The 72,089-nt window shown below is 39.0% G+C and overlaps 1 protein-coding gene across 1 annotated transcript; it reads left to right on the top strand.

The window, feature by feature from the left end:
* Positions 1 to 37,740: 37,740 nt before the first annotated feature.
* LOC136863887 (vitellogenin-1-like) lies at positions 37,741 to 53,546 on the top strand. The gene is made up of 20 exons (XM_067140282.2): positions 37,741 to 37,851; positions 40,929 to 40,955; positions 41,409 to 41,554; positions 41,712 to 41,849; positions 41,939 to 42,106; positions 42,188 to 42,430; positions 42,517 to 43,403; positions 43,485 to 43,653; positions 43,757 to 44,367; positions 44,605 to 44,821; positions 44,913 to 45,186; positions 45,512 to 45,764; positions 46,041 to 46,335; positions 46,425 to 46,656; positions 46,828 to 46,989; positions 51,020 to 51,189; positions 51,274 to 51,417; positions 51,498 to 51,966; positions 52,048 to 52,235; positions 52,465 to 53,546. Exons 1-20 carry the CDS (start codon positions 37,821 to 37,823, stop codon positions 53,404 to 53,406), a joined length of 5,766 nt encoding a protein of 1,921 aa, XP_066996383.2. The 5' UTR covers positions 37,741 to 37,820; the 3' UTR covers positions 53,407 to 53,546.
* Positions 53,547 to 72,089: the final 18,543 nt, after the last annotated feature.

The following is a 72,089-nucleotide window of genomic DNA, read 5'->3' as shown; positions in this document are numbered from 1 at the left end:
CAGAGACTCATGGAGTTAACAGATACCCATAAGCAGATACTCCAAGATTTAGGATATACACTACTACAACAGAATGGAAGAAATGCTAGATATTACGAATACAGTAGAAACTCGTGAAGGTGTAGTACGAACTGAGCTTCATTCCTATCAACCTCTTACGTTTGAATTAAATAACAATGATGAAATTCATTTTATCATCAATCAGCAAGGTGTATAAAATTTACCACACGAAAGCTACCTCTATATTGAAGGACGACTAGAAAAGTCGGATGGAAGTGGACCAAGCACTTCACAAATAAACAACCATGCTCTAGGTTTTCTCTTTTCTGAAGCGCGATATGGAGTAAATAATGTTGAAATAGATCGAACGAATAATGTTGGTATTAAAAGTGCAATGAAACTCTACCCTTCTTTCTGTAATGAAGAGAGTAATCTTTTGCGGATGGCTGGATGGTGTCCAAAAGTAACAAACAACTGGATGATTAATGATGATGGAACTTTTACGGGTATGTTATCACTAAAATATATTTTTGGCATCGCAGAAGACTTTACACTTATTATAATCAACGCAAAACAAAAGCTTACTCTAATCCGTGATCGAGGTGATTACAATTCTCTTAAAGCAGTAGAAACACCAGTAAAATTGAAAATTACACTTCATCGTATACTGTGGAGGATTCCATATGTAACCTTATCTGATGGTGAAAAACTTCGATTGCTCAAGATTCTAGAAAATGATACACCATTACCTATACGTTTTCGACGTTGGTAACTGCATGAATATCCTGTATTACCACCTACAAACAAGAATAGCTGGGCTGTTAAAACATCACGTTTTGCTGAGAAGCCCTTGTATATTATTTTTGGATTTCAAACTATTCGTAAATTCAATCACGAAAAAGATAACTCCCTGTTTGATCACTGTAAATTAAGACACGTTAGATTATATCTCAACGGAATTACGTATACCTACGAAAACATAGACATTAACTTTGAGAAAAATAAGTTTGGGATGCCCTATGACATGTTTTGTAAATTTCAATCATCGTATTATCAGAAAGAAGATCGTCCGCTATTTACACCTCAAGAATTTAACAATAAAGCACCGATTGTAGTTATAGGCTGCTCTTATCATGAAGAATCTATAAAAGAATCTCCAGTTTATATTCGTTTAGAATTTGAAACATCTGAAAACTTTCCTGCTAACAGAGCAGCCTATTGTCTTATTATTCATATAAGTGATGTTACTTACCATCCGCTAACGAATGTTGTTACGAGACTATAAATAAGGATAGCTCTTTATCATTAACATTAGTGTGTGCTTCGACATCGTACGCTTTGGAACAAGGATTGAACACTGTACACAGTGTATGAATGAACTTTCTCTAGTACCTCATGATAATGATGATTCAGAAAAGGAATAACAACAAGGTATGAAGTGTATAATCTTCTCTGTTCAGCATAACATACTTACTATTATATATTTCTAAATGTTTTGTTTGATTTGAATGTTGCAGGAGGCATTTCAGAAGCATACTGCAAAACGTTGTTAAGAAGCATACTATCCTTGTCAGCAGCAAAACGAACACTGTCGTAGTGCATTGTAAATAAATATTTGATCGAATTCAAAATGTTGTACTTATTGCATTCCTTACACCTACTTACTCTTAAGAAAACTATCAGGTCTAAACATGCTGAATGACGTCATCACTGCAGCACGTGCTTACTCTAGCTATCCCGATGGATGTTTAAACATGTTCGACCACGACATGCCTTAACAGGGGAAGAGACTACAACAGCCACTGCCATCTTGTGTAGTAGGCTCTAAGTGCTAATTAGCAATGTAGTAGCCATAACTATGGCAGCACGGTACTCTGTCCAATAAAAAAGGCTGCTGTCAAATAGATTTTTTTTAAAATTTTCCGCCACCACATTTCAAAGGTAAGTAGCTAAAGAGTGCAGCACCGAGGTAGGCGATATAAGATAGCGGTAGCTCTGTTAATTAAAGATGGCAGCTTTTCAAATAGAATTTTTCAAATTATCCGCCACTACATTTCAACTAAAGAGTACAGCACTGAGGATTGCGATGCAAGAAGGAGGATGACAGCTGTTAAAAAATCACGTGGATTTTAAATTACCAGCAGTGTCGTAAAGAGGGCAGCAATAAGGTTAGCGATGCAAGATGGCGGTTGACAGCTGTGACGTTCAAATTGTCCACTACTACGATAAAGATAGCAGCACGGTGCTCTATTGATTAAAGATGGCCGCTGTCAAATAGAATTTTTCAAATTGTCCGCCACCACATTTCAACTAAAGAGTGCAGCACTGAGGTTTATGATGCAAGATGGCGGAAAACAGCTTGTCAAATACAATTTTTCAAATAGTCCGCCTCAAAGGTAAGTAGCTAAAGAGAGTAGCACTAAGATTTGCGACGCAAGATGGCGGATGACAGCTATAACGTAGAAATTGTCCACTACTACGATAAAGATAGCAGCATGGTGCTCTGTTGATTAAAGACGACTGCTTTTCAAATTGTCCTCCACCACATGTTAAAGGTATGTAGCTAAAGAAGGCAGCACGGGGCTCTGTTGGTTAAAGATGGCGGATGACAGCTGTTAAAAAAGCAGGTGGGTTTGTTTCCAAACAGAAACGAGTAGAATTTGCCACGACCACATTTCAAAGGTAAGTAGCTAAAGATTGCAGCACGGTGCTCTCTTGATTATAGATGGCGGATGGTACCTGTCAAAAAAGCACGTCGCTTTGTTTCCAAACAAGAGCACGTGGAATTTTTAAAATTGCCGCCACCACATTTCAACTAAAGAGTGCAGCACGGTGCTCTTTTGATTAAAGATGGCTGCTGTCACGTGGAATTGCCTGCCACCAGAGTGTAGCACGGTGCTCTCTTGATTACAGATGGCTGCTGTCACGTGGAATTGCCTGCCACCAGAGTGCAGCACGGTGCTCTGTCGATTAAAATGGTTGCTATCAAAAAGCATTTTTAAATTACCCGCCACCACATTTCAATGATATGTAGCTAAAGAGTGCAGCACGGTGCGCTGTTAATTAAAGATGGCGGATGACAGCTGTCAAAAAAGCATGTGGCTTTGTTTACCGATTCAGATTTCGCGCTAGTAAGGTTAAGTTGGCACCAGTAAGGTTTAGGCCCCTCAAGATAGCAGCACTGAGGTTAGCGATGCGGTGTTGTAGATGATAGCTGTCGAAAAGCACGTGGTTGTCAAAAAAGCACGTGGATTCGTTTACCGATTCAAATCTCGCGCTAGTGAGGTTAAGTTGGCAGCATTGAGGTTTAGGTTCGTCAAGATGGCAGTACTGGGTTAGCGATGCGTTGTTGTCAGTCAAAAAGCACGTGGCTGTCAAAAAAATTACGTGGCTTTGTTTACCAATTCAAATTTCGCGCTAGTAAGATTAAGTTGGCAGCACTGGAAGAGGCCTATGGCTGCGGAGGAGCGGGCCTCTGGGAAGGCCCCTCGGGGGGGGAGGAGAAGGAGCGCGCTCCTGGGAACCGGAGAAGGAGGAGGCGGTAGAACCGTCCAATTATACTACTTCCAACATTATCTTCATATTGTGATCTTTCCTACTTTTAAAGACGCCACTCAAACTTATTCGTCTACAGATGTCATTCCACGCCATTTCTTCGCTGACAGCTCGGAGCATACCACTCAGTCGAGCGGCTCGTCTCCTTTCTCGCAGTTCTACCCAGCCCAAACTTTTCAACATTTTTGTAACGCTACTCTTTTGTCGGAAATCACCCAGAACGAATCGAGCTGCTTTCATGTCTGTTACTTCTAACTTGTGAATAAGATATCCTGAGTCCACCCAGCTTTCGCTCGCGTAAAGCAATGTTGGTCCGAAAAAGACCGATGTAAAGACAGCTTTGTCGGGAGCTGGCTTCCCTTCTTACAGAATACTGTTGATCGCAACTGCAAGCTCATTGCATTAGCTTAACTGCACTATTATTCAGTCTCACGATATTCCCAACATAGGAAAACGCACATCCTAAATACTTGAAATTATCTACCTGTTCTAGCTTTATATTACCAATCTGACATTCAATTCTCTCAGATTTCTTACCAACTGACATCAATTTAGTCTTCGATAGGCTAATTTTCATACCATACTCACCGAGCTGGACAGCACAGTCCCTTAAGTGCGGCCAGTATCCAGTATTCGGAAGATAGTAGGTTCGAACCCCACTGTCGGCAGCCCTGAAAATGGTTTTCCGTGGTTCCCATTTTCACACCAGACCTTAATTAAGGCCACGGCCGTTTCCTTCCCATTCCTAGCCCTTCCCTGTCCCATCGTCGCCATAAGACCTATCTGTGTCGGTGCGACGTAAGGCAGCTAGCAGAAAAAAAGCATACCATACTCATTGCACCCGTTTTCAAGTTCCAAGATATTAGACTGCAGGCTTTCGACGCAATCTGCCATTAAATCCCAGTCGTCAGCATAGGCTAGACTGCTTACTATATTTCAATCTAACTGAATGCCTCTATTCCACTTTATGCCTTTCAACAGATGATCCATGTATACTACGAACAACAAAGGTGAAGGATTGCAGCCTTGTCTAACCACTGTAAGTACCCTGAATCAAGAACTCGTTCTACCATCAATTCTCACTGCAGCCCTATTGTCAACGTAAGTGCCTTTGATTGATTTACTAATCTACCATTAATTCCGTTGTCACCCAGTATGGTGAACCTCTTTTCCCTCGGTATCCTGTCATATGCTTTCTATAGATCTACGAAACATAAACACAACTGTCTATTCCCCTCGTAGCATTTTTCAATTACCTGGTCCATACTGAAATCTGATCCTGACAGCCTCTCTGTGGTCCGAAACCACACTGGTTTTCATCCAACTACCTCTCAACCACTAATCGCATCCTCTCTTCAAAGATGCCAGTGAATACCCTGCCTGATACACTAACCAATGAGATACCTCGACAGTTGTTGCAATCCTTCCTGTTCCCTTGCTTATAGGTGCAATTACTGCTTTTGTCCAATCAAAAGGTACCTTACCAACATCCTATGCTAATCTTATTATTCTACAAAGCCATTTCATCCCTGCGTTCCCATTATACTTCACCATTACAGGTCTAATTCCATCTATTCCCGCCGCTTTTATGACAATGGTGTGTACTTACCATCCTTTCCACTTACTCAAGCGTAATTTCACCAACATCATTTTTCCTCCTCCTCATGAGCTCCGTCGTTCGCGGCACCACCATGAAGATTTCCATTTACGTTGAGAAGATTTTCGAAATATTCCCTCCAGCTATCCAGTGATATCTTTGGATCCATCATGAATTCACCTGAATGACCCAAATCACTGTTCATTTCCTTTTTCCCTTCCTTCCTGAGATTCCCTATTACGGTCCGGAAAGTTTCCCTGCTGCTTCACCTAGGCTTTCCATGTTATTGCCAAAAATCTCATCACGACTTCTTTTTGCATTCTGCAACTATATGTTTCGCTCTGCTTCTTTCATCTAGCCTATATACAATTCCCTGTCTTCAACAGCCCTTGCCTGTAGCCATTTCCGATATGCATTCTTTTTACCTTTACGAGCTACTCTCACTTCATCACTCCACCAAGATGTTTGCTTTTACCGATCATTACACGCAGTTGTTCCTAGGCATTCCCTTGCTGTTGCTACTACAGCATCCCTGTATGCCACCTATTCTCTTTCTATATCCTGAACCTGCTTACTGTCCACTGTTCGGAACTTTCTACTAATTATATCCATGTACTTCTGACTAATTTCCTCGTCCTGGAGATTTTCTTTCCTTATTCGTTTACACACAGATTTCACTTTCACTATCCTAGGCCTAGAGACTCCAAGTTCACTACAGATCAGATAGTGGTCTTTTCATCGAAAAATCCCCGGAAATCTCGTACATTCCTAACAGATTTCCTGAATTCGAAGTCGGTTAAGATAAAGTCAATTATGGATCTGGTACCCCTAGCCTCCCAGGTGTAGCGGTGAATAGCCTTATGCTTGAAGAATGTATTCGTAACTGCTAAACACATACTAGCACAAAAATCCAGTAAACGCTTCACATTCAGATTAGCTTCCATATCATCCCCACATTTACCAATCACCCTTTCGTATCCTTCAGTTCTATTTCCAAATCTCGCATTGATATCGCCCATTAGCATTATCTTATCGTTCCAGTTCACCCTGACAACGATGTCACTCAATGCTTCATAGAACTTGTCAATTTCATTCTCATCTGCACCCTCACATGGTGAATACACGGAGACAATTCTCGTCTTAATTTCTCCAACTGCCAAATCTTCCCACATCATTCGCTCGTTCACGTGCCTAACAGAAACTATGTTGCGTGCAATAGTAATGAACAGCCCTACCGCAGACTCTGTCCTTCCCTTTTTAGCACCTGTCAAGTACACTTTAGAATCTCCTAGCTCTTCCTCTTTATCTCCCCTTACCCGAATATCACTTACTCCTAGCACATTCAGATGCATCCTCTTTGCTGACTCAGCCAGTTCTACTTTCTTTCTTCCATAAGGCCCATTAATACTGATAGCTCCCAATCGAATTCCGATATTATGTATAATTTCTTTAGTACGCAAGGACAGAAAGCACAAAGTCATCGAACACATAGAACCGGTAGCTCGCCATTGATATCTTCTGAACTTCTCAGCCTTATTAAACGACGTGAAATTTTGCATACAAACCTTTAATATCCCACCCTAGAGGATAACATGAATCTCAGTCAGGAATATCGCAAGTGTAGAAACAATTTAACAAGAACTTAAAAAATAATACTCTGAAAAATTTAGAATTCATAGCAAGAACCCAAAGGAAACGTGGAATATAATCAATGAAATCATACATAGCAGAAAAACAAGAAAAAGGCGATAATTGTACGTCTCTAGAAATAGGTAACAAGATAATTACGGACAGTAAGGAATTATGTGAATCATTAAATTTATATTTTTCAAATACTGCTAAAACCCTGACTTCAGCAATCCCTCCCCAGAGCACTGAAACCCTTTTGGTCCGTAATTACTTCAACTCATTTTACTTATACCCAACAGATGAAACAGAAGTAAGATCTAAAATACCGAATCTAAAAAACAAGAGTAGCTGTGTGCAGGATGATATAACTGCCAGCTTTCTAAAAGAATTCCAAAATTCTTTAAGCGGGGTGCTAACGGAAATCATTAATGAATCCTTGGCATCTGGTACATTACCGAGTGAGCTAAAGGAAGCTAAAGTTGTTCCTGTGTTCAAGGGTTGGGATGGTTGGAATCCTAGTAACCGTAGGCCTATCTTTATACTCTCCATGATCTCCAAAATATTAGGTACTGTTGTTAAAAAGAGACTTCTCACTTCTTAAACATAAATATTCTTACAACGCACAGTATGCCTTTAGTGAGAACTCTACAACTGAAATAACAACCGCAGATCTCATAAATCTGCTGCAAGTGTCAATAGATTGTAATAAGTTTTCTGGTGGGTTGTTTATGGATCTAAAGAAAGCCTTCGATACAGTGGACCATGGAAGACTGTTAGCTAAATAAGAGAGAGCATTAGTTCGTAGCGTTCCTTTGAAGTGGTTTGATAATTATCCTTCTGATAGATAACAGCATGTAATGCTGAATAACTGTAGGAACTCAGCACTTAAGGATACACATGGTGTCCCACAGGGTTTGGTATTAGTGCCGATACTCTTTCTAGTCTACATCAACGACACAGCAACTTGCCGTTTGAAAGGATGTATCACAGTATATGCCGACGACACAAACATGTTCTGTACTGGTTGCAATATAGACTCGGTTGTTAAAGATATGCAGGAGGAACTCAATACGCTGTGGTTTTGGTTCCAAGAAAATAAATTAACAATTAATGTGCGAAAGACTAATTATAGATAATGACAAAACAAGGTCAGAATGAAATTCCACACAGTAAAATATATATGCACAATGCTGAAACAGATTTAGTGAGTACTGGACCGACCCCCTCCCTTACCGAGAACAATACCCCAGCATATACTGTACACACACATCGGGGGATTATGAGGAGTGGATCGCGACTAGGAAAGGCCAGATAAACAGCCTTGAACTGGAAATGAACCTCATTACCGATGTAAATAAATATGGGACTAATACTAGTAACAATGAAATTCAAATTAAGATTAATGAGGGTTTATTGGTATAATGAAATTAAAAAAGAGAGAAGCAAAGAAAATGAATCAAACACTTTAAAAATATAAATAAATAATAAATACATAATAAATATAATTAATAAATATAAATAACCAATAACCAAGTCTGTTGAATTGATGTGAGCAGGGTATTTTTCAACTCCAAGATAAAATTACACTTACAACGGCCTCACCACTTTCAAATTTTCATTATCTGTCAATAAAAATATAATGCACACGGGACAATTAGATCGTTACTTCCGCGAGAATGCAATCATCCTTCATATACACGTCTTTAAACTCCACCATCTTCACAAGAACTACCCTACAACGATAAGCTCCCACGCATCATGGAGAAGAAGAAGGCCCGAGCAGATAATACAAAGGAATGTAGGTATCGTCATGACACAGAGGGGGAACATCTCTAGACCAAAGAAGCAATGATCAAAACCCAAAGAGAAACAGGCATATATATTGAACCCGAGTGACTTAGGCCCATAGTCAGTCATGATTTGATTGATAAAATAATATATGGTACATTTATTGAAATACAGAAGTGTAGTTGAAAATATTTCATCTGTGTAATGTCGAAATATGAGCGAGGAAGGACGACAGACTGGAGCCTGACGGATTAGCTCGACACAACAACATTTAGCTACTTCACAGCAGGGGATCTCATTAGTTGGCGAACAGGGAAATACAAGTCCACAAATAAGTCTTGGTCAGAAAGAGAAAGGGCAGGTGACACAAAGGAAGCTCGCAACATGAGTAATGCGCTGGAATATTTTTGGCGAACGGAGATTCCCGTGACGTCATGGAAAGCTACAGCGGTTGCGAGGACATTCGCTAGCCTAGGTTCGGGCAGGTGGAGATTTAAATCACGTGACCATTTGCCAGCCAATCGCTAAAATTTGATGGAAGACCCAGGGATACCATCTTAAGGAATGATGGATGAGATATTCTCGTAACTTCAAAAGTAATCAGTAATAAATTATTGTGAGTACACGGATCGATGTAATGAATTTATTAGATGTCACGCATGGAAAAATAATCAATAATTATTGGCAAATTAAATAAATTGAAGGCTGGATTTCTTGGAAACCAGACAGCTTGAATGTCATTGGCTGGACGAAGACCACGTTGTAAGGGACGCTTCCGAAGGCGCGAAATGTGAGGAGCTAAATCCACCCGTGTCTCCTAAATCTGTGATCGCCAGGAGTTCATATTTAATCCAGCAAATAAGCTAGCGGAGCGGATTAATTTGATAAAAATTTTAACGTCCAATTCGGAGTGCAAGTACCGATATTAAAAATCCACCCCCTCCTTCAGGGTATGACGTCAATGAATCCGCGAGGGAAAGCTTCATCCATATATACGGGACAAGGGATCCTCGCCACCACACTTGAAATGAATCTCTGGAGTTGAACCGTCGGTCGCAGCTAACTTAGAATTCTACGGGCGTACAGTAACTCAACATTTAATGGCGCGAGCATCCGCCAGTGTTTAGAAAATGTGATCGCGCTCAAGCAACATGAACTGGAAATAGTTAACGTAGGACAGTGTTTGTCAGTTATAAATATCAGTGAGGTAAATTAATTGCACTGTAAGAGAGTAATATAAATTGCACCGCAATAAGTACGTAAATAACAGACTGTGTGACGAACAGTACTTTAAGGGAATAATAGCCTGTACTTTGCAATATCGAACCGCTATCATGAACACTTCAAGAGTGCCTTATGAAACGGGCGTATCGCGTCGGACGACATAAATCGCGACGGGCGTAAAATTTGACACCTCGCCGTACGTGTCCAGGTCCATTGTGCGGTAATTGGACAAAGATTAAAATAGTGTAAAATATTAAATTTTTGGGTCTAGGATATTAATTTGTTGTATAAAAGTTAAAGTGTTCAGTGTTAACGCTGTCAATGGTGAAGTTTTGTGATAATTAAGGTATTAGTGTAAAATGGTAATGTGCCAGGAAATCTTTTGTGGAACTACGCAATCAAGAATGGAGGAGTAAGAACGGCGGAGAGGGGCCGAAAGGAGCCTCTCATCTGCCAAGCTGCAATGGATTCGATAACTAAGATGAGTACTAAACTGTAAATAATATTTGGGAAATGTTAGCGTGATGGGAAAAATGGGAATAATTTGATTAGACTTGGTTACCTTCTGTAACAAGATGAGTCGCTTAACGACCCCATCCTAAATTTGTAGCACGGACAGTAGTAAATAATAACAATGTAAATAATCGGGTCTTTTTATGTATTCAGTTTGTTGGAGATGTAAATTTTGTAGATATAGGGTAGTACGTTAAGTCATGCATGTATTCTTATTTTCTTTGTATTCAAGAATAATTTTCTTTACATTTGATTTTGGTTATTATAGTTATATAGACCCGATATGTGCTTTTCTGTTTGTCATTTTAACGAGCGATGTAATGACATTGAAGGAAAGTCCAGCTTCGTCATACCAGTTGTGTTTTGTTGTTGATTAGTATGTTCATATTTTCAAAGTGAAGTTGTTAAAATTTGTGAGAAGCGATTATAATAATAAAATTTCCAAGTAAATCATATCTGGATTGATTAGTGCCAAAATAAATCGAAATTGTAAAAGGGGTTATGCGTTAAACATATTAAGAGTGGACTACCGTGTAACAGGCGAATTTAATTTTTTTTTAATTATTAATAATAATAAATATAATAAAACTACTTTTTTAAGAAGAATTTACTTTTTTAAAAAATTTGGATATAATAATAATTCATGTGATATCGGAAATTTACTGAGTAGTGCGTAATAATAAATTTAAGTGATCAGGTGTTGATTTTGTCGGAAATCATTTAATGGCGGGATGTCGTTCTTAATTCGGAATTAAAGAGTGTGGTAATTTAACTTGATAAATTAATAATATTGAAATGTAGATCGGTGCTAATAATCCGTACATGTTAATGAACGTGTGGTTTAAATTACGGTCCAATATTTTTCTTTACGAATAAATGTCGTGCCTTAAATTTGCAATTCAGTAGCCGGAACACGTAGGACTAATATTACGAAACCATGATTGTCAAATTTTGGTAAATATAATTTCAAAATGTTACGATTATTTGTGGAGAATGAACTAAGGCGTAGATCAAAATGAGATAGAAAAATGTTAAAGAATCTGCAGTCAGATAATAAAAGGTCGTACGATGTCAGAAGTGAATAAATAAGTCAGTTGATAATTCTGTGAGAAATAAATGAATCAAGGAATATTGAGATAGAAAGGGATATAAATTCCGTACGAGAGACACTTAGGATATAAATGAGTGTAAAATGTACGGGCAGTGTCACAGAGAAATACTGAGTTGCGTAGCGGTTAGAATTCGGACCCGTGACAGCATGTACGAAATAAATAGACTGCACCGCTATTCGTCGAGATACTACGGATCTAAGGATAATGAGAGTTCAGATTCCACATAAATGATCGTATATTGTAATCATTGTAATGACGAGCGATGACAATCATGATGTGATAATAATAAAAAATATTGCAGATAAAGGATTGGACCGCCGTAATTAATTAAGCGTTGATAAAGATGTTAAACGGGAATCTAAATGAGAATATGCAACCGATAATAATAATAATAATAATGTAAGGACGATGTTAAATCATCGCGGTCAGATTAATAATAATTGTCATAATAATAACAGTAATGATGCCGTTGGTTGATCAGTGAAATAATTATAATTGCGACCGATATCTTAATAGGTTTTGGCGGAAGTGACCGGTTCATTAATAATAATAAACTCTTGAGTGACGTGAATAATAATAATAATATCTGGAGTCACCTATTCATTAATAATAATAATAACCACAAGTGGGATATAATAATAATAATAACAGTAATAACCATCTGTGTTTGCGTCCCGCATAATAATGACGATATTAATCAAACGTGACAGTGCCAGGAATCGTTAATAATAATAATAATAATAATAATAATAATAATAATAATAATAATAATAGTAATAATAATAATAATAAGAATAATAATTTCGAGGATGATAATTTCGTGGATAAATGAATATTCTGACGATAGTGGATTAAATTAATTGGTGACACATCCCTCTATTCGTATGTTGAATAATAAGAGTGATAAATATTATAGTCATTTGTTACCTCGTTATTGTACGGTTTCCGCACGGGACGAGTTACAGTAATACTTGGTGTGTTTGTTTACTTCGCCCGCGATGCGAGTGGAGGTCATTGTCACGGTATTTCCCACCGCTTCTCGTTATATCATCTGTGGCAGTAGTCTACTGAGGCTACTTTGTCACATTTCAGATCATGTGTAAATAAAATATAAATGCTAATTCAGTAGTATGGCATCAGCTGGACATCGTAAGATAGGAACTGTCCGTGTAATCCTTTTTTCGTAATTCACGAGAAACATTACCCAGTCCGAGTACCGGTCTCGGAAAAATGTATATAGCCGGGTACATCATCTTAGTTAAATCGAGAAGCCGACCGTAACATGGGTTATGCTCGGGCTCCCGATAGAAGGAAGCTATATCCTTGAACAACGGTTCGATTCAAATGGAATCGATCCGTAAGTTATACTCCACTTGTAATTTCTTTCAGAAGCAACCCAGCAACATATTGATACCACTTGCGGTATAGCAAGTGATTTGTTTATGTCACATGTGTGGGAATTTAAATATCGTTGCCAAATGTATCAAAGTTTCGTACGTCGGATGGCGTAATAAACTGCTCCTTCTGGCAATTATTTCAAAGGAAACCATTCTCATAATCTTTTTATTGTAGTTAGATGGTACCCTTTTTAAAGTTAACAGTCAATTCCTAGTCCTATCATGGAGTCCTTAAATTCAAGTTTACAATCGAGCCTTCCCCATTTTTAATTTTAAATTGCTCCGTTCATTCCCGTGTTCATTGATGCCGCTATATTTATATTTGATGACTTAAATAATGAACCGACACCCCTGAGATAAATGCTAGTCTGGGACTCGGGAGGTGGTCGGGTGCAATATAGTCTAAATATAAGGAAAACAAACATGGCGGCGTAGCGGGCAAGCCAGCGAGCAAGATAGTCACAAGGCTAAAATAAATAACACCGCACCCCGAACGAACATAAGGTACAGAAACAAGACCAAAAACGATAATTGAGCCGAGTGATACGTGATCCTTTCACTCCCCTCACTCGCCAACACACACCCAAACATCCAGACATTGCCGGTATCGGCAACAATACGAGCTCAACTCCAGTTAACGGTCGATATCCAATTCAAATACTATGACTCTCACGGTCATCGACAAAGGCCCCATACACCTCGGAAGTAGCGTGCACGGCTCAAACAATTCAGCAATGGGATCAGAGAGGATCCCGTAGTCATATAAAAACTCATCAGGTTACGCATCTCGTACGACACGAATGAAACTTCACGTCGACACGGGGGCGTGAGCTCTTTTGACGGCGTAACACTTTAAAATGCAGTGCACATAATTAATATCAGTCAGAGTCCCAGCTATCAACATAACTCAATCACAATAAAAACAACAAGCACGCAGCCCATTCACGCAGCCCATTCACGCAGCAGAGCAGAAGGATGCGTATCAATGAGCTATGAATAAAAGAGAAAAATCCACGAGAGAACCGTAGAACCAATATAAAAACAAGAATTACCATACCTGAAATATTAGCCGTCAAAATTAAAGGAAGGATGGTAGTATAGGCTAAGTTTGAACCGATTAAAAACCCATCTGTAGCTTAAAAATGCCACTCCGATCTGCGTACGCTCCATTTTATATTCTTCTATCTATAAATAATGCAAAGATTCGATCCAAAGCGATATGACAACTATCTTGTCGGAAAGAATGATGTCCCGTGTTCACAACCGAGAGAGCTGCCCTCTCTAGTGCAATCTTGGAAATAGTTAAGCCAATTAATGAGAAGCCCGGAAAGGCCATTAGCAATGACAGAAAGGTAACTTTTATGAAGCTGCCATTCAAGCATGGCTCAGCACTGTCAAATTCCTTGGGTTGGTAATTGATAGGAACTTGAACGGGACAGACCATATTGAATATTCGTATTACTAAGAAGATCACACCTGTTGCAGGAATTTTAAAGAAACTTAGTTACCGTATCCCACAACATCTTCTAAAACAGATATACTACTCTTTAGTTCATTGTTACCTGCAATATTTGAATGTTATTTGGATGCGCTGTAAGATGTCTGACTTGAACGAGCTAATGGTAGTACAGAATAGAGCTGTTAGAAACACACTCAATCTTCCCTACTTAACGCCAATCAAATATCTATATCTAAGTGCTAAGTTATCACTCCTAAGCATGAACACAGAATTCAATTCAGCCGTACTCATGTATAAAATAAAACATAAATCCATACACCATAACACTACATATACCCCGAATTCTAACAACCATCCATATAGTACTAGGCGCGCAAATGAATTTGCCCTATACAATGTTCGTTCTTATAAATATGGTATAAACAGCTTGAAGTTCTCTGCGACCAATTATTTAATAACATCCCTTAGGAGGAAAAAACAGCACCAAATTTGACAAAATTCAAACAAAGAGTCAAGCGTTAATTGTGGGAAAGGTACAGTGCTGTTTAAAACAAAATATCGGTTGTCATTAAGTCATTCTCCCAAACAATCTTGCAAACTGTCGGGATTTATTCTTGTACCTATGCAACTCTTATGTTATGTATATGTAAATACCCTATAATCTATTCATGTACCCCTGCAACTCTTATGAAAATGGAAATACTCTGTAATCTATTCCTGTACCTCTGCAACTTTTATGTTATGTAAATGTAAACAATCTGTAATTTATTCTTGTACCTCTGCAACTCTTATGTTATGTAAAGGTAAATACCCTGTAAAGTATTCCTGTACCTCTGCACCTTTTATATTATGTAAAGGTAGATACAATCTATATAAATAAAATTGTAGGGGGTCCGCTGTCTGTAATTTCTTTTGTTTTGCCAATTTTTCAGATATTTATCCGTTTTAGGTCAACTCAAGACCGAATCGGTGGTTTTTACGTTTCGTGTCTGTTTGTTTGTCTGTTTGTCTGTTTGTCTGTTTGTCTGTCTGTTTGTTTGTCTGTTCCACCATCACGTCGAAACGGCTGGATAGATCTCAACCAAACTTCATATTTAGAGTAAACTCATCCCGGGGATGGTTTCGATATGCATATCATTTTAAAATCTTTCAATACTCGGGGGGTTTATAGGAAAACCAGAATGGTTTTTCCACCATCACGTTGAAACGGCTGGATAGATCTCAACTAAACTTCATATCTAGAGTATACTCATCTCGGGGAAGGTTTCAATATGCATATTATTTTAAAATCTTTGAATAGACCGGGGGTTTATAGGAAAACCAGAATGGTTTTTCCACCATCACTTCGAAACGGCTGGATAGATCTCAACCAAACTTCATATTTAGAGTATACTCATCCCGGGGAAGGCTTTCATATTCATATCATTTTAAAATCTTTGAATAGACGGGGGGTTTATAGAAAAACCTGAATGGTTTTTCCACCATCACTTCGAAACGGCTGGATAGATCTCAACCAAGCTTCATATTTAGAGTGTACTCATCTCGGGGAAGGTTTCTGTATGCATATTATTTTAAAATCTTTGAATAGACGGGTGGTTTATAGGAAAACCAGAATGGTTTTCCTCCATTTTCTCTTATACTATTGATTTTCTGTAAACTTCGTTTACCGTGCGTGAAACGTCTCTTCATTATAAACAACTTTCGTTATGTTCATAATTTACCTTACTCATCACATGACGGAGAAATTTACAATTTTCCGCTGGTATCATGCTCTGCATTGAGTGACCGACAGACCGACAACGAACCTACAGGTTACCATGGCAACGTCTCTGACTGCATGCCAGCAGGGAAGTAAGGTATTGCCATTTTCCTCATCATGCTTTTAAATTCGTGGTTGTTCCTTGGGTAGAAGGCAAGAGAGGCGTCAATCGGCCTATCTGCGGGATATTGGCGGAATATCGTTGGATATTATAACCGCCCTCGAATAGATTAAGTAATAACGCCATTAGTCATCTTCTTATTATTTGTTTACCTAAGAATCACTGACCTAAATTTCTCCTCTGTTACCGCTTTATTATATCCATTACTCACACTAGCATAATTTATTGAGGGGCATTTGATTTTCCAATACATTCACTTGGCATTTACATATTTGTCGTTATCCGGCTGTCCTCAGTTATAATCCATTTTCTATTACTTTCAACTTTCTTAACTGTATTATTTCTTCCTTAATTACGCCGTATGTACGCGAGTGCTACAAACTACTGGATGTATTTCCACCAAGACTCATATTTAGAATACACCTGTCCTTGATAGGTTTTAGGGCAAATATTGTTTCTAAATCCCTGAATTGACTGGGGGTTTATACGAAACCGAAACAGTGATTTTGCACTTTCACAAAATATACACAACCAAACTTAATGGAAATCTACCTACCTTGGTAGATAATAATTTCTAAACCTTTTTTCTCATGTGCATCATTTCGATACGAGGATTAATAAGGGAGATATCATTAACGGACCGTTTTTCTGTACAAGTCCCATCGGACTTAACTCCCGAGCGGGTGCGTGTAAAGCGTACTCCTTACAATTTGAAAACTACTGAAGACATTCGAACCAAAATTTATATTTAGCATCCACCTGTCCAAAGGTAGGTTTTAAACGTAAATAACATTTCATGTTCCGGAATGGACTGGCGGTTTATAGGGAACCGAAATGGTGATTTTACTCTTCCACAACATATACAGAACAAGACCAACCTGACTGGAAATCGACCAAACGTGATGGAATTCCACCTCTAAACCTTTTTTTCATGTGCATTCTTTCGTCAGGAGGATTACTAAGGGAGATATCATGAATGGTCACTTTTGCAGGTTAAGTCCAGAGGACATAGCCCAAAAGGTGTTTTACATGGAGCAGATTCCTTATCTATATAAATCAAATCGTAACGACTGTGTGCCTCTACATTGACTATTTTGGCGAAATTTTCGTACAGCTTTCCGTTTAAGGGGTAATAATGACCATCTCCATAATTTTTGGTTTAGTTTCCTGAAAGTACTAATTTTTACCCGCCTCGCACAAAATCCAAATTGCACCATAATCTGCCAGAAGAAAAAGAAGATAATTGAAATTTGACAAAATTATACGTTTTAGCCTGTAACGAACGGAAAACATCCTAGATCATTAAAATTTTCACTTTTTATCCCCGAAGAATATTGAAATATGCAGGCAATTTTAATGATGGTGCACACCTTCGGAAATTCCTATCACATAACGGATTGCACAATCTCCGTTCAATTTGGAATGATCTACAACTGTGGTCTTATGACTTTTTGCCGTATCTGTATCCCTTTTACGTTTGATTTTTCTCTTTAATCGATGTTAAGTCAATTTGGAATTTTCACATGCATAATTCATACTTTCAATTACTTATATGAAATACAGAATCATTAAACTCTTCACGAAAATTGGCCCACCCAGTAGCCATATGTGAGCCAAAAGCTATGTATGTATCCGAAAAGTAATGTAATGTGAGATAATCTTACAAAACCTTTACCCTGTTCCACGTTTCTAACTCAATCTGACCCAAGAATAGATGACATATCATAGGACCAGCCATTTAGGCCACTAAATCCGGCGTGTCTTATGGTATAATCCTTTGTCGATATGACGTACGTTTAGTAGCAGTTAATCTGTAAATGAAGGTCTTCAATATTGTAAACACGCATATACTTTCGTATGTCGATCTATATATATTCACTGATGTCGATTTTTAGCGATCGAGAAAGGGTGGGTCTGCTATTGTAATCAGTACTCCCCACACCGACTTTGACTGACAGTAGGAAAGGGTTCCTTCTTCAACTCCTGTGTAACTGTCATTAGTAAGGAAAGCCTACAATTGTAATGAATAGTTCCCTTCTCGATTTGACTTGCAGAAGGCAAGTGAGCATGCAGTTTTGTTTAAAACTCCCCTACCCGATTGTGTTTGGCAGTAGGCAAGGGTGCCTATCATTATAAAGAAATGTCCTCATCTAAAATGTGACTGGCATTAGGCATAGTGGCCTGCTATTTTGATGGAAACTCACCAACTTGGTGTGACTGGCAGTAAGCTGGCTGGCAGTAGGAAAATGGGCCTGGCATTATAATGATAACTGCATAACTCAATTTCGAGTGGTAGTAGGGTAATTGCCTGCCATTATAATAGAAACTCCTCAACTGTAATCTGTCTGGAAGTAGGAAAGGGGGCTGCCATATTAACGAAAACTCCCCAAATCGATTCTGTCCGCGTAGTAGGCAATGGGGCCTGCAATTATAACGTTATCATCCCAACTCGATTGTGAATGGCAGTAGGCAAGTGAGCCTGCCGTTATATCACAAATCCGTAACAAACACTTTACATTGGAAACAACGTACGGGGAACTCCCCATGCTCTTTCTCGGATAACGCTAAGAGACATGCAATTTTAAAACAATCTTATTTACTGCATGTACACTATTTACTTCGATAACCGAATACAATGTAGAATACCGTAGCGAAGCACGGGTACATTCGCTAGTCAGAAATAATTCTCTGTAATCCTCATATTTATGATGTACATAGTTTATAAATATTGTATGTGTTTATATTGCACCCATAAGCGAATTTGCCTAATTTAATTCATAATTAAATTGAATATTTCACATATGAGATACCACAGTGAGGCTGTGAAACTAGCAGTCACAAAGGAAATTTCTGGCGCCAGCCTGACGGCGAGAGAATCCATGGAACTTTTCTCTAGACACGACCAGATTGTAAACCACCCTTCAAATAAATTTTATGACACCGCCGGGGAGTGGTCACTTGCTGTCCGCTCTCACGAGGAAAGCACGCGGTGAAGCCTGACCTATTTAGCTAGGACAATAGAGGACCAACGACTGTAACCGCCAATTCGTGGGAAGAAGCGGATGCACCACGTTTGGAAGAGCGCGAAAGTCTCAGCCAATCAGAATATTCTAAATTTGAATGAGCTGTCATACCGGGAGATCTACTAACAGTATCTCGTGATCTGAAGCCCGAGGTGGTAGTGAAAAAACAGTGTCCTAACTGCTTTATAATATTTGGTGAATTATCAGTGTCAATCCGTGGTTAATCAGTGCCTAATTAATAAAATTCAACTTCAAACGGAGGAGGAATGGGACCCGGAATGAGGAGTCAGCATGGCGGAACGAGGCCATCCCCCGGAAGAAAATAACACCAGGGACGCGCATCATCGTGTGGATTATCCTATGATCATTTCCCACGGCGCAATATCACATGTGAGTCGGACAGAATTTAGGAAGTTTTGAGTACAAATTGTGAAAACCATAACCTACGGATGTACGAGAAAGCGCTCCCAAGGACTAGATCATTACGCCACATCCCTTCCACGGAACTATTTTCCAGGTGGTGGGAGAAATTTTTATAAAAACCCAGCGACCACAGGGTCGAACTCTCAGTTACTTCTCAGTGTGAATCAACTCTCAGTTACTTCTCAGTGTGAATCAACTCTCAGTTACTTCTCAGTGTTTTGAGTCTTACTCAGTCATTCCAAGTTCGCAGTCGTTCTCAGTGTTTTCTATTTCTCAGTTATTGTCTTGAGTACTTTTAGTGATACTTCAGTATTCTCAGTGAATCTACGTTTTGACAGAGTGACAGAGTGTGTCAGCATAATGCATTTTTAGTCAGTTTTATTTTGGCTGGTAAGAAAGCGATTAGACACTTGGAGGCATTTTTAGAAAGCCTGGTATTATTTACTTGGGAGAATATGCATTTCAGGAAATGAACACTTTCACAGACATTTACTGTAAAGGCAGGGAGTGCAGGCAAGAATTACACTCTAAACTTAAATGAGCTCACATTACTAGTCGAGGGAAACAAGTCCATGTTTTCCAGCATAGACATAACAACATTTCTAACCAGCGGGGAGCGTTATTTGTGAGATCAGTATAAAATTTTCTCCACAACAGAAACGATATTTTAGCTTGTTTCTACCATTCAATAAACTGTTTGGCAAGCGAGATGTTATGGGCAGAAACTAGTAAGACAGCCGGGAAGGTGTTTGACTTTCTTCAATGCAGACCGCAATAGCAAAAACTTGACGGAACAGTTATGCCCCAGTAAGGTTAATGTACTATAAGCTGTAAGGTAAACAAAGCTGAGGGATCGGCGACCAGGCCACCAGGTGATCTTGCAGGTAGATAGCGAGGAGACCATCCGTCTACACAACAGGCAGTGGCATTTCTTCTAAACTTTCACTGGAGTGAGAGAAATACGAGTGTTTCATGCTAAGAATAATCGTGTGTCACGGCATGGCAAGAATGTGTCAAATTTGCGTGTGTATAAATTTGGAATACCACATCAGCTTGAAGATGGAATTCTAATTTCACCATGACGGGGGCCGGTGGGTGAACCGACCTGCTTCCTCCAACATCAGGTATGAGCATCATTATAATGTAAATAATATGTAGGACCGTGGCAAAATCGATGATCAGTGTAGTCTAGAGTACTAAGTAGGTTTATAAATAATTCACAGTTTTATAATTCTGCTAATAATAATGATAATAATAATAATAATAATAATAATTATAATAATAATAATAATAATAATTATAATAATAATAATAATAATAATAATAATAATAATAATAATAATAATAATAATAATAATGTTTCTGTTGCACTTTCAGATAGGCTTATTTTGTGCGCTTTGTCTAAGTAGATGTTTGTTTGCGTGTATTTTATGGTTGATTTTCTGTAGTATGTCATTCTGACAGTTAGGCAGCTATGATTTTGATCTACGAGTGTAATGTCAGTTTATTATTATTATTTCATCATGATTTTAGATCGATGGTTTTTGAGTTATATTTGTCTTTTGTTGGAGCTGTGATGTTATGGACACCGCCGCGATGATTTTCAAGGTTTATTTTTTTTTTTCACTATTTTGCGCATTTCAGAGTGTTTTATGTTGCGGAATCATCCTTCAGATGACCGTTTTCGATTTGTTTTTATCCCGCGTATTTTTGCGACGATTTTTGGGTAGACGCGAATATTTATTTGCTGTAGTTGCGGTTGCGCACGTTTCAACATTTGTGTTTTGAGAGGCAATCTCGTCACTTGTTTTTTTTTATATAGTAACTATGAGAGCCATTGATGAGTCAGCTCTGTGATTTTTGTGATGTGTTAACAGTGAATGATCGAGAGATTCGAGCTAGATGATGAATATCCCTGATGATCTACGTTGATGATGGAAACATGATATTTGAACCATGTCTTGAATTTACATAAGAAGTCGTAATGTGCACGACAGATATTTTGCCCGCCGGATACGAGCGAGGTTGTACTGTGAGAATATGAATAATAATGACGTCGCGAATAAGTGAATAAATAAGAATTGTGGAATGAAGAATTTAACCACGTGCGTTAAATGTGTTACGACATGGGTTATGATACTACAGGCAGGAGCCTGTATTTGTTTAAATAATTCCAGGGAGAATAGATGCTCGACAAATAATGCTAGCCAGTGTACAATGTGAACAGAGAGACGAATCAATGTGTTTTGAATATTTATGTAGAATCACGGATTGACGTGAAATAACAGTAATTTTTCCATCAAGGTTAAATAATTTTATGTCCAGACATTTGTCGTCTGAAATTTGGGATTGCCGTCAAATTCGCAATATTTTGCTATTCGCAGCGGGGTATATTTTTCTGGTAACTCCGTGTTTGTTTTTGCGCATTTCTATCCTTATTTAATTTTCCAATAGGCCGCGATGGTGGGATCCAGTTGTTTATTTGTTTTCCTTTCTGATTGTACTTTTACCGTATATTTGTAGGACGCAAGCGTATGTGAATTATTTATGTTTTATTTGTTATAGATAGATCAGTGCAGCTAGGCTAGTTTGTTTTGATTTCTGTATTTTATCGGAGCAGTGTTTCTCCGTTAATTAAAGTAATGATGTAAATACCATTTCAGATGTTAGGTTTATTGGGTCATCGATTATGTCACCGTCGAAATAGTGATGGTATGCTCATACCAGGCATATAAGTAATTACCAAACTTTCTTTTAAAATCCACTACATTTTTATTTGGGAATGAAGCGATCTTTAAATGAACCAATTGTATAAAACTGCCGCAATAAATGGTAAATAAGATGGTATCTGCCTCCATCTAGTGGTGATACCACAAATATGAATTAATGATGAAATGCAGTTAGCGGCAAAGTCAATAGAAATTTTAATGTACAAGGATCGCTATCATTCGATAATGTTAACATCAGGCACTTGGCCTAAATTTCTGCTTATATTTTAGAAGTCCAGTCTATCACAGACACGTAAATGAAGAGTAAATTTTAAATGAGTGGTTGGATACACTCAGAGTGATGTGTCAATATTTGATTTTGTTTAACCAGGAGGTATTTGAATAAGACGATGGTCATGTAGGAAATGAAGTGATGTTCATGGTTGTTTTGTTCTGTTTTCTAAGAACTATTTCCTTAAGTGATACACTTGCTCAATGCAGTCCAAGATTATGTAAATTTGGGTATTTTTCCCAAATGAGTCATGTGATAAACATTTATAACTCTTATAAGTCAGTGGATTGATCGACGTAACAGAATTTAATTTACTTTGTTGTGAGTCAACTATGTTAAAGTTAGTAATTTGAATATTTGAGAGACAGTTTCTCTGTTATGTAATTTTGTATTTCAAGTAGGTGGTTTTTCTGACCAGAGTTTTAACGGAGTCATTTTATTCAACTTGAAGACAGTGTCAAGATAGTCTGGAATATTTAATTAAGGTGTTTGACCTTCAGTCAGTTTATTCAGGCAGTTATGATTATTTTGGAAGGCAGACCTTCAATCTTTAATATTTTATTAGTCATTTATTTTCATTTAGTTTACACTTTTCACTAGTTCAATTTACGTTCAGCATTTTATTTGAATAAATTAGTCTTTTATTTTAAACTTTAATTCAGTCTTGGGTACCGTCATTTTAGTTAGTTTACCCCCTTCTTTTCATTCCCTCACTCCTCAATCAGCAGGTGGCCTCACCGGGGATATCGAACGGGCACGACTGAGAATGAAGAGTCTACATGCAGCGGTGAGTATGTGTTATATGTCATTTATTACAGGAGCAGCCGGCGCATAGAAGAGAGAAGAGATCACCGCATTTGGTGCCTTAGAAGGGCACAATATGCTCAACCATTTACTAATAATCTTATATGCACCATCGATGTTTTGATATGTAAGTGCCCGCCAGTATATAATGTGCTGTACAATTCCTATGTATGAGCCCGCAGGCTCGTTGGAATTAATTGAAATAAATGAATGAATGGATTAATTAAAAGAGCGGAGGGTTTACGATGGTATAGCATTTCACCAAATCAAAAATCAAAATCTCTTTATTTGCAAATGAGGTGTCTACCTCGGTGGCAAATGGTACACTAAAATATATTATTGTCAAGCACTAAATTTTAAATTAACAGGAGATGAAGAAAATTTTTCTAGAATTACAATATTATACAATTTACGCTAATATTTTTTTCGATTAAACACACACATCATACTTAATAAATTTATATTGTTTACAAAATTCTATTTATAATATCTTACAAACATAGTCAACTCATATACAGTACGGTATGTGAAATTACTTCTAATAATACTATACAACTGGTATAAGATTAAAATTAACATTGAATTTATTTACATATTTATATTTTACCCATTTTGGAACCTAAGTAGCATAACGACCTGCTGCGTCTTAACCAGAGCCCCTTTTGCCACCACTTTTCAGAGTTCCTACAGGGCCTTCACAGCTTCATATAATCAATCAATCAATCAATCAATCAATCAATCAATCAATCAATCAATCAATCAATCAATCAATCAATCAATCAATCAATCAATCAATCAATCAATCAATCAATCAATCAATCAATCAATCAATCAATCAATCAATCAATCAATCAATCAATCAATCAATCAATCAATCAATCAATTCGGCATTTAAATTTTTAAAATACCCCACTCCGAAACTTGCGTTGTTGTAATGGTGGTTACACTGCAATTTTTAAATAATTTCACTATACTATGAAGTGAAACAAGCTACACACACAACATTATTGAATGTGGGAGACTCTACATTTTTTACACGGAGTACTAGAGCATACCACGTAGTACGGTATTTGTATAAATTGAGCTAATCAACTGCATTTTTGTTCACTTGCATACACAATTAAGCACAATTTAGAAATAAAGGCATGACACGTATCACTCTTAAAAGACACTATTCAGTGAAGAAGAATGAAAGAAGTACTGTATTTGTGGAGTGGGACCAAGAGAATTTTTGTTCTAATGTTTATACAGTAATACACAGATGTGGATGATGTTACTCTGTTAAGTAGTAAGACAACTTTGGAGGTCAGCAGTAAATCTGTGAAATTGTTTAGAATCCATTTGGATTCAGAACTGAACTAGAACTGTCCCGAGTGATATTTCTACTACATAAATTAAAGAAGTGTTCGAACAAACCTGAAATGTTCCCTGTCACCCTCCTCCACATTTTGGAACAATGATGTGGGTGAATCTACGTTTTTATATGGCAAAAGAAAGGACTCAGGGTCATACAGGGAATCATAAAGGAGCATTTTCTTCCCTTAATGTACAGTTGCCAGTGCTCTAAGGTGTCCGGCTTCATTGCCTTCAATCCGAGGGTTCTCGGGCTCGATTCCCGGCCGGGTAGGTGATTTTAGCATTCATCGGTTAATACCGATGGCTCTGCGTCTGGGGTTTGTGTCGTCCTCAGCATTAGAATCCACCATAGTTAGGGCCCGATCCTCACAGACGCGCAGGTCGCCTTTTGGGTGATAACTCAGAAGACCTGAACCAGACTTGTCGCACCGTTATTATTATTATTATTATTATTATTATTATTATTATTATTATTATTATTATTATTATTATTATTATTATTATTATTATTATTAAAGCGTCTTTATTGTGGCGAAGTTAGGGCACCCGGCCCTTTCTTACACTTAACCACTTCATGTATATACAATATATATTTTACATAAAATTTAAACATATGAAATCTTTACAACCTAAAGTATAACTAAAGCAACTAAAGTATCAATAACTAAACTAAGGTGAGTAAAGTAAAACTAAATGACTTTTTGGATACACATTGGAACACATTGCAATAAACAACCATATTCACTCTCATTCATGCATCCCATTCACACTCAAGAAAGACTGGAAGTGCTTAAAAGATGACGCTGGCAAAGGATTTTAATGCAGTCGCTTAAGTGCGGCCAGTATCCAGTATTCGGGAGATAGCGGGTTCGAACCCCACTGTCGGCAGCCCTGAAGATGGTTTCCCGTGGTTTCCCATTTTCACACCAGGCAAATGCTGGGGCTGTACATTAATTAAGGCCACGGCCGCTTCCTTCCCATTACTAGGCCTTTCCTATCCCGTCGTCGCCATAAGACGTATCTGTGTCGGTGCGACGTAAAGCAAATAGCAAAAAAAAAAAAGGATTTTAAATTTTGTCTTAGATTTCGCTTCCCTGATGTCATTAAGGAGTTCATTCCACCAGCTCGTGGCGGTGATAGTGAACGATCTGTTCTAGGTTGCGGTTCGATGCACAGGAATTTCTAGCGTACAGCCTGACCGGGTATTGAACAGGTGCAGGGAACTAAGGTAGCGAAATCTGGTGGATAGGTAAGGAGGAGTGTTTTCAGAAAGCACTTGATACACTAAAGTAGTTGCGTGGAGTCTACGTCTGTCATTCCGTCGTAACCAAGATAATTGTGTATAGAATGGGGATACATGGGCGTGTGGTTGTATGTCGAATGCATACCTGATGCATGCATTTTGGGCACGTTGCAGTCTCATGCTTTGCTCGTTATTGATATCAATAAAAACTGTATCACAGTATTCGAGAATTGGAAACAAGAGTGATTGAATGAGCTTTATTTTCAAGGACCGAGGAAATATATTTTTAAACCGCTTCAAAGGATGCAGGCTTTGATATACCTTTTGGCACACTTTCATCACATGTTGCGACCAGTTCAATGTTTCGCTTATAGCCACACCAAGATTCATAACTGTTTCACAAAATGGAATAATGGTATTGTTTAGTGCTACAGGAGGAATTTCGTATTGTTTTAAGACGTGTAAGTCTTTTTGAAGTACCAATGATTATTGCTTGCGTTTTAAGAGGATTAATTTTGAGATTGTTACTCAATGCAAAATTACTTATGAGACTTAAATCAGCATTAACTTTTTCTACAGCACTCTGAATTTTATCAGTTCTTGAGTTTTAGTAGATCTGCAGATCATCAGCATAAAGATGATACTTGCAATGTGTAATCGATTTGGCAGCATCGTGTAAGTAAATTGCAAACAGCAATGGTCCAAGTACAGACCCTTGGGGGACACTGAGGGGTTTGTTAAGCCACTCAGATCTGCTATTATTTACTTTGACACACTGACGGCGATTTTTGAGGTACGAACTGAAAAAGTTTATTGCCGTCTTGCTGAAATTTAATGAATCCAATTTTGAAAGTAGCAGTTGAGGAACAACAGTATCAAAAGCACTAGAAAAATCAAGTAGAACCAGTACAGTCACTTGTCGAGTGTCCATTGCCTGTTGGATATCATCAGTTACTTTCAGTAGAGCAGTCGTTGTGCTGTGTCCTTTCTTGAAACCAGATTGGTAAGGGTCAAGCAGTGAGAAGTTAGTCAAGTATGTGAGGACTTGTTCGTGTACCAAGCGTTCTAGTACTTTGGAAAGGGGTGGGAGAATGGATATAGGGCGATAATCTGATGGTAAACTAGGAGAATTCTTCTTAGGAATAGGAATGACGATACCGTGCTTCCACACAGTTGGGAATACTCCCTGTACAAGGCAATGATTAAATATATGCGTCAGAATAGGTAATATGGCACCAATAATATTTTTTATGAAAGATAATGGTATGTCGTCATTACCTGGAGCATCAGACTTGAGGGAGTAAATTACACGCTTCACATCGTTCGCCCCAACTTTTTTGAAAGTGAATTTTACTTGATTTACTCGGGAATGAGCATTTAAGGCGTTAATATCATCATCAGTTAGGTCATCAACTGGTTGATGATGATGATTATTATTATTATTATCATTATTAGGATAGTTAGCATCATAGTCATTATTGTCAGTAATATCATTATTAGTGTATGCTGCTTTCGTAAAATGAGAATTTAGATCATCAAGTGGTATACTGGGTGTCTGCATGGTCAGGCTGCGACCTATACCCATCTGATGCAAATGTTTCCATATTAGTGCTGAATTTCGTCTGTTTGTTATCTCTTGAATATATTTATACTTGCTGTTACGAATTAATTTCTTAACTTGATTTCGGAGAATACGGTAATTTTCGAAATCACTAGTGCTTTCAGTTCGCCTAAATCGCCTATACCAAGCATCACGATTTGCCATGACCGACTTAATTTCATTTGTTAGCCAAGGAGACGAAGGGTGAGAAACTCGAATTCGCTTCTTCGGAGCGTGTTTGTCATACAGTCCTAATATTAAAGAGTTCAGTCTGTCAACCTTATCATCAATGCCATTAGTCAGTAGAATGTCATTCCACGGCAATTGATATGCTTCATTTCGTATTATCTCAGTATTAAAATGCTTGAAGTCTCTTCGCATTATGTACCTGGTTTTGTACATTGGTGCCTTGAGAGAGTAACATAAGTATATGAGATCGTGGGTCGAAATACCTGGTACAGCAAGCTGTCCATGTTTTACCACTTTCTGCGGATTGTTTGTTATAATAAGGTCAATCAGTGTGTGAGACGTGTGGTTTATTCTGTGAACATGGTTAGTCGCGTCTAGTGTCAGTATATTGTAATCCATGCCATGGAATAAGTTTTGTAAGTATGTTGATTCGTTACTTGTAACTAGGAGATTAGTATTGAAGTCACCAAGAATGATTATGTTTTCGTACAGCGGAGTTAACTTCGATAATACCACTTCTAGGTCAGATATATGTTGTATGTCCGGCGCCTTGTATACCACTCCGATCAGTAGTTTTTGATTATTAACCAAGAGTTCAACAAACATGAATTCAGGTCGAAATGGAGTCTTAGGATCTGAGGTCATAATTATTTTACTTTTTAAGTCGCTACGGCAATATATAGCGCAACCGCCCCCTACACGATTTAAACGATCTAGGCGATGTAACGTCATGTTATTCAGCTTTACGAGATTAGATTTGAGTGACTGCTGTAACCATGTCTCTGTTACACAAATACAATGCAAGTTACTGTTACTAAATAGAGCCTGTATTTCGTCAAAGTGACAAAGAAGCGATTGTGCATTGATATGACAACACTGAAAATATTGTTGGTGGGGAGCTAACATTTCCTTAAGAATGTCTCCTGCCACAGCTGGTGAGGGGAAGGTAAGGGTGAAGGCGGACGATAATGAAGAGGGATAGGGTCAATGACATCACGGACATGCTGTTCGGTATAAATAATTGACTCATTTACGTTAGCCATTGTCAACAGAAAAATTCAAACTACTCACCCTAGTTGTTTCATAAGCACCTCCAGAAATATTTACACAATCACTCTCACACACACTATCACATTCACATACACAAACATTATACGCTATTATATCACTCATTGTTTTTCCTAGTTAATCTCGTCGCTCACATAAGGCTTATTAATTGTGCCATGCTGCTAACAAACATTTTCTATCCATTGTCTTTCAAAACAACAATGCGGCCGTCCTGTGTCCACACCCGTCGGAGTCCGAAGTGATCACGTGCCCTGTTTAGAATAGTTTTTCTGATACCTGTCAGCGATTCAGTCAGTAGAAGGCCAGTTCCTTTTAACAGCCGCTTGGCCCTCCAAACTCTGTCCCGGTCATGATAACGTACGAATTTTATAATTATAGGGCGCTTACCCGTAGCAACAACCTGAGCTGTGGTTCGTTTTAGCACTCCTAAACGATGGCAACGATCTATATCAGACATAGTTATATCTACATTTAACTTGCCCTTCATCGTGTTGATAACGTTCTCTGCCGGCTCCTCATGCAGCACTAAGCAGTTCCGCCGGCTGTACTGTTCAGCTTCATCAAGCAGCTCGGCCTGTTGTTCGAGGCGCTGTTCAGTATATTCCAGTTTTTTTGTTATGTCTTTCAGCTCACTAGACACCTTTTCTTGGAACTGGGAGAACTCAGCCTTTAGCCGCTGCAGCTCATCCGCGCGGCAGGTGCAGCTTGCGACGTGTTCCAGGCGGCCTTGGAAGTCCTTCATAACATCTTCAAGAGACGCTACACGACGAATAGCTTCTTTCGCGGACATACTGAATGATGCTTCAGGTCAATGACAGTTTAGTTACACTGAGAAAGTCACAAATGGCACTTGTTGGCTGTTAATCTTGCTAATTAACGAGATTTCTGGAGAGGCGCTTCACACAACAGCAGCAGTTGGCGCCATGACATTGAGGAAAGACGTACATCAGTATAACACAAGACGAACACCCCTCATGATAGACTGAATAGAACTCCAAATTACCGTGATTAAAAGGAAATGATACTTGTTAAGAATCTCCCACTGGAATTAAGAGAAATATCGATAAAACAGTGAAAAAGTGACTGACGGTAAACAGGTGCACCTTTGTAGATAGGTATAGTACAAGATCAGCACGGTACTGTGAACCCTTGTATATACACGAGTATTTTAAAATATTCTCTTATGTATTGATTGACTTTGTCCATTCAAATTTTACGTTCCTTAATGACAATAAATGGCATTGTAAAATAAGTTAAGCAAAGCAAATGCTGTTACTTAAACACTCCGTGTGTTTTCAGACCGACCTCGATGTGCGGGAGTGAAGATCAGTAGTTATTAAGATAAAATTAAGAGTCTTGGAAGTATCGAGAATGATTGCTGCTACAAATCAATGCAAGAACATGGGTGGGTCACGTGAGGCGAATGGACAAGAGAGAGAATAGTGGGCTGATCAACGTGACGAAGAGTAGACACGATCCTTATTTATAAGACGTGTTGAATTAAACGAGGCCGTAGAGCCTAGTTAATTCACAGGGGCTTGCAGACTGAGCACTGGAAGGCATTATAAAGATATCTATGTGTTGTACGTGGTGTAGGTATGCATGCATAATAATAGTAATAATAATAATTAGAATTATAATAATGTAGTTTCAGGCATCAGTCTATAGACTGGTTTGATGCAGCTTTCCATGCCACACTAAACTGTGCTAATATTTTCATTTCTACATAACTACTACATCCTACATCTGCCCTAATCTGCATTTCATATTCATATCCTGGTCTACCTCTACCGTTCTTACCACCTACACTTCCCTCAAAAACCAACTGAACAAGTCTTAAGATGTCCATATTCATTCTATTTCTTCTTCTGGTCAAATTTACGCAAATCGATCTCCTCTCGCCTATTCGATTCAGTATCACTTCATTCGTGATTCTATCTACCTAACTCACTTCTTCAGCATTCTTCTGTATAACACCACATTTCAAAAGCTTCTCTTTCTTTCTGAGCTAGTTATCGTCCGTGTTTCACTTCCATACAACGCCACGCTCCACACGAACAAACCTTTCTAATATCGATATCAATGTTCGAGGTGAACAAATTTCTTATCTTCCTTTCTTCTGCTAGTCTGCATGTTATGTCCTCCTTACTTCTGCCATCGTTAGTTATTTTACTACCCAAGTAACAACATTCATCTACTTCCTTTAAGACTTCATTTCCTGATCTAATATTACCTGCACTACTTGACTTTATTCGACCACACTCCATTACTTTTGTTTCGGACTTGAGTATTTTCATCTTGTATTCCTTCCCCAAGACTTCGTCCATACCATTCTGCAATTTCTCCAGATCTTTTGCAGATTCAAATGAAATAACAATATCATCAGCAAATCTCACGGTTTTGATTTCTTTTCCTTGGATTGTAATTCCCTTTCTAAATTCCTCTTTGAGTTCCTTTATCGCCTATTCTATATAAACATTCAAAAAGGAGAGGGGACAAAGAGCATCCATGCCTCCCTCCTTTCTGGATTGCTGCCTCATTTTCAAAGCCCTGGATTCTTATCACTGCTGACTGATTTTTGTATAGATTGTTGTTAATTCTCCTTTCTCGGTATCTAATGCCGATCACCTTCAGAATTTCAAACAGCTTGTTCCAATCAACTTTATCGAATGTCATTCCTAGATCTGCGAAAGCCATGTTCGTTGGCTTGTTTTTCTTAATTCGATCCTCTAATATCCGACGTAAAGTGAGGATTGCTTCACGTGTTCCCACACTTCTTCCGAAGCAAAATTGATCTTCTCTCAAATCAGTTTCAACTTCACTTTCCATTATTCTGTAAATAATACATGTTAACATTTTACAGGCGTGGGATACTAAACTAATGGTGCGGTAATTTTCACACTTCTCAACACCGGCTTTCCTGGGAATAGGTACAACATTATTCTGCCGAAAATCGGATGGCACTTTTCCTGTACCATACATCTTACACACTAAACGGAATAACCTCTCAATGCTGGTTTCTCTTAAGGCAGTCAGTAATTCTGAGAGTATGTCATCAATTCCCGGCGCCTTGTTACTAATTAGGTCTCTCAAAGCTCTGTCAAATTCTGACCTAAACATTGGGTCCCGCTTGTCATCAGCATCAACAGCCTCTTCTTGTTCCAGAACAATATCATCTACTTCTTTTTCTTCATACAACTGCTGGATTTGTTCCTGCCATTTTTCTGACTTGTCTTCATTCCCTAGAGGTTTTCTCTATCTGAACTTTTAATATTCATACACCTAGTTCTCCATTCTCTAAAGGTTTCCCTGAATTTCCTGTATGCAGCATCCACCTTTCCTAGGACCATACAACTTTCAACATCCTTGCACTTCTCTTTCAGCCATTCTTCCTTAGCTATCCTGCACTTTCTATCTACTTCATTCTTTATTCGGCTGTATTCTCTTCTGCTCTCCTCATTTTTTCATTCTTGTACTTCCGTCGTTCGTCAATCAGGTCTAGTATCTCTTTAGTTTACATTGTTTCTTGGTTGATCTTTTCTTTCTTCTTCTCTTTTCTGCAGCAGCTTTACTGATCACATTCTTCTTCTACTGTGTTTCCTTCAGCCTTTTCATTTAGTGCTTATGTTACATGTTCCTTGAAACAATCCCCCACACTCTTTCCTTTCAACTTTCAAGATCCCATCTCCTAGCTTTCCTTGATTTCTTCAATTTCTTCCTTTTCAAATGGCATTTCATGACCAACAGGTTGTAGTCAGAGACCATATCTGCTCATGGGAAATACTTGCAACCCAACACCTGGTTTCTGAATCTCTGCCTATTCATAATGAAGTCTATGTGACATCTTACAGTCTCTCGAGGTTTCGTCCATGTATACAGTCGTCGTTTTTTTTTTTTTTTTGGTGTTTGAATCAAGTGTTAGGAAGGACGAAATTATGATCGGTGCCGGCTTCCTTCCTTTCCTTTGTCCCAATCTGAATTCTCCTACTATGTTACCTTCTCTTCCTTGGTCTACCACTGCATTCCAGTTTCCCATCACAATTAGATTCTCGTCACCTTTTACATGTTGTATTAAATCGTCTATCTTATTCTTATATTCTTCCGATTTCTTCATCATCCGTTGAACTAGTGGGCACTGTTGTGGTGGGCATTGGCTTCGTGTCTGTCTTGACCACAATAATCCTTTCACTATGCTGGCCGTAATAGCTTACCCGCTGTCCTATTTTATTATCCATTATTAAACCAACTCCGGCATTTCCACTGTTTGATTTTGTGTTGATGGTTCTGTAGTCGCCTGACCAAAAAACCTGCTATTTCTGCCAAGGTACTTCACTTATACCAACTACATCTAACTTTAGTCTATCCATCTCACTTTTCAGGTTCTCTTACCTACAATAACGATTCAAACTTCTAACATTCCTCGCTCCGAATCCCAAAATGTCAGTATCCATCATCCTGATGGTACACCGTCTCATGTAGTGCCCATCCAGAGATCCGAATGGGGGACTCATTTACCTCCAGAATATTTTTGCCGGTAGGAAGCCATCCTCAGCACATCATTCATACGGAGTGAGTCTGAAGTTTCCCGATGCTTTCAGCCATGTAGCATTATCAACAGAGCTGAGCCATGTTAAGTACTATTACAAGGTCATATCAGTCAAACATCTACACTGCTGCCCTTGCAACTTCCGAAAGGAAGCTACCCCCCTTTCGATGAAACATTTGTTAGTCTGGTCTCTCGACAGTTACCCATTCGATATGCACCTGTGGCTCGGCTCGGTTCACAGAAGACGAATAATAATAATAATAAATATAATAATAATAATAATAATAATAATAATAATAATAATAATAACAGAAGGAGAAGAAGAATTACAGCTTTGTATCCCACTAAACAATTAAGGACGTCAATGTGCCAGAGTTATGTCCCACAGGCATTCTTTTACTGGTCAGTATGTTTGGTGACGCGCGGCTGGCCTGGCCACTGCACAGATTAAAAGATTAATTATTCCCAGTTGTTGCTGGTTCGAATAGTTGAGCAGATGAAAAACTGAGTGATGTGTGGGCCTACTGGTTGGTGAACTACAGTGCGAGGATTATAGGCGACCTGGGCCCCCCACCACCACTGCCACCCCACACACACCCATCGAGCCATCGGAATTAAGTAATAAATCTTCAAATCAATGACACAGCCGGGAATCGAACCTACGGCCACTTGGACCAAACACCACTTAGCCATGGAACGAGAGTTTTGTGCTCTCAGTGCCTCTGATGAGGTGTACTGTGTAGACAGTTCATGTACTGCTCAGGAAGGAAAGCAACAGATAAATACCTCACTCCTCGTTCCCTTGTGCACCACGCGAGCTGCCTTCGTACGTCAACACTCGAACTTCCAACTGACCAAAATGTTTCAACTTGAGTTTCCTTCCATCACTTCTTTGGACTACTTACTATAATACAATCCAAGTAAATTGCAGCCCATCATTTTCTTTCTTTCTATTTCTTATCCCTAACACTTTCAACAAGGAGTCAAGGCACATCCTCAGGCTGATTGCGTTTAAAGCAATTCTGTCCTTCGCACAACCCTCCAGTGTCCTTTCGATGTCCCGTAGTACGGCCTTTCTAACTGCAAACAACTGGTTTTTACTTGAGTTACGTGGCACACATCGTCTCCTCGTAGACTGCTATTGCCTGTAGAGAAGAGAAGTTGCTGTCCAATCAGATTCCTACCACACTATGACCCATTCCTGCAGCTGTATGTTACTACAGTTTGTTTATCATTCCCTCCACATCTTCGAACGTCATTCTATTACCATCATCGAACTCATCCAATTCTATAATTCAAAATCCTATAAGAAATATTTCATAACATCTTCAGTACGTTTTCAAATTATCCCTTCCGTCCATCCAGTGACCTGTCGCATGATCTACAATGAGTTCACCATTTCCCTCTTGCACTAGGACTCCAGAATGCTGCCTTACATCCTACAAATATAATTCTTATTACAGTTCCTTCCTCTTTGAACTGATTCTCATCTGGGAACTGCCAATTCTGGACGGTGAAGACTTCACCTGGGAGGACGTGGGTTTGATTCCCTGTTAAGGAGTCGACAAATACACAAAGTAAATTCGTGTTCGTGAATAGAATGTATTAACGGCTCCTTAACCCACCATAGAGCAGAAATTCCTGTCAGATTTCATATCGTCCATTCATCTCCCAGGTATTTTCGTGTACCGAAATCACCCATTGGCATTGTACTTACGGACATATCTCAGGAAAATGAAAGTGGCTCAAATACTCGCATTAGATTCGAATTTGTGGTAGTAAATGATGAAATGCATCATTTTCCGTTTTATGGCCTGTTATTGATCTCTGGAATGTCTTCTTTAAATTGGTATATAATACATGTATTTTTTTAACCTTGAAACAAACGATTTAAGAGAAATCAGTGTTCGCAGCGGTGTTCAATTGAAACTGCACCGAACCACGGACTCTGCCACACAGAATCTGATACATGGTGTAAGTAGAACAAAGCACAAGGATGGTTTACCGTAAACTGTCAGAGAGGAAAATAGACTGGAAAAGTATTAACTTGTTCGTAGTCAACATCAGAATGAGTGTTATGTGGTGAAGAAACAGTTTTTATGCCGCTTAATGCTCTCATTTTGTTGTTTGCGGTTCTCTTGCACCATACAGCAAGCTAGACAAAGCATTAAGGGAAGTGGAAAACCAGGCTCGAACGAAAAGAAGGAAACTAAAGAGAAGGCTGGAAGAAACCTCTCAGGACGATCCACATGACCCAACTTATGGTTCTGGAATGCACAGGAACTTGGACTGCAGTTTTGAAAGATTTAGTGTTCCTTTTCTCGGAAACTTCCTGAAACGTTTAGAAACTTGAATGTGAGTATTGTGTTGTAACTCATAGTGGGTGTAGAACACCTCTAAAAGGGCAAAACGTGTGGAAATTTCTGTGTCAATGCATTAGAAAACCATCAGAGGTTCATCATTTTTTTCCAGGTATGTAACTTAACTGAGAAAAGGTGCAATGAAGTTTGTACAAAATGCACGGGAAAGGTACACCTCGCCAGAACCCCTTAAGCTGCACTGCAACTTGACCATATTGTGCGTTCTGTTGGCACTTCTATACTGTCCAGTCCTTCAGTCCATCGAAACTAATTCAAAATTCCTGCAAGAGAAAATATTTAATAACTTCTTCTACCGCTTTCCGTCACTTGTAAGGTGTCCTATACATAAGGATCTCTTCACTCGAAGTGGTTTCCCGTGGATTCGCACCTCTTCTCCAAGCAAATGCCGGGATGGTACGTAACGTAAGGCCACGGGCGATTCCTTTCGTTCCCATTGTCTACCTTTCCCAACATTCCCAGCACCACATCGCCCCGTTCAGCATAGTAGGTGCGGCCGCCTGGCAAGATACAGGTCCTTCTTCCCAGCTGTATACCTCGCGCGGATCCGTTGCGGACTTGGAGGGAAAAGCGAAGCCTGGACGTCCATCAGATGATGATACGAAATGAAATACGAACCACCTTTCTCAGGATATCACTCAGCACTTTTCCAAAGAGACACGTCTTATATAGTGAATACTGCAACATTCGTCAGACAACTCATAGAGGGGATAACGATGAGCAGTGTATGCAATCAATCAATCAATCAATCAATCAATCAATCAATCAATCAATCAATCAATCAATCAATCAATCAATCAATCAATCAATCAATCAATCAATCAATCAATCAATCAATCAATCAATCAATCAATCAATCAATCAATCAATCAATCAATCAAATTATTACGCTCAATTGGCAGATTTTCTATAATTTATTCGCATAGACATTTTTCCAAAATAATTTCAGAAAACGAGGAATTTATCGACCATTTCCCTTGATAAATTTTCCAAAAAAGTCTTCCTATAAATGAAATTTTCCCTGTTCCTAAATTACCTTCATATTGTGATCATTTCCACATAAAAGCTCCACTAAATGTTATTCGTTCCGCCGACCGTTTGGAATATGTAGCTTTCTCTGCCGTGCACAAGGTTTGCAACATTTTCTTGTCGATCTTCCACTTCCCTTATAAGGTAATTCTGGTGAGGGTCTCGTGCACTGGTTATACACCCCCTACTTTACACCTTCATAACAAGACGATGGGATGTATAATTTTCGTTAATGTGATTACCCCAATTAAGATCTTGCTTCTGTTAACACGTAGGTACGTACAGTGATCCCTGTAGACACTATCACCCCATCAACACACAAATTGAAAGTGAAAAGACGTCACCACCCCGGTTACTGGTGTCCGTCTCACAGCACAAACCTGTAACTTACTTACCACTCTATGCAGTACATCGTCAACTGGCTGGAGATCGTCATGAAATTCCAACAATACAGCCCTGGCTGCCTCATTACGGGACCAGCTAACGCTTCACCGACTGTAAATCACAGATTTCTATTTTCTGGACATTTGGCCAACCACTACTTTGTCTAGATCAATCACCCTCAGTTTTGACATGGACATGAGTGGTGCGTGTGAGATCCAGGATAGCACAATCACCCAGTTCCCGAGCCCAGCCAATAAACCATCCCACGACGCGGCCAGACTGCGAGAACCACAGGCCAACAAGCACAAGCAGACCACTGATATTACAGATATTAATACGTGTGAATATCTCGTTCTAGCTCTTAACTTTCTAATTTATATGTCTGATGGAGTGCAATTTCTTCTTCTTCTCATTATTATTATTATTATTATTATTATTATTATTATTATTATTATTATTTGAAGTAAGAGATATCCGTAGAAGACGATACTGTTCAGCAACAAATACAAGAGATATGACGGCGATAGGAGCATCGCTGACTCGCGGGTCAAGGAGCAGCTGAATAAGCGCTCCTACTGCTATATAACTGCGAGCTCTCTGGTCCATACCACAGCAGCAACAGAATGAGGGCCATCTACCTCTTGGTTCTGCTAGGTAAGTGGCTTCCTTTACTCCAAGTGGTCATTATGTCTAGTATAGAAAGTGAGCTCTCTTCTGTAGCTGACATCTTCCTGCATAGGAGAATTTGTCATGCATATATTTCTAGCGAAGGGTTTACGAAAATACATCCGTGCATTTGTTAAAGCTGTTCGCAGTGGTGAAGAGTGAACTAAGTAAAGGGACAGACAGAGACATTTTTTTAAATTTAAAATGTATTAATCATGTTATTTATATGGAATGTTGTTTTCACAGTTCTGTGTTACATGTTATATTAATGACTCGGAAAGCAAAACCTATAACCCTACGTGCACTCCTCTCATTTTTAATATAGACCAAATAGGCAGCGGCAGTTGACAAATAACAACATATATTTAGAATTAAAAAAGGAATATACTTCATTGTCATGTAGATTTAACAAGAGAAATAAGAAATAAGGAGATTTTTCTACAAATCTCCTTAAAAATTACTTTTGTAAATGAGTTCAATCCACCTGTCCTTCATTTCAGCAAATATACCTATTACTCTCGTCTTGAAGTCAGCCATCTCAATAGCTAGAGAGCTTATGGTTCGTCATCCACTTCCTTAAATACGTTTTAATTCGTTTGAAGGCACTCGTAGCGCGTTCACAAGAACTGACCTTAACGGAATATACAGCATCAAGTTATGCAATTTCGTTGTTTCCTTATACACACTCTCGAGTTAATTATTGAGAATATAAGTCAATACTTGTTGGGGTTATAATACCGTAACTAATATGCATGTACTTGAAGAACTTGATGCTATCATTCTTTTACTAGGCATACGTTCGCTATACTTGGACGTACATACATACATACATACATACATACATACATACATACATACATACATACATACATGCATACATGCATACATACATACATACATACATACATACATACATACATACATACATACATACATACATACATACATACATATATCATCATTATAGACCGTTAATGCCTTTCAGCGTTCAGTCGGCAAGTCTCCGTGAATTTACTAAATGTCGCCACAATCCTCTATTTGCAACTAATGCTGTGGCCTCATTTAGTTGTACACTTCTTATCATTCTTGCTACTTTAATGTTTGTTACTGCTAACTTGTGAATAAGATATTTTGAGTCCACCCAGCTTTCGCTCCCGTAAAGCAAAGTTCGTCTGAAAACAGACGGATGAAAGATAATTTGACTTCCTTCGTAGAGAATACTGTTGATCGCAACTGCGAGCTCACTGCAAAACCTTTACTGCACCTTCACTCAATCTCATTTACTATGCTACCATTCTGGGAAAACACACATCCTAAATACTTGAAATTATCTACCTGTTGCAGCTTTGTATCACCACTTTGAAAGTCATTTTTTTCAGATTTCTTACCTACTGACATCAATTAGTCTTCGAAAGGCAAATTTTCATGCCATACATATTGCACCTATTTCAATTTGCAAGATATTAGACCGCAGCCTTTCGGCACAATCTGCCATTAAGACTAAGTCGTCAGCAAGGCCAGACTGCTTACTACATTTCCACCTAACTGCCATACTGCTATACTTCGTATTTGAATATTATTATTTTATTTTTAGACGTTTCTTAAAATGAAGTCAATTCAAATTCGTGAAAAGCATGTTTAAGTTGGTAACCAATAAGAGCACCTTTATAACTGAGATACAAATACCAGACAATGAGAGCAAGAAGGGACGCTGGTAAGTCTGTGTACAGGGCGGAGGAATCACGCTATAGGAAAATCATACTCCCGTAGTCAGCGCATACAGATAGCGTTGGTGTTGCTTTATCTAAAAGCTTTGAAAATCAAAGGGAACATACATAGAACCGACAGCGTCTACATTCGCCACCGTGCTTCGTGTAACTGACGGGAGCCTTAGAATTGCCGTAGTGAGACGAAAATAAGTAAAGCGGGGAATACAGTAATGTCAGGAATGGTGAAATAATCAATGTTCTAAAAAGTAATTAAGTAGACAATAATTCGTTCACAAAGTATAAAGAAAACACGCTGTCTACAACGTCTCCCCCTGACGCTTCGCCCCTGGTTGTTCGTTCCAGAGACGACAGACAAAGAATATCATCTAAGAGGTGGGGTGAATGACACGAACATTTTCCATAAGAGACTAACCGGGAAAGGGAAGGGATTTCAGTCAGTCAAAACACGAAGTTCTTCTGCTCACATGTGTCCTCCACACATAGATTATATCGACTGAAGCTTCGTTGAAATACTTCCTAGTGCAAGCAATTACCTCAGCTATACTGATCTTCCCTACCATCCTCATATATAAATTATCAACTTATCCTTTCATTACAGATTCTAGAACCTTTCAAACTGTAATCGGTTCAGCGTTGTTGTTAAAAATGGAAGCTGCCCCATTCCATTTTTGGCTTCCGGGAACAATAGAACAATAGAAGGGTTAAGATGAAGTAACTGCTTCATTTTGATAACGTGAAATACATTACCCCCTGATACTTCTAGCATACATTATTGACATAAATATTTTTATTAGAATAATCATTATCACCTCAGTTCTAATTGCACTACTGGTGGTTTTGAACCAAAGATCCTTACGTAAATTAATGGCTTACTCTTCAATCAACCATGTTGGTTGAATAGTTTCGACAATAGTGGTCGCAGAATCTATATGAGAACAATACATTATCATTCACACATTCCTGAGTTTATCTATTGTACTAGTATCCAACACCCATCACATCTGTCATATTAATCAAAACTTCCTAACTATGACCAACGGTGGAGTTACCAAGTCCAGTATATTCCTTCTCCTTTTATCTCTACGTGGGTTACCTCTTTCTCCTAGATTTTCCCCAAGTGATTGACCATTAAAACCATAACTGTTATTCACTACCAATACATTATAATCGCAAATCTTTTAACCTTGTCGTACTATCTTCGAGTAACCCTTCTCGCATTTCTGTTCTCCTATACCAAATTAAAGCTAACCTTACTGAGCTCTCTCAGCCCTTTCCTGTTGTTCTCACCCTAGAAGGTGTTATTGTACTAACAATACTGTTTACTTTCTGTTGCAGTTGCAGTGACATCAGGCAACGACAATGGTGAGTAATTCCAACAAATGCTCTTTCCCTGTCCTTTATTGGCTTTAGGTACAAGACCAAACAGCCAACTACAAACGCATTGGAATACAACATATAGACATGCAGTATGAATCTTCCATAATACTGTACTTGAATTTCGTAGTTTTAGTAGATCTGAGCCTTAAATAACACACACACACACACACACACACACACACACACACACACACACACTGCAACTCCAGTATGCTTAGTTACTTTTCCATTGTTGTAGCACTTCAAACTTCATGGTCCTAAATCGTTGTCTTTTAAGAGTATGGCGATAGCATTATACACCCCTGGTTTCTGGGATGATAAAATGTACTGTATGTTAAAAAATGCATTTTACAAAGGAAACATAAGCCAGTTTTAAGTTTTGTTCGTTAGCAAATACTAATTCTGACGATATATAAGACATTATCTTATTGTTTGTAGGCTGGAAAAGCGGGCGCCAGTACACCTACACGATGTGGGCCCGTTCGATGGCAGCCCTTCACCAAGTTGACAATCAGTACACCGGTGTTTTGATGAAGGCGGAGGTCGAAGTGACGCCCACATCCTCATCACAGATAACTGTCAGGGTGAGTTTAGATCCAATAATGTTATTAGATTCCCCTGAATCAATATCCACCATTGTGTATGTCATCAACATATATCATAAGGGACAGTTGTCAAGATTCCGTTACATATGACGAATACATAAGTCAGTTCTAAGATGACATGTGTCTTGTACCACAGGTGAAGGAACCTCAGTATGCTGAAGTCCACACCAACCTTTCCGGAGGGTGGAGTCAGGATATGGAGTCCCAACACTTGAGCTTCAACGAGTTGCCCATGAGTGGAGGGCCATTCGAACTTACTCTTCAGGATGGTGTGGTAAGAACCGTTCGGAATAATTATGTTATAACATTATCTATCGCCTCTCTGAATTTTTAATTAACATCACAACGCTAAACACATCACAGGTAAAGAAGATGGCCGTCAACAAGGATACCCCAACATGGGAAGTTAATATGCTGAAAGGTATAGCCAGCCAGCTACAAGTAAACACCCTGGGCAGGAACCTCATCAGCTCAAAGTTTAACAGAAAACCGAGTCCCAACAGCGCCTCTGCATTCTTCAAGACAATGGAAGTAAGTTTCTGAAGTGTTATACAATTAGCTTCTTTTCTGTAGCAGAAAGTTGTAGAGAGACTAATTCAAACCTATCCACAGAAATCAGTTGTTGGAGAGTGCGAAACGGCGTACGACATTTCGCCACTACCACCACATCATCTCCAGAGCCAACCGGAATTGGCACCACTTGTAACCAAAAACGCAGATGAAAAAATGCTTCTGGACGTCGTGAAGACGAAGAACTTCAGTAATTGTGACGAACACATTGCCTACAACTGGGGTTTATCTGGGCTCCCCGGCACATGGGAACCAGCTTCTAACAAGAAGGGCAACGCTTTTTCAGTAAGTACAGCAAATTATGAGGAGAAAGTGGATATTTATACATAATCCACAAATGTGGTTACGTGTCATTATTCTCATTGTTACAGCGATCATCAGTAGCCAGAGTTATAATTCAAGGAAATCTGAACAGTTACATCATTCAGTCCTCTGTCATCACGAATAAGGTCATCATGAGTCCTTCTCTCTTCGAAACACAAAAGGGACTTATAGTGAACCGTCTCAACTTAACCCTTACATCAGTAAGTTCTGCTTCTGGATCGCCTCAAGGACCATCCAACCCCAGAACCACCGATTTGGTATACGAATATAACAACCCATTCGGAGAGAAACAGGAATCCAATCCGCAGGCTGATAGTGCTGATAGTAGCAGCAGCAGTAGCAGCAGCAGCAGCAGCAGCAGTAGCAGCGAAGATGATGATGAGCAGCAATCACGGACGTCTCAGAGTAGCAGCAGCAGCAGCAGCAGCAGTAGCAGCAGTAGCAGTGAAAGTCAAGAGCTTCAAAAGAAATCCTGGCGAAAACAGAAACCTGCTGAATCACCGAGACACCCTCGTTTCCGCCGTTCCGCTATTCGCAAACAGACAGCCAGTTCCGAGAGCAGCAGCAGCAGCAGCAGCAGCAGCAGCAGTAGCAGCAGTAGCTCAGAGGAGGAATATCAGCCCCGCCCATCAATTGACTTCCCTCCAAGCATTCCTCTACTGCCTTACTTTGTTGGTTATAAGGGAAATGCCGTCAATGCTTCCAGCCAAGTATCCACCGTCAGCGTAATTACAAAAGTCGCAAAGAATATTGGCGATGACCTTCAGGACCCGAATACACTCCCTGAACGGAATACATTGGCTAAGTTCTCCATCCTATGTAGAATCATTCGTATTGCAAGTCTGAAGCAGTTAGAAGAGGCAACCAATAAGCTTTACGTTCCTTCAGAGAGCTCCTCAAGCTCAAGATCTCAGTCCTCTGCTTTGGCCTCCTGGTGAGTATCAGTGTCTTTTAATGATTATAATTCATGCAGGCAAGAGGGAGAACAGATTACTGAGGAGTTTTTCAATTTCAGGAAGGCGTACCGTGATGCGGTGGCTCAAGCGGGAACTGGGCCGGCTCTTCAAGCAATACGCGTATGGATCAAAGAAGGAAAAGTACACACCGAAGAAGCTGCCGAGCTGGTCGCTGTTCTACCTGTTAGCGCCCGGGTACCAACTGAAGAATACATGGATGCTTTCTTTGTAAGTTGGCCTATATGTACCAATAATATAGTACTCGAATGTATAGAAACTTCATAACTTGGAGTGGATTTTGCGTACGTGTACCACATTTCTTTCATTACAGGAACTGGCCACCAAGCCGTACGTCCAGATGCAGCCCATGCTGAATACATCTGCTATTATGGCTTTTACAAATCTAGTACGCGAGGCTCAAGTAGACAACGACACTGCTCACAACTACTTCCCTTCTCACATATTTGGGCGCCTAAACCCCAGGAAAAACAACGCTGTACAAAATAAATACATTCCATATTTCTCCCGAGAACTGAAGAACGCCGTCCAAGAGGGTGACAGTCCGAAAATCCAGGTTTACATTAAAGCTCTTGGAAACATTGCCCACCCCAAGATTCTGAATGTCTACGAGCCTTACCTTGAAGGAAAATACCCCACTACAGATTTTCAACGAGTGCTAATGGTAGCCTCACTGGGAAAATTGGCTCGTGTGTACCCCAACATTGCCCGGCAAGTTCTTTTCAAGATCTACCAGAATGTGGGAGAAGTGCACCAAGTACGATGTGCTGCAGTGTTCCAGATCATGAAGACCAATCCTCCAGCGTACCTGCTCCAGAGAATGGCTCAGTTCACGTATCAAGATCAGAGTAACCAAGTGAACTCTGCAGTGAAGACCGCCATCCAGTCAGCTGCTGCATTGAACAGTCCATGCGACGCTCAGTTGTGAGTACGGCTCTGTGTACTATAAAATTATGAAAGGAAATGCATATCAGTTTGTCTATTTAGTGACGTGAAATGAAGTATAGCTAATAATTTAGGCAAAGGTCGATTATCAGATGACTTGCCTTTTTGTCTGTAAATAACATTTTTTTTTGAAATATATTATATATAATTGGTGTTAAAGGACATCGTAAAGCCACATATCTCTTTCTGCAATAAGGATCATATTTTGTTTGTCAGGGCAAATAACGCACAAGCAGCTGTCGACCTTCTGAACCCCAAACTGTACAGTCTACACTATTCGAAGAGTTATCAAATCTCTAATATACTTGACGAGCTAAAGCTGGAGTATGGCGATTCTCTGAACTACATTGGAAGCGATGATTCTCTTCTGCCAAATGCAATCTTCTACAACGTCCGTCGCAATCTTGGAGGATTCAAACGCCAGAAGGTTACGGTAGGTGTGCTTTTTCGAGGCATGGTTTTTGTGTTTGCAGTATATACTGGTATGCAAACGTCATGAACTTGTATATTTTCTATGTTTATAGGCTGCTGCCATGGTATCGAGCGTGCAGGACTTAATGCAATATATTTACGATATGATGGATTCTGAAGAATCCATGTGGAGTTCAAGGAGATCTGGCAGTTCACGAAGACGCAGTTCAAAGAGTTCCGGCGGTCTGTCAACACAACAGATTGCCGACTTGCTGGGCATTGAAACTGATGACAATGACCAACTGGAAGGAAACATTCAATTGCAGTTCCTTGGAGCCCAGCGATTCTTCGCTTATGATAACCACACAATTGATCATATACCTCAAAGTACGTTTATTTATATATCTTTACAGAGATTTCGTAGAAGAGGGAGACCGATAGAAAAACCTCTGTGTAAATATCATGAAGTTGAGCAGCATATTCCTTTTTAAATTTATAGCAGGGGTTATATATTATACTTTTCCGAATGGGACCTCATCAACATTGAATACAATTGGAGATATTATTCATAATATGTACTTGTAAGCCTTAGAAGGTCTTAAATTTCCTGTACATTTGTGAATGGTGGGCCATAATTTATTATTTCAAAGAAAGAATGAAAGAAAAGTGACAACCAGTAAGAAGACTAATCTTTTCCTTCTTAATTTTACAGTGTTTCAGAATGCTGCTGCAGCTTTGCGTTCAGGAAAGAGTTTCAACTTTACTAAATTTTACAACACTCACACACTGACCATAGCATTCCCCAATCCTATTGGTTTGGTCAATGAAATAAGTATAAAAAATCCAACACTGCTCCAGATTGGTGGTGAGGCAAATCTTCGAGTGCATCCCGACATCTCCAGGAAATCGTCTGGTCAGTGGCCTTCCCTGCGTGCTATCAATGCCACTGCCGACGTAAACATGGTGTAAGAGGTCACTTTGTATGCTACTCTAAGTATCAGTATCATTTTTCTTCACCTGCACGAAATTCAGTGTCATATTGGAAAGCGTGTTGCCGTATTATAAAAGCGTATAAAGCATATTAACCTAATACATACTCCAAAAGCATAAACAATGAGTGAGATTAACTAGGGATATGAATAATGTATATTGTGGTGTAATTTATTGTCATTCTTGGTGAACAGCGTTCGAAATGTTGTTTTGACCATGAAGAATACTACATTTCCAATATTTCTTCACAGGTATGCTTCAAAGACGAGCAGCAAGATGAGCATTATGTTGCCCTTCAATAGCAAGAGATATATTGCCGGCGTTGAAAGAAATATCCAAATACAGCTTCCCATTCGTGCTAAGACTGACATCGATTTGAAAAATAATGACTGGCGCCTCACCATCCAGCCAATCGACAAAGACGATGAGCAGAAGATTGTCCACCTGAGTACCGTGCCATATACTAGCCAGCATGACATCCTGAAATTTGAACCCGTAACTGAGGATAGGAACACTAACATCATACATGTGCGTGAGCCTAAACAGGTAACCATCCAATCTGAGAAAACTTTTTCGCACATAATTGAATATTTATTGAACGATAAGCATTCTGTAATTATTCTTTCACATTACAGTGGCAGAACACAATTGGAAAACAAAGTACCGGTTTGGCTTGGAAACTGAACCTCACCACAGAAGCTGAGTTTGTAGACTGGCCAAAGATCAACGAATTCTTTAAACAGCATGATGCTCTATCCTGGATTCATTACCCACTTGCAGAAAAAAACATTTACCATCGGCAATTCGATCTAACATATGATCCAAGCGAATCTTCTGCAAGTTCTGTTACCTTAACAGCTTCATATGGTAAGTAATTAGGAAAATTTCGTAGCCTTGTTTCGTCTCCAGCCTTGATAACTAGTCCGTCATGAATTCTTAGGTGCTTATCATACTTAAGATTTAGTCGAATGCATCCAATTATTTCAACAATCAATTGTAATCTTTCTAAATGAAAATGCTCGTGTATTTACGCACTAGATGACAACGAGGAAGGTGATGAAGAGGAATCTAATGAATCCGCTAGTGAGAGCGATGCGAATGATTCAGCAAGTAGCAATGCTGCACAGCCAAGCTCCACCTCTCCAGACAGCAGCAGTCGTCAGCAGCAGTTCCTTAACAGAGTCGCAGCAGGAATTAAGAGTAAGCCTTCATTTCCAGTTATATTAATTTGTCAATCAATCAATCAATCAATCAATCAATCAATCAATCAATCAATCAATCAATCAATCAATCAATCAATCAATCAATCAATCAATCAATCAATCAATCAATCAATCGATCGATCAATCAATCAATCAATCAATCTATCTCTCTATCTATCTATCTATCTATATATTAATCAATCAATCAGTTATTATGATCTGCATTTAGGACTGTTGCTTAAGTGGCAGATCCATAGTCATTTGCTTATCTAGATTTTCTAAAATGATTTCAAAGTACTTGGAAGTTTTATCACACATTTTCCTAGGTATTCCATTTACTAATTCTATAAATAAATATTTGCACAAATTTGTCCTCCTGAATTCCAACTATATATTCATATTATGATATACCCTACTTCTAAAGCCTCCACTCAGTCTACTAATGCCACTCAGGGTCATTTCCCCCACTGATAGCGTGAAACGTTCCCCATAGTCGAGGAACTCGTCTGCTTACATCCAAGTCTTCCCAAACATATTCGTAACAGTATCCTTTTGTCGCAAATCACCCACCAAGAAACGAGTGGAATTTCTGGATACTTCCCCTTCTCGTATCAAGTAATCTGCTACCACATTCTAATTACGGTCTTACCAGACACATATACGCCATCTCCTATAAATATTTACTAACACCAACCAGTACTCTCACAAACATCTGAAGTGATGTGTAACCATTCTTAGCATCGTCGTTAATACGGTAGCCGAAATGAAGATTATTCCTCACATTAACACCAAGGTGCTTACGGTGATCCACACGAGGTACAAACACACCGTCAACTGAACAATTAAAAATGAGAATAATTTCCATCTTCGTAAAACATGCAACCAGACCTTACATCCCGCTAAGCACCGTTCCATCGTGTGCTGTCCATCTCGCAAAGTGCCGAGGCCTCACAATCATATAGTGTATACAATAAAACGTAATCTGTCTTAGTTTTAACTCACATCGTTCAAAAATACAAGATCCACGAATATTGCCCTCCTGATCGTTACACTTCACCTACTCTGATTACCTGGATTCTGTCCTCTTTACGTCGCGCCGGCACAGACATGCGTTATGGTGACGATGGGATAGGAAAGGAATAGGAGAGGAAAGGAAGCGTCCGTGGCTTTAACTAAGCTACAGCCCCAGCATTTGGTCGTTTTGAAAGTGTTGAACCGCAGAAAACGATCTTCTGGGCTGCCGACATCGGGGTTCGAATCCACTATCTCCCGTACGCAAGGCTAGAAATGCGTGTCCCTAACCGCACGGTCAACTCACCCTGTCTCTTGAAATTTAGCCACACACTCATACACTCCTTTGTCTAGTCCATAATTTTTCATTTTCGTCCGCAGTTAAGCAAGATATATCCTTTAAGATGCCTTGGAACATTTGCTTTGACCTCCTGAATCTAAGATATTTGCTATATCATGCTGGAATCCTACAAGTTTAGCATTAGTGGAATAACATCCCGAAACCTGAAGAGCGTTCTCTCAATCCAGTAGTAATATCACAAACATGTATCATATAATCAGAAAGAATGCTCCTCCCAGAGCTTACGTACAACACAATCCTCTAATTATCTAATAAATATATATCTAATAAATAACTTTTCTACACGTTTCTTTACAAAACATTTAGAGTTTAATACAGAAAAATTTACATCAACTTCACTATATTCTCATCACCGCTCCCTAGTCCTGCCTGTTTCCCTGGAAGTATTTCTCTATAACCCTTCAAAACAAACCCTCTGAATTATGCTTATCATTGGGGTGCAAACGAAGGCCATCTGAGCGTAGATCTTAATATCGCGCCAATTAGAATCTGCAAATCTCAGTCCCAATTTCCCACTTACCCACTCCATTTTCTCATTTAGTCCCAGATCACCCCTCTCCCCCAGTCATTATCCCTTCTTCATACTATCCCACTGATAATATCCTCCGCTCCTTTAAACTCCTCTCCTGCTGTCGTAATCAGATCCCACATATCTTCAACTATGTTGGTACCTAATCGTGGTTTTCCTTACGTTGTTTATACCAACGTGGGAAATCATCACCTTTTCCTTACCCTCCTCCTTCCCTTTCCTCAACATCTGCGTTAACTTGATTAAACTGCCCTGTTTCCCTTTCCTCCATTTATTTTCTCCACCTGTCTATCATTAAAATCGCCCATGACCTGAGCCTCAACCCCACACACTGCATTAGATCCCTTCCTCTGCTGATCTCCCTTAACTTTCCTTAAAGGACCTGCTTTCTCTCACGACCCTGTTCCACCTCCGTCCTCCTGCCCTCTACTCCACGTTTCCCTTTCGTCTTGCCTTGCCGCTGCTCTGTAACACTTTCCTGTTCACCATCTCATTCTGCTGTTCTACTTGCAGTGACTTACACCGATTCGTCGCCGATACATTTCCTAAACCCAGTCCCTGAAAACCATGATCTCTTATTTTCACTCCCCTTAAATTATTAACACATCTGTCTTCCACAGCTTCTCCCTCCATCTTGCCTACCTACTGTACCCTGAATGAGAACTACCTTCGTGTCGGTTTTTCGCTAAAAGCATAATTAACTCCCTCAAACTCACTATTTTTCGCTCAATTTTATTAATGCCTGCTTACATGTACGGTCGTTGTACCTACGTCCCTCAGCCTTCCTGGTCTCTTCTTCACAGGAATATGTAATAACATCCAAATATCAACAGAAATGATGTAGCGTATTGTGAGAATGTATATATGCTCATACATATACTAGAGGAAGGAAGTTCTATACACTACACAAGGATCTCCGATGGGTAAAGCAAGATACCAACTGATAAAGAAACTACACTACAATGCTATTGTACTTAGGTGTCTGCGCATTATAAATCAACAGTAAAATTGAAACTATAGGTACCCTAAATACCTAAATAAAGGGAGATTATTATTATTATTATTATTATTATTATTATTATTATTATTATTATTATTATTATTATTATTAAGAGCAAACAGAAACTAAACGGTCGTGATATGATGAAATATCCTAAGGAATCTACTACTATAACACAAAAAACTAAACGCGTATAGCTATTATTATTATTATTATTATTATTATTATTATTATTATTATTATTGTTATTATTATTATTATTATTATTATTATTATTATTATTATTATTATTATTATTATTATTATTATTATTATTATAACTTATGACCTAATAGAAATTATATCTGCCGTTAAGTTAACCTGAGAGATCAATATAGCAAGCATGTTACTATCTAAATATAAGTAATTACAATACAAAGAACTTACGTAAGAACTAAATAAGTGGGAATTCTCAATTCTCAATAACTATGCGAATACTTGAACAATAACTGCCGAATTATACCAATGAGCTGTATTCTAGCAACGGAATACTTGAAATGGAAGAGCAGCAATAATTACTAATAATGAACGGCCGTCAACAATCTTCTCAAACGAACATCTCATATTTTCTATAATTTTCTTTCTACCGCAACTTTTTGATTATTTAAAAAAGCTATTTATTCCACATAGGAGGAATTTAGTCGTATACGATGTATCTTGTCTAGTACGGTACTTACACGAATGCAAAATGTAGAAAGTGTTGAAGGTAAAACCCCGTATAATAAACTGCCTTTATATGTATCCCAGCAACTAAAATATAGATATTGAAGACAAAAAAAATATCGAAATTTAGTTCCTATTTCTCACAATCCCTATACGAAATAAAGTAAACCTAACCTAACTACTCAATGCAACACGTAGATAAATATCACTAATCTTAGTTACTACCAACAAACACCGAAATTAATAGAAATAAATGAATCACAAACACTCAAACTTAACCACTTTTCAACAATTACTACTTTACCACTACAATTGGATAGAAAACATTCAGAAGCCAACCACACACGAGCGCGTAATACAATATTAATCCAACTCAATTCATTTTGGAAAATAAGGACATTCTACAATTGGGATCAATGTTGCAGGTGCTTCTGCTGCTGTTGTGGATGTATCCGTCCAATTCAACGGTGAAAGTAGGGCTCAGTACATAGCAACTGCAGCTTATGCCGACAGCCCTGTCGATAGTAAAAATCGATTCCTATTATTTGCAAGCCAGAAACCTGCACATTCTTCCTCCCAGAGCCAACGTGGCCAGGTCAGTACAAATAGAACTCTAAGCCAGTGAAAATCGCATTTACAAATTTGAACGTCGGTACATAACGTTGCATTCTCATTCCAGATTTGCTTGGATGTATCCGGAAAATGGGCGTCAGTGCCTCTGAACAACTTCAAGAAAGCCTTGTGGGCAGATCCATCTTCTTCAATTAACGCTCAGTTGAACTTCGGCGAAAAGTGCAGCTCTGGAGCAGAGATCAATGCTAAGGTATGTTACCAGAGACAATTCAAACTCACCTGTATCATAATCAGCCGTTGAAGGTACTAATAGACCTTCTTTTCTTTTAGTGTTACCTGCAACAAAGTGATGATCGGCGACATTTTCTCCAAGAACAGCCACTTGCCAAGCTTTGCGAGAACCAGATGTCGAAAAACAACTACTGGCTGCCCGCCTGCCGCAATGTGACCGTCAGAGCGAATTATATTGACCAATACAATTGCTCTGCACGTTTCCAGAAGCTTTCTGCTCCCGCACAAAACTACACATACAAGGCTTACAGTTTAATCCGTCAACTGGGATACGCTTACTTGGATGAGAATGTAGTGAGTCCGAATGCACCAAGCGGCATTGCTTACCTGAACGCTAGTTTCGCTCCTAATCTCAGGTCCGTCAATGTTTCAATCCAGACACCTTCACTGGCAGCTGAATTCAACAACGTACGCGTCGGCCCTTACGTGAGGCCTCTAGTTGTCGTCCATCCTCAGATATCAGCCACTCAGCGAATTGCACGAAAGGTCCTCGCAGCTCAGAACGAACGTGAGTAATTTTTGAACAAATCATTAAATAGCTGAAAATAATCATCACTCATTATTAATTACTTTTGTTATTTCTCTTTAGCAACCTGTGTCATTGATGCAACACGTGCCAATACTTTTGATAACAAGACCTACCCCATTGAGCTTGGTAAATGCTGGCATGTCGCGATAGCTACTGCTCCTCATGGCAGTGCTGAACCGGATTCAGAACACAACGCACAAGGAAACAACGCAACAATCCTCATCAGAGACACGCCCAACAACCAGAGGGTATGACGTCTTCTATTAAGTTACATAAACCAATACTCTGTTCTCAGGGTTACAAGAACGAACACTGGCGTGGTCGGATGGGATATCTTTGCCTGTAGATTAACTGACACGTTAGTGGACCTGCTTTTCTGGCCGGAAGTTCTGCTTAGCAGTGTCTCAGAGATGCTATGCCATGTGTTATTGTTGCCATTTTACTGCTTTAATAAAATCATATACTTTTCGTTTTCAGGAAGTCAAGATAGTCGTGGGTGATGATACTTTGTTCCTATCACCCTCATCCTCAAGCTCAAGCAGTGAATTCGAAGACAGTTATTCGAAGGAAAGCTCTTCTGCTACTCTGCAAGTGAACGGGCGTCCATCGCGCGTGTCGCAAAACAATCTCACGAAAGTCGATGGTCAGGATGGAACAAACTTGGTACAAGCTACCGTCCTACCCAGCGGTGCATTATACGCCAATCTTCCGGATTATGGCCTGGAGGTCACCTTCGACGGTCAGCGATTGAAGGTGGTGGCCAATAATTCCCACCGTAGTGAAGTCCGAGGTCTTTGTGGAACATTCACCGGAGAGCCCGCAACAGATTTCATTACACCATGGAACTGTGTGTTAAGGGAACCTGAATTGTTTACTGCAAGCTACGCCCTGGCACAGCAGTCGTGTTCCGGACCAGCAAAGGAATTCTACGAGGAAGCAAAGAGCGCACCATGTTATGAGGTGAAGGTAATGCTCGGTGATGTGATCAACGAGCACGAAGCAGGAGCCTATGACGATGGCGATAGTTCCAGCTCCAGCTCCAGTTCCAGTTCCAGCTCCAGTTCCAGTGAAAGCTCCAGTTCATCGTCCAGCGAGAGCAATGAACAAGGCGGAACTGGAAGTGGCAAGCCCTCCAAGCAAAGTTGGAACAAAGGCCAACCGGGTTGCACCGACCACAAGGTGAAGGTTATCAAGGAAAGCGGACAGATCTGTTTCTCTCAGCAGCCTCTCCCCAAGTGCAAGTCAGATTGCAGTGCTCAGGATGATGTGCACAAGAAGATCCCCTTCCACTGCATTGCAGATAGCGAAGTAGCAAGAAGATGGGCTAACAACATTGAAAAGGGAGCTAATCCTGACTTCAGCAGAAAGCAGACGCATATGTATAAAAAAGTACCGCTGCCATTGAACTGTCAGAAATGATTTGCGACTGTCTTCGACCTGGCTCTCAACGATAATTTATTGCTAATATCCTTTATCTTATGCTCCGTACAACTCTTTAAAGCAAAAGATTAAAATTGTAACTAACATATTTATTAATAGAATAAACGTTTCAGCAAACATCTCAATTGTTTATATTCTCTTGTTCCCTACTGGCAACTTAGGTTAGAGTAGTTAAGACTTGTCCATTTCATCCCTTGCTACTTTCAACGTTATTTCCGTTGACGGTACGATCCCTAACCCTTGCAAGGCACATCCTCAGGCACGGACTAAGCCGCAGCATTGTGCCGATTATGGAAACAACACTAGAACATCGGTGAAGAGCTCGTTACCAAATCTCACTAAGTCGAAAATACTGATTTTTCAGGAAATGCATTTTTAATGCGTAGCCTATTTCATTACCATATAACAAATATATTTTCAAGGCAGTGTTAAGAACAACGTCAACAAAGTAAAAACCGATTTTGAGTTAATAACGAACGAGTTATGAAATTTCCTAAAGTAAACTAAGGCATTTGGCTTAAGTCGATTCTGGAAAACAACTGCAGTCTTTGTGAGATTTGGAATAAAACATATTCACGCATTCCTAAGATCGGTAACATGCACTCAAATCAATGGCGTTTTAGTGATTTATTCTGGAATTCTTACTATTTACTTCCATATTAACTACAATATATAGGAACATCTGATATGAACATTGTGATGTAATTATTGTGGAATTACAGAAAAGCGAGGGTACAAAACCGTGAATTGATAAACAATGAGGTAAACGAATGACTGTTGAATTTTAGAATGCCATCCTTTAAAAGTGTTTAAGAATAGAAGTTATAAGAAAATATTAAGTTAGCAAAAATTCAAGATTCTCACCTCCTTTTCACAGTACAACTTGTATTAATTGCTGTGCGTGCTCTTCTTCAGCATAGTGTTCTGTAAGACCAACCACATCTGCATCTTCCGCCAAATTTTTCAGTTATTAATGTAACTGGGCTTCTTCAGACAGAGAATTTTCAAAAGGTCTTCAACTCTCTCCTTCTTCTCCTTTGCAGATATGTTATTGCATTTCTGTACTACCCTGGCCATGTGAAAGAGTTGCACCAAGAATAGACCTTTAGCACTTTGTATTCATTGAATTCTCCATTGTAGGTATTTCGAAAAACTTCTTTCCATTTTTTGTACAGAAGAACACGCCGTTCCTTCATCAAAAATGGGAAACTCGTACGCATGCGTATTAGAGTTAGCAGACTTTCGAAGACATCACGGAATGACATATTATAGTTTCAAAAAACATTTCCTTTCCCACACTTTACGATTCCATAGTGTGTTATGGAACGAATTATTGGCATCATAGATAGGTCTGTATTTCCCAAACAAGACCCAACGAATTTGTCAACTTCGTAAGGATGAGCACTTCAATTCTGAACCAGCATCTACTTGTAACTGGGCTCAAAATAACACACTAAAATACGCAGATCATTATAACAAGACAGAAAACGGATTTATCTCGTATTAGAAGTGGGATCCTTCCTGACACTCTGTTACTTGACAGAGACGTTGCACTGAGCGTTTCAGTAAATTATATTTGCGTTATGTTTGACGAAGGTCCTTGTAGAACAGAGCATGTAAAATATCCTTATTCGTGTGAATGTCGTTCCGCCCAGTCCATCTGCAGTAGGCTAAACAGCCAGAAAATTATCTCCTTTAGTAACAAAAATTAACACAATCACTCTAATAATGACCCTGAGAGACTACTGTGACATTGTGCACATAATTAATTCGTAATTCACAAAAATCTTAGAAATCCTGCGTTCGTATCATTTTCTGTGTGAAACTGAGAAAAAAATATTTCCCCCCTTCATAACCAGCTGCCTATGCTAAACCTCAATCAATCAGTACTGATCTGCATTTAGGGCAGTCGCTCAGGTGGCAGATTCCTATCCGTTGTTTTTCTAGCTTTTCTTAAATGATTTCAATGACAGTGGAAATTTATTTTGCATCTCCTTTGGTAAGTTATTCCAATTCCTAACTCCTCTCCCTATAAATGAATATTTGCCCCAATTTGTCCTCTTGTATTCCACCTTTACCTTCATATTGAGATCTTTCCTACTTTTAAAGACGCCACTCAAAATTATTGGTCTACTAATGTCATACCACGCCATTTCTCCGCTGACAGATCGGAACATACCACTCAGTCGAGCAGCTCGTCTCCTTTCTCCCAGTTCTTCCCAGCCCAAACTTTGCAACATTTTTGTAACACTACTCCTTTGTCAGAAATCGCCCAGAACGAATCGAGCTCCTTTTCTTTGGATTTTTCCAGTTCTTGAATCGAGTAATCCTGGTGAGGGTCCCATACACTGGAACCATACTCTGGTTGGGATCTTACCAGGGACTTATAAGCCCTCTCATTTACATCCTTACTACAACCCTTAAACACCCTCATAACCATGTGCAAAGATCTGCACCCTCTATTTACAATCCCATTTATGTGATTACCCCAGTGAAGATATTTCCTTATATTAACACCCAGATACTTACAATCATCCCCAAAAGGAACTTTCACCCCATCAACGCAATAATTAAAACTGAGAGGACTTTTCCTCTTTATGAATCTCACAACCTGACTTTTAACCCCGTTTATCATCATACCATTGCCTACTGTCCATCTCACAACATTACCGAGGTCATTTTGCAGTTGCTTACAATTTTGTAACATTTGTTACTCTATAGAGAATAATATCATACGAAAAAAGCCTTGCCTCTGATTCCACTTATTTACTCAAATCATTTATATATGTAAGAAAACATAAAGGTCCAATAATACTGCCTTGAGGAATTCCCCTCTTAATTATTACAGAGCCAGATAAAGCTTCACCTACTCTAAATCTCTGAGATCTATTTTCTAGAAATATAGAAACCCATTCAGTCACTCTTTTGTCTAGTCCAATTGCACTCATTTTTGCCAGTAGTCTCCCATGATCCATTCTATCAAATGCTTTAGACGGGTCAATCGCGATACAGTCCATTTGACCTCCTGAATCAAAAATATCTGCTATATCTTGCTGGAATCCTACAAGTTGAGCTTCAGTGGAATAACCTTTCCTAAAACCGAATTGCCTTCTATCGAACCAGTTATTAATTTCGCAAACATGTCTAATGTAATCAGAAAGAATGCCTTCCCAAAGCTTACATGCAACACATGTCAAACTTACTGGCCTGTAATTTTCAGCTTTATGTTTATCACCCTTTCCTTTATTTGCAGGGGCTACTATAGCAACTTTCCATTCATTTGGTATAGCTCCTTCAACCAAACAATAATCAAATAAGTACTTCAGATATGGTACTATATCCCAGCCCATTATTTTTAGTATATCCCCAGAAATCTGATCAATTCCAGCCGCTTTTCTAGTTTTCAACTTTTGTATCTTACTATAGATATCATTGTGATCATATGTAAATTTTAATAGTTCTTTAGCATTAGTCACCTCCTCTTGTAACCTGCAAATGTGAAGGCAATTTCTTGGCCAGTGTCTACTTCATAACCAACTCAGTACGTCTACAACTATCCATGTTATTGAAGAAGATTATTAACATGTCAGTTATAGGTGTCTATTGCGCACCACACTCAGTAGTTCTACAATTATCCGGGTTATTGAAAAGTGATTTGTAAGTGTCTAGTGCACAACACACTCAGTAGGACTAAAATATCCAGGTTATTGACATGTCAATTACAAGTGCCTACTGCATATCACAGTAAGTACGTCTACAACTTCCAGGTTATTGACGCGTCAATTACATGAGCTCACTGCACAACACACTCAGTAGGAGTACAACTACCCAGAATATTGGCACGTGAATTATAAGTGCCTACTGCACAGCATATTATGTACGTCTACAACAATCCAGGTTATTGACAAGTCAATTATAAGTGGTTACTACACAACACACTTAGTAGATCTACAACTATCCAGGTTATTGACACGTCAATTATAAGTGCTTAATGCACAACACACTCACTAGGTTTACAAATATCTAGGTTATTAAAGAAGAATCTTGAGACATAAGTTATAAGTGTCTGCTGCATACCACAGTAAGTACGTCTATAACTATCCAGGTTATACAAGGGACATCTCGACACGTCTATTATAAGTGTCAAATGCACAGCACCCTATGCATATCTTTAGGTTCATATGCTTCTACCCACCCATGTGTGGTGAATTTGTTCAGACAGCTAGACCTTCCCATTTGTGGTCGTGAATAGATAAGTGATTCATAATTCCTGACTACCTCTCCTGTACCGGTTAATTTGGTGTACTGTACACCCGCATGTCTATCTCCTTCACATGATGAATACACTTACGAGCTATAATGTCCACTTTCTTCCCTGTTATTTCCACATCCCTTACCTCCTATCTCTCACTTACTGAAGAGTTGGACATAATGCCAGAGAGAGAATTCGCACGAACTATTTTGGAACTACTAAAACTTCTACGACTTCTAATAATAATAATAATAATAATATCAACAACAGTAACAATATTATTATTATTATTATTATTATTATTATTATTATTATTACTATTATTATTATTATTATTATTATTATTATTATTATTATTATTATTATAGTTAGTTACATTCAGGGAAACGGGGTGGTCTAGGCAGCGGTGATAAGGGTACAGGGATCTGGAAGTCAAATAGAGATGACGTAAAAATGTTAGTGTTGAACTGTAGAATTATTATAACAGAACAGAATAGAATTGAGATATTATAATAGATATCCACATATCAGATATTGTAATAGGAGTTGAATCAGGGTCGAAAAATTATATGATGGGTGCAGAAATATTCTCACGGAACTAGAGTTGGTATCGTAGAGGTAGGAGAGGAGTATTCATTCTGATGAAAGAAGAGTTTGTAAGCTACTAAGATCGTTTGGTTATCCTTTGAAATAATATTTTTCTCCCTTTTTATAAGAGTAGTTTAATTTTTGGCATTTTCTTGAAGTAATTTCTCCCCAAAAATGCCAAAAACCACAGTTACAACAATTGTTCTAGTTCACATTGTTAAGAAGCAAAAACTACATAAGAATACAAAATTTCATCAAGATAACTCAAAAATGTTTGAGTTATGAAGGAAAACAAATGTAAAAATTAAAGTTTCAGAGAAGGATATTTAAACTTACCAATGGAAGGAGAAGGAATCAAAACTCTCCTGTTGCATAAACAACCCCCTCTTGTGGATATTGTCTTCCTTCTCCCTCTAACCTATGACATTTCCTGCTTTTTCTGGCCTCTTGTAGATCCTACTGCCCTTTTATTTGCAGAGAGCACTCGAGTTCTGTGCTCTTCATGTAGCATCTGCGTACAGTAATCACCAAAGTCAAGTTCCAGTTCTTCCAGCACCTTAAGCCTAGCCTCCATTCCACCATTAAATATTATTATGGCATCATTTGCAGCTATTTGTACCATTTTTTGACCTACTGTAACTTTTATTTTCGATGCATAATAATAAATAAAATCATGAAAAAAATATATAAATAAAATTACTCAAAAACTTAATAAAATTAATAAGCATAATTAACCGAAATGTCCGTAGTATGGGCGCCAGAGTTCACCAGAATGGATCCCTCGAATTTAGATAAGAGCATGATAGACTTTATATCCCAGGGCGTGTACATAATGCTGCGTACTGGTACATCTGCTGCAGGCCTTACCTAACCTCCTGAAAACGACTAATTAGGTAGGAACTGCAACTAGGTTTATCAATAACACTGATTCTAAAATAGCTAACTATATTCTGAACAAATTCCGTGCATGAGCACCTCATCAACATACAACATTATACATATAATACACACATAAAATATTGCTGGAAGACTCCATATTTACAACAACAACAATAATAATGAAAATCGTGGGAAAACGAAAGCGAGAACTAAGCTACCATTTGTAGATGGTCCGATGAACAATGTACACGTATGAAGATAAACACCCTTCACTGTCTCTGTATCAATTCGATTTACCGATTCTCATAATCGGCAGTTATCACATCACACAGATACTGTACCTTGTACTACTGTGTTCACATATTTTAACACTTGTTGTAAAGATATATACACATGTCTGTCGATCCTCAACATATAAATTTATGGAAAGTCTGAGATAGCTTTTACCAACATATAATGCTAGGCCGCCACAAGTGCTACAATACTTAATGCGCAAGCACTCTCCACAATCAGCCACTTTCCACAAACATAACAAGACTACGCTCCACGAACGTTTGAAGTCCAGTCCATTGCAGCCGTGTCACTCCAGTACCGTGTATCAGCACCACTTCCTTCCCGTGCAGTGCGTCAGTTGTAGTTGTAGTTATCTTCCTTCTCGTTCCTTTACAATCACCTCTACAATCACCCTTACAATGTTTCTTTACAATCTCCTCTACAATCACCCTTACAATGTTTCTTTACAATCTCCTTGGTTGCCGCCGTATGATCAACCTTTATAGACATCAACATCCCCCTCCTCTCAGATGATACGTCTGGATTGGTGCTTGCCAGCCAATCATGAGTGATCTCAAATCAAGATCAAGCCCTGAACTACTTCTTCCTCCCAAGACAATAACAAACTCTGGGGTTTTACATGAATCATCAAATTTCCCTGGTACAACAACAAGCTCATCTCATCAGGCTGGGATATATACATGACTCATGAATTTCCCGACGCAAGTACATCACAACCAACCACTGGGGTAGCCAGATGACTCATTCAAATTACCAGAGTTATTAAAGCAACGTTTTCCCACTCGTGCAAAACAAATTACTCATACCTACATATGTGGATATCTTCCAGCTTACCAATATAAATGGCAAAATATACAAATGAAATACTGATAATAATAATAATAATAATAATAATAATAATAATAATAATAATAATAATAATAATAAATCGAATACTGACAATAATATCTCTAACTTCTACATATAATTCGGGGGTGTGATATATGTACTATCACACTACAAAACCAGTTTTGGGGCAAATTTTCCTAATTTTTCAGTTGAAAGTTTCAGTATTATTCTGCGAATAGCCACCCACACACCTTCTCAATAAATATGTTGTAACCACATTTTTGAAAATTGGTTTTATTTCTTCCATGATGGCTGGAGGTAGATTATTTTTGTGCCCGTAACTGTTCTCTGTCCCTTCAGCAACAGCTCGTTGGAATGGGCACCATGAGTCAAGGCCCTTTGGACAAAAGTAGTGAGTTGGGTGCTCATCAGTTGAACATTTATGATACCAAATTGCCCAAATTGCAGTTCTCATCCCATCTACAGATGAACTGTTTGCCCTTATAGCATTGCCATAGTATACTGTAAGGGTATTAATTACTGCATCGGTCAGTCTGTTCTTCCCTCCAAGTGATTTCCCATCACTCAACTTCCTTCCTCTCATTGTGCTTTTCAGCTTCCTCAACTGAGTCCCCATTCGCTTTCGGACATGACCAACACATTCTTTCTTTAATATTTTAGTTTCTGAACCATACGTTTGGTCACCAGCAACAGCCTTGTAATGTTCAGTGTCTCCATCACCAATATTGTTGACATAGCGTAGTTTATATTTATCAATACTCTGCCCAAAAATAATTTTCATTGGTTCCATTTCCATACTGCCTGAGCTACCTTTGTGGTTAACATTACATAAACTTTCATGTTTCTCTACCCATTCTTCATATTCTACAGTGTCTGTCTTGCAGGATGTGGACATCACCCCAACATCCAATACCTTCCCTGATTTGATACCACCCCATGTAGGGAACTGTTCCTCTGGTAAGCCAAGTACCATCACAACTTACTGATATGTCCCTGCTATTAGTAAGTCTTGCTTCTTCTTCAGCTGCTGAACTTGTGGATTCATTGGCTACTTTTGTAGTAGCAGCCAAATTCCTGCGATTTATTTTTGTAAAGGTACTTCTTTTTACTGCTGGTGCCAAGTTCATAAGACCACAAAACACTTTGAGTGCAGCTAAACCCTGACCTATGCACCTCATAGCATACACTGCCCTTCTGTTTATAGAATAAACATTAGCATTCTTCCCAATTTTGTCACAGTTATTGAATGATCCAATTTCACTGCACATTTCACAGACAACTGCAACTTTACAACCTAGGCCTAAAACACTATTTACATTAAATGTACACTGGCCACACAAACACAACGTAGGCACGTCTGTAATTCCCGGAATATTGTATTTACATTACAAATGATATTAACATCATTATTAGTGTTTGTTACACTGTCACATTTCGGCCTATTTACAAATTTCTTAGCAGAAGCACTTTTTAGGTTAGGAGAGATCTGCGACTTAGAAGTGTCAGTATTAATCTTAGCTAAAAACCTATTCTCATTAAATTTTCGCTTCTTCGTTCTATAAGTTGGTTTCTGATTACCCATTTTATTTTTGTAGTTGATGACTTGGAGAAGAATTGCTACTGGCACCAATATTCGCAATGAATGGACACACGAGGTTCGCCTTTATAATATCCCACCAAAATATAAACAAAACAGAAGATTTATCAACATTTCTTGTTTCTGTAATGTCAAAGAGATTACACATGCCAAACAAGGAGTAGAAATGAAGCGGCAACAAATCATTTGCAATAATTACTTGGTAGAGCAAGTGGGTGTGGTCACTGTAACATGTGTACAGATTACGGGACATATCTTGAATACTGTTAGAGATATTTACAAAATTCCTTCAACATATTAACGGGAAAAGTTTATTCTATAAAACAAAAATTATCACTGTAAGTACCTAGGTGTTAATATAAGGAAAGATCTTTGGGGTATCACATAAATGGGATCGTAAATAGAGGGTACAGACCTCTGCACATGGATATGAGGGTATTTATGGGTCGTAGAAACGATGTAAAAGAGAGGGCATTTAACTCTCTACTAAGACGCCAACTAGAGTTTGTTTCCAGTGTATGGAATCATCGCCAGGATTACTTGATTCAGAAACTGATAAATATCGAAAGAAATGCAGCTCGATTGATTCTGCGTGATTTCCGACAAAAGAGTAGCGTTACAAAAATGTTGCAAAGTTTGGGCTGGGAAGAATTGGCAGAAAAGAGACAAGCTGCTCGACTAAGTGGTTTGTTTCGAACTGTCAGCGGAGAGGTAGTGTGGTATGAAATTATTAGACGAATAAATTTGCGTGGTGTCTTTAAAAGTAGGAATGATCACAATATGAAAATAAAGTTGGAATTCAAGAGGACTAATTGGGGCAGATATTGTTTTATAGGAAGTGGATTTACGGATTGGAATAACTTACCAAGGGAAATGTTCTAAAAATTCCAATTTCTTTGAAATCATTTAACAAAAGTATAGGATAACAACAGGCAAGGAATCTGCCACCTAGGCTAGTGCCCTAAATGAGGATCAGTAATAATAATAATAATAATAATAATAATAATAATAATAATAATAATAATAATAATAATAATAATAATAATAACCGTAATCTACGTTCCCAGCAACTGTTTGCAGGCCAACACAGGGACCATTGTCATGTGCCGACTTGTTAGAACGTGGAACGGCGAATGATGACCTTCGAACATTAGAACAGGATTAGTTTGGATCCTCGGTCAGCTCCCGACGAGTGATCCGCAGATGGATCCCACGTTATTGCTATCTGAGGTCACGTGATTCCACACCTTCACAACGGGAATAGTTTACGATTTTAAAATATTTCTAACCAATATTCCAATGTATGTACGAGCAGTAGACTCATCTGTGATTACGTGAGGCAGTAGAAAGAACTAGCGCTTAACGTTCTAATTTATACTTCTAGCAATCAACTCAGAATTGCCTAGATCCATTTGTAGGTATTATTATTATTATTATTATTATTATTATTATTATTATTATTATTATTATTATTATTATTATTATTATTATTATTATTATTATTATTATTCCGAGAATTTGCGTGGTCCAGAGGGAAAAAAAGGCGCGAGTGTTCAATAGTTAGACAAAGTATTAACCAAAGTTTAAATTTTGATTACAATGCCTACTGAAAATTTCTTTCTATAAACAGATACCTCTTGCGGAGGAATAGAAACATCTGACTGATTTTGCTACCGAATGGAAGGAATAAAACCGCGTGCCCTTCTTACTTCCCACGGGAGCGGCTGTTCTCAGTAGATTGCTAGATAGGATCTTCTCTGACATTAAATTCCACTACCTTTACCATTATTTCGATGTGTCGTTATTTTCCCCGAGACGTTCGTGAACATCTAACTCGTGTATAGGAAGTACTCGAACTCCTCCATACAGCAGGCTTGACTGTCAAGTTGTCGAAGGTATATTTTGCTAAACGATCGATTTCTTTCTTGGGGCATATAGTTTCCCCCCGACGGAGTTTCTGTAGTTCAATCTTGAACTCCAACAATCCGTGATTTTAAGCCTCCTCAAAATGCTAAAGGCGTTGCTAGGTTTATCGGTATGGTGAACTTTTCAGAAAAATAAATTTCAAACTTCGCTAACCGGACGGCACCCGTGGAAAGTATTCACAGGAAAGTTGTCAAATTCGAATGGGGTCCTCCTGAACAAGCCGATTTCGAGGATCTCAATTTAATACGCTGTATGCCGGAGTTTTCCAGCAGACCGATGCTTCGTCATCTGCTGTCGCAGCGGAATCTGAACACAGAAGGCGGCCCATTGCCTATGTATCTCGCACCTAGTCACCTCAAGAGGCGAAATTAGAGGGACTTGCTGTGTTTTTCGCGTTGGAAAACTTCCGCCTTTATCTTGAGCATGTCAAGTTCGAACTAGAAACCGGTAATCAGGCTCCAAGTTGCATACTTGCTAGGACCCGACATACTGATCTAACTGCTCGCTGGGCAATTCGAATTTCCGCTTTCCAGTTTGAAATGCGGCACATTCAAAGTTCAGAGACTGTGGTCGCAGATGCGTTAATTTGGATGTTTTCTGGTGATCACATAAGTGTTCTCATTCCGAGGAAGGCCCTCCGCCTTCCCTTCCCACACATTCTGGTACAAACTCTATACTTAGTGACACCCTTTTTTTAATAACATGTTATCCTTAAATATGAACGTGAAGATCCGGTGTTTCCTAAAATCATTTAAAACTTTTCTTCTGGCGTACATGTTGTCCCTGATGTCCTTCACTGCACGATCAAAAGATGAAAATTGTTATTCCACCCCTTCTAGTACTCATGATCAGCAAACATTACCGTGAGATCCCATTAGGTGGGCATCTGGGCATTTTTAAAACCAAAGTGGGAAAAAGGGAGCTGTTCATTTAGAAGGCCATGGATGATGAAATTAAGGAACTGGTGAATGTATGCAAAACCTATATGATTAGCAAGCCCTAATTAACTACCAAAGTCGGGGTGTTATACATTACGTGGAACCCTTCCCTCAATCGAAAGGGAATGGCAACAAATTCATCTTGGTGTATGAGGATGGCTCGAAGAAGAAGCGCAATGTATGTTCTAAAATACCGTGTCAGCATTTTCCTGCTGAGTCAGCACCCGAGGTTATTGACCACTGGCAAGGTCATTGACACCTGGTACCACGTGCTATTGTTTACAAACAAGACCACGTGCTCTTGTTTGACAGGTGTAAGGCGCAGAATGGGATGAGAGTCAAGGTCGACGTTTTACGGGCAGATGCCCTTCCCGACGCATCTTGCAGGCGCCCAATCTCACTTCTACGGCCAGATGCTCTCCCCGATGCGATCCTGAGCACTAGGGCAATGGAGATTCGCATTAGAGAGCATGCCTAACCACATGGAGGGGCCTAAATATACATGGTCTGGTTTTACGGTCAGGTGCCCTTCCCATTGCCATTTTGGAGGGCCCTAACTACACAGGGACACGTTTTACTGTCAGATGTCATTTCCGTCGCCATTTTATCATCTCACCAGAGGGGACACGTATTGCCTAACCTAGTTTTATGACCAGATGCCCTTTCCGACGCCACTTTGGAGGGGCCTAACTACACATGGCCCCAGTTTAACGGGCAGATGCCCTTCCCATTGCCATTTTGGAGGGACCTAACTACACAGGGACAAGTTTTACTGTCAGATGTCATTTCCGTCGCCATTTTGATAATCCCACCAGAGGGGGCACATGTGGCCTAACCTAGTTTTATGATTACATACCCTCCCCGACGCCATCTTGGTGGGGGCTAACTGCACCGTCACCATCTTGACCTTGTTTCATGGTCAGATGCCCTTCCGGTCACCATTTTTGAGGTCCAACTACACCGTCGCCGCCTTGAAATTGTTTTACGGTCAGATACCTTTCCCGTCGCCATTTTAAAGTGGCCTAGTACACAGTAGCCATCTTCCGTCGCCAGTTTGGAGGACCTAACCACACAGCAGCAATCATGGGATCAGTTTTACGGACAGATGCCCTTCCCGCCGCCATTTTGCAGGGACTTAACTACATAGTCGCCATCATATGCTCAGTTTTACGGTCAAAAGGCCTTCTCTCATCACAGACGTCATTTAAAAGGGGCCTAACTACGCAGTCGCTACCTTGGTCCGACTTTTACTGATAGATGCCATTCCCTCCTCACAAACGCCATTTCTGCAGGGGCCTAACTACACAGTCGCCATCTTGGGCCCAGTCTTATGGACAGATGCCCTTCCCCCTCCTCCTCCTCAGGCCTAGTCTCCCCTTGGAGTGACAGAGCTGTGACGTAATAAGCGCGGACGATTTAAAAATTCCGTTTTAACATGCGGCGATTACGTCGACATTGTTATGCATGTTTAGACTTGCTCGTTATGAAGGTTATCCTCTAGTAAACTGAAGCCTTTATAGATGGTACAAGTGTGAATTTTTCTTTAGTCCTTGAGATACTGTGACAAACAGTAGAGAGCTTTATTCCATCATAACAAGAACAATAATAGTTGATGTACAAGCCTTCAGAGTATACGGCAACAAATCTGCGTTCAAAGAGGTGGCTGTGTTGGATTGCACTGTGTTGTGGGCGCCAAAACTCGTCAGTTTAGCATTAGCCCACCTTTCCCTTACTGTCTGCAAACAGATGAAGACAAAAAGAAGACACAATGTATAGAAAAAATTTAAGTGTGCAGTGAGAAGGAAAAGGAATACCTCATCGCTTTCTATCTATGATCATGAACGCTCACTTATCAAGAGCAGATCTTGTTCTCTTAAAGGATGTGAAAAGAATGAATGGTTGCGTGAATATCTACCATCAAAGTGTGAAATCATCGACATGCATAAATTAGGATGTCCATCATTTAAAACTCTTCACAAGAAGCGTCGTGGAGGCACAATTAAACCGTCTTTACGACATGTGTCCATGCTCTTTGATTGGCTGCGTTCCAGTGCATGCCGGGAGGTGAACAACATATGTAAATATCAGTGTCGAAATGATGTCAATGTCAAATAAAACTTTGTAGAGTAATGACATCATGCCATTTCTGTCTGAAACTAAGTGTAAATCAGTTGAAAAGGCAATCGTAAAGTTTTATGTATGCAAAAAGGAACTAAACACTTTTACTGAAGAAGAGTTGAATGCATAACCAAAGGCATTTTTGGTCAATGTGGCTGTGAATGCTGTAAGGATAAGGGTAGAAGGAGTGGACTCAAGATCCTGTTTCGTCAGAGCTTCAAATGTGTTGCTTACACCATGAACAAGTATGTTTAGCTAGGAGACTTTTAGTGAGACAGTGCCGTACATGTCAACTCATTAAACTGAATCACGGCCGTAAAACTAACGAGTTGTCTTCGCTTATAAACACTTATCATGGCTGCGAAAAATGTAAGCAAGCTGTCGCAGACAACGGTGAAGAAACGTTCTGGGAGAAAAGTGAGGATGCATGCTGGGCATGGCCTCATTAATAAGGTGATTGATCTTCTTCCTTCTGAACTGAATCTTCTCATTTACCGGTATTGTGGCCAATGAACTCGACTTGACATCCGCATGGCACGTGGTGATCCTGGTATTAATATGTTAGATGCGACCTGCAAAGATCATGACATTGTTTATCGTCAAAACAATACTGAATTAAGACGTTTAGCTGATGAAAATCTGTATCATAATGCTATGCAGCGTGTGTCGTCGCCTAATGCTACAGTTGATGAGAAGATAGCAGCACTTGTCGTTGCCGGTGCAATGGTGGCATTAAGCAGCGAAGACAGTAGAAATAATTTATGTAGGAAGGGACAGAGTTAGCAGCAAAAGATCTTAGAGGTCAACGCTAATTAGGAACTAATATTTAGAGGCCCCATGAAGAAAAAAGGAAAGGACAGAACATATTTAATTGAAGAAAGAAAAAATGTACATATACTAAAATAAATATGATTTGTAAAACATAATGGTGGTGTTGTTTGATTTTTAATATTAATCATACCCCTACAGCATGTCCAAAATTAACTACTGGTAATAATATTGACTTGCAAGTTTAATCTTGTCTTATGCCGTGGAAGAAATGACAGATAGAATTTTGAGAATAAAAAAGACAAAATTTAAAGTACATCCTCTCTATTAATCCATGAATTGAAGTTTTTATTCAAATCAAGCCATTTGACATACAGTTTATTTCCACAACGACGAATAACACGTTCGATTAAAAAGTGATCAAGATATTTTGTTTTCTGCAGTTCTTCGATGTAGAATCCACCTTCAATAGGCTGTCCTCTGAGTTCGCGAATTAAATACGTAACTGGATTAATAAGCTTAACACTCCTTATTTGAAATATTTCTGTGCTCCATATAGGGGTGTATCCTGTGGCACAGATGGACTTGTGAAAGAAATCGCATTTTTAAAAGCGATGGCGGCGCGGATCAGACGTTTTGATTATAAGGTGAATAGCATCTCTGCGTGGTGTATTGTTAGTAACCAGACGTGGATTTGTGCCGATAATGCGGTGAGGTGTATCATTGTAGGTAGACAAGAGTCTAGGCAGCAGTACAATCCAACAATAAGAACCTGGGGCTTTAAATTCTCGCCACATCATTGTTTTCAGTGTAAGATTAAAGAGTTCTACAACACTTGACTTGAGATTGCTGTACGTAGGGTGTAATGAATGCCAGGTAACTTGAGATATGAAGAAAAATCCTTGTTGTAAACTCGTTAACTTCATTGGTTCGAAGAAGCCTTGAGCAGCGCTTCGATCCTTCAACAATACGTTTAAATGCGTTTTTGACTTGAGTTGCTGTCTTAGAACGCACCGGTTGTGCAATAGCAAACTTAGAATACACATCGATGACAGTAAGTAGATACTTATACCCCTTATTTCTAGAGGAATATGGAATCATTTCTACTAAGTCCACTTGTCAGAGATCACCTTTTCCGCGTGTAATAACGCGTCTGCGACAGTAGGTGCGTAGTGCTGGTTTATATAACTCGTGTGCGATGCCTACCTTTATAGGCAAAACTAGAAAAAAGGCTGGAATTGATAAGATTTCTGGGGATATACTAAAGACAATGGGTTAGGATATACTACCATATCTGTAGTAATTTGATTATTGTTTGGTTGAAGGAACTATACCAAATGAATGGAGAATGGCTATAGCACCCCCTGTGTATAAAGGAATGGTTGATAGACATAAAGCTGAAAATTACAGGCCAGTAAGTTTGACATGAGTTGCATGTAAGTTTTGTGAAGGCATTCTTTCTGATTATATTAGACATTTTTGCGAAATTAATAATTGGTTCGATAGAAGGGAGTTCGGTTTTAGGAATGGTTATTCCTCTGAATCTCAACTTGTAGGATTCCAGCAAGATAGAGCAGATATCTTGGATTCTGGAGGTCAAACGGACTGTATCGTGATTGACCTGTCTAAAGCATTTGATACGGTGGATCATGGGAGAATACTGGAAAAAATGAGTGCAATTGGACTAGACAAAAGAGTGACTGAATGCGTTGCTATATTTCTAAGAAATAGATCTCAGAGAATAATAGTAGGAGTAGCTTTACCTTTCCCTGCAATAATTAAGAGGGGAATTCCTCAAGGGAGTATTATTGGACCTTTATGTTTTCTTATATATATATCAATGATATGATTCAAGGAGTGGAATCAGAGGTAAGGATTTTTGCGGATGATGTTATTCTATATAGAGTAATAAATAAGTTACAAGATTGTGAGCAACTGCAACATTACCTCGATAATGTAGTGAGATGGACAGCAGTCAATGGTGTTACGGAGATATCCGTGGTAGTTAGAGGTGAAGGAAGGTGCGGGCTGGAATAGGTCTCAACTACAAAATTAAAGTTAATTTAAAACTTTAACAAAGGTTATATTTTCTTTTCAAAATCAACAAATAGCAGAGTATAACAGGTACCAAGTTGCAGATCAACAAATTAACAAATTACAGTTCGTTACAAGATTTGGGCTTCGAGCCCCAAGTTTAATTTCTGAGCTCTCAGCTCACAACCACAATTGCTAAAGGGCAGAAAACCCCTACGTACAAGGATCACTTGCTCCTAATTACAATGTTATGGAAAAGAGCAGACCCGCTCTCAATTTTACAAGCCTATCAAAGGCTACAACAAACTTCACTTCTATCTGCCCTTAAGGCACACAAGGAAACAGGGGTAATTAATACCCAACCTATGGGGCCTTCGCATGAAGGAAACAAAACATCAGGTTCAGTTACTGGCCCAAAGTACAGAAGGGATTGGAGGCGTGAACTTGCACTCCTAAATACACTTTTAAAACCTAAGTGGCTCTAGGCCGAAACACAGGGGCTAATCCCAAGCTAAGGAGGTGACCCGCATGAGAAACTTTAATATTTTAAGGAAGAGAAGAAACGGTTATGAAAACGTAGTCACCTCAATTTCCAAATGAAGGGGAGTTCGAGAGGGTAAGGCACTCTCTATCCCCGCTTTACAGTAAAAGAAATTTATAGATTTTACATAGGCAGAAAAGAATTTACACTTTAAAAAGGTAGGTTACATACTAAAGGTTTTGAACACTCCCCGAGAGTTAAACTGCTGAGCTAGCAAGAAATGAAGATGTTAACAGGCCATTACCTTGTAGAAGAACTGCTGCTTGAAGAAAGAGGCGCTTCCCGCCCCCTGCTACATTTCCACAAACACTAAGTTAGATGTTACTGAAGTGGCACCGAGACAAGAAAATCAGCAGTTTTTATACCCTCGTGGAAAATTCGAGACCTTTCAGGAATGAGTAGACACATCCTTTCGCTTTTATTGGATAGCTTAGAGCAACATATCTATGTCGAAGAAGACGTACATGATTGGTTGGAAATAAATTAAAGAAATTTGGGATTGGCTAAATTCAAAACAGGCGGATAGAAAGGATTAATGTTGCCAACCCAAAGATAACAGAACAAAATATAGTAAAAACAAACCTTATGAATACTAAATTTCTTCAAGAAGGTTCATTCCTTCGCACCAGAGTGCGTAATCATAATTTTTAGTAGAGACATCTGGTAGAGAACGTCCACACTTCTTGATCAAATACAAACAAAAACACATCAAGATTCACACAGAGCTATCTTCGGAGAAACTGTTGAGTTAATACAGTTTGCTAAAGTTCAGGCTTTCTCCTGTAGAGGAGTTTCAACGGGCGCAATATTTGAAGTAGCGGCGCGGAGGTGTACCGGCCGGTACAAATGGAATGATGATAAACGTGGTTAAAAGTCAGGTTGTGAGTTTCACGAATAGGAAATGTCCTCTCAATTGTAATTACTGCGTTGATGGAGTGAATGTTCCTGATGGGTAACATTATAAGTATCTGGGTGTTAATATAAGGAAAGATCTTCATTGGGGTAATCACATAAATAAATAAATAAATAAATAAATAAGTAAAGGGTATATATCTCTGCGCATGGTTGTGAGTATTTAGGGGTTGTAGTAAGGATGTAAAGGAGAGGGCATATAAGTCTCTGGTATGACCCCAACTAGAGTATGGTTCCAGTGTATGGGACCCTCACCAGGATTACTTGATTCAAGAACTGGAATAAATCCAAAGAAAATGAGCTCGATTCGTTCTGGGTGATTTCCGACAAAAGAGTAGCGTTACAAAAATGTTGCATAGTTTGGGCTGGGAAGAACTGAGAGAAAGAAGACGAGCTGCTCGATTAAGTGGTATGTACCTAGCTGTCAGCGGAGAGATGGCGTGGAATGACATTAGTAGTCGAATAATTTTGTGTGGCGTCTTTAAAAGTAGGAATGATCACAATATGAAAGTAAAGTTCGAATTCAAGAGGACAAATTCAGGCAAATATTAATTTATAGGAAGGGGAGTTAGGGATTGGAATAAGTTACCATGGGAGATGTTCAATAAATTTCCCAATCATTGAAATCATTTAAGAAAAGCCTAGAAAATCAACAGATAGGGAATCTGCCACCTGGGCGACTGTCCTAAATTCAGATATTGGAGCCGCCGAATGAAAACGCGAAAGGGAAAATTTCAGTGCTACAAGCAATCTAAAACTTTGAAGAATAATCAAAGTTGCAATTGGAATCTGTAATTAGCCTGATGAAAAGATATATTTATTAAAAGAAACCACATCTGAATAATTATACAGATCTCAAATTCACTATAGAGACAATAATACATATATTGAGAGGCTAATAATGAATAACTCAATTTCATTTTCTACTTTCATGAGCGATTGTGGGAACAAGCAGTACCAGAGATG

This window comes from Anabrus simplex, chromosome 2 (genome assembly GCF_040414725.1).
Source record: "Anabrus simplex isolate iqAnaSimp1 chromosome 2, ASM4041472v1, whole genome shotgun sequence".
NCBI lineage: Eukaryota > Metazoa > Arthropoda > Insecta > Orthoptera > Tettigoniidae > Anabrus > Anabrus simplex.
The sequence above is the reverse complement of the archived record's forward strand: the minus strand, read 5'-3'. Positions and strand labels throughout refer to the sequence as shown.

What these genes read in the sequence shown, in the direction of transcription:
- LOC136863887 (XM_067140282.2), top strand. Translation starts at nt 37,821, where the DNA reads ATGAGGGCCATCTACCTCTTGGTTCTGCTAG. An exon ending in TTACTCTTCAGGATGGTGTG is followed by an intron (nt 41,850 to 41,938) that starts GTAAGAACCGTT and finishes AACACATCACAG; the next exon opens with GTAAAGAAGATGGCCGTCAA. An exon ending in AGTCCATGCGACGCTCAGTT is followed by an intron (nt 44,368 to 44,604) that starts GTGAGTACGGCT and finishes TTTGTTTGTCAG; the next exon opens with GGCAAATAACGCACAAGCAG.